Raw genomic sequence first — 64,177 nt, 5'->3', positions numbered from 1 at the left:
TGCCCTGAACCCAGGGCATGGACCCACACTGCCAGCTCCTGGCACCTGCAGAACACACGGGCTCCTGCTGCCATGAGCCCCAAGCCTTGGGTGGTCCGGAGGCTGCAGCACAGGGGTCGCACACCCTGCACTCCCTGCCCTGCTTCTCACCACACAAGTCCTTTCCCATGTGTTATTGTGGGGAGCACAGGCCCGAACCCGAGGCAGCTCAGGTCTGGCTGCCCAGTCTGTGGCATCTGGGTGTGGGTTTGAAATCCACCCTCCTCCCCACCGCCCACAGCCTCGCTGCTCTCGTCCGTATAAGGCCCCCTCAAGGCCCAAAAGCCAAACTGTGCTATTTATACTCCCAGCCCTACCTACCCTCCGCATTGTGTGCCTGAGGTTCGCGTTCCAATCGCTCCCGTATCCACCCGGAGCAGCTCCATGTCCCCACCAGGCTCTGGTAGCCACCAGCATCCCCTGTAGAGCCATGGGTGCCCCAGCTCAACAGCACGGAGCACCCCTGACCACAGGCTGCTCCTCCCAATAACCACCACCACCCATCACAGCCAGACCTGCCTTGAACCCAGCGCCCACATAAAGGACTTCAGGAATTCCCTCCTGGATGCACGTGCTGAGGGCTGCCTGTAAGGAATCCAGAACCCAGGCCTTTGGCATCTGCTGCAATAAGTTTAATTGTCAAAAAGCATTTGGAGGAATAATGCTGTGCTCTGGGGAGGGCTGCCACGTGCCATTGCACAGCTGAGCGTGGCACGTGTCTGGCTTTAGAGCAGCAGCTTTCTGCATGGGACATCTGTTATTTCATCCCGAGCTGCAGTAACCAGCCCCACATTCTTGTCTCCTAAAACCAGGAGATTTGGGATGAGGTCTTAGAATCATAGAATAGTTCGGGTTGGAAAGGGCCTTAGGATCATCCAGTTCCAACCCCCTGCCATGGGCAGGGACACCTCATCCTAAACCACGTCTCCCAAGGCTCTGTTCAACCTGGTCTTGAGCACTGCCAGGGATGGGGCAGCCACAGCTTCTCTGGGCACCCTGTGCCAGCGCCTCAGCACCCTCACAGGGAAGAACTCCTTCCTTATATCTAATCTGAACTTCCCCTGTTTAAGTGTAAACCTATTTCCCCTTGTCCTATCACTGCAGTCCCTGATGAAGAGCCCCTCTGCAGCATCCTTGTAGCCCCCTTCAGACACTGGAAGCTGCTCTGAGGTCTCCACGCAGCTTCTCCTCTCCAGGCTGAACAGCCCCAGTGTTCTCACCCTGGCTCCATACAGGAGGTGCTCAGCCCCTGCTCATCCTCGTGGCCTCCTCTGGACCTGCTCCAGTTTGTTTTTATTAGCAGCCACTCTCAACACATTTGCTGGTGTCCTGATTTCCCCGGCGGCCGGGAGCCTGGGGCACACACACAAAGGAAGCACTGAGGCTGCTAACGCCTGCACGCAGCCATCTGACAGCAGATGCCTCAGGAGGGCAAGTTCTGGGTATGGAAAGAGGACAAAAAGTCTGCCAAAAGCCTGTCCCCTTTGCTTTTGGTACGCAAGTCTTCCAAAGGGGAAAAAGGGATCCTTTGGAGGGGGGTGGCTTTTTCAAATGTAATTCTACAGAACTGATCAAACTCCCCACGTTCCATCAATACAGAAACTCTTCCCTTGGGAATCAAACCAGCTCCTCGCAAAATCAGGTACCAGTGTCTGTGACAGGGAGCAAGGGAGCAGCACAGGCACACACGGGGCTGTGGGTACAGGGCTGGGTTGATGCCTGCTCCTCAGCTGCCCCAGTGGAGGCGGCTTCAGCCCCTGCTTTCCCCCAGCCCAGCAGAGTGCTGGCTCTGCAGCACTCCCCAAACACCATCTGATTCCAGTTCCTCCTCATCCATCAGCAAAACACAACTTTCACCTCGTCTCCCAAGGTGCCCAAAGCTCTTATCTGCACTCCTGAAACAGTCCATCTGTAACTGCCTTCATGCTGAGACAATGACCAAACCCCTACAAACAGTGGAGAGCTGGTTTACCTCCACCTCCCTTTAATCCTCCAGAGCACAGGATCAATGACACTACATCCCACAGAGCACGCCAACTGTTTGACCTGGCTGGCTTGCCTGGAAACAGCCACTCCTGGGTTTAAGTAATATTCTATGTCTCCTCAGATGATTTGAGCTCTTGTTCTCCCAAAAGCCCAATAAATCTTTGCATTTTTACCCATAGCAACTGGAAGCGCAATTGCAGGGGCAAGTTAATCACAGCTTTCCAAAGGCAGCTTGCTCTGAGTTAGAAAGGAGTAAGAAGCTGCTCACCACCACAGAACGAATCACACTGCAGCCAAATCCCCAACACAAACCTTGGTAGGTGGGTCTTGTGAAGTGAAACACTGAATTAGAAAAGGGTTATTGTGTGGTTTTAGATTTGGTTTAAACCATAGACACCGAACTCAGAGACTTTTCCTCATTACCCCCCCAGGGTGGAGCCTGTCACGGGTTCAGGTTTACAGACTCTTGCTCCAGCTTTTTTCATGCCATGGTTAATACTGAAGCACAGGAAGGCATCAGGCCACGGGCAGCGAGGTGGGAATCACCAGCACCAAGCAGCGTTGATCAGTCCTGGTAAAGCAGCTGCACATCAGCCTCTCGAATGTACACACAGAGCCAGCACCTCTTTCTGCAGTTTTATTGTTATCTGGTTTACACAAGCCCAGGCAGTGCCACTCTCGTGACTGGGCTGCCTGGAACTGAATCCCTGACAGTGCTGGAACAGTCAGGTAAATACATGAGGACACAGAGCTCTGTACATCTGCTATGGGCTTCCCACTGCCTGCCTGGGCCAGGGATGCGTGCACAGTGACAGCTCCAGAACCACAGGGAGACACAAACTCCAAGCCCCCCCGTCCCTCCCAGGGCAAAACCAAGCAAACCAACCCCCTAAAACCAAACCAAAACTTCCCCAATCCCCCTCAGTGGTTAATAACTCTTTGGAATAAGAGGTCTCCACAAAGAAGAGAGCCTCCTGCATTGGACAAACTATTTTCCCTTACACCCAGCCACACAATTCCAGGTTCTGTACACTGAAAATGCCATGGTGATGTTTTCATGACATCTATCTCAGAGTAATGCAGCTACCAAACAACCCTGTTCCACAGGAGAACTGCTCATGACAATAGCTCTGAGACATACAGTACATTGGTATCGTTTAGAAACTTCCCCTATTGACCAACACTACACTTCCATTGTATGCAGGGAAGAGCAGCACTGCTGAGGAGTGCAAAACCATCCCCTTTCTCCTGGGGGGCTGCCTGTGCCCAGGCCTGGCCACCCCATTCTGTTGTGCAGCTCTGTCTCTGTGCAGCATCATGACCCACAGCAGCATTTGGTACTCAGGCACATTCATGCTGCTATTGCCCATTTCTCTCTAGTGTTCAAACACCCAAAGCCCATCCCGGAGCTTGTTGTCCAGTTTAAGCACCACATGAAGAGATAATCCAAGAGTTTCACCTCCAAAAGAGCCCTTTGTTTGCCTGAGCAGGGCTGATCACAGCTTGGGTCCCCCTGAATGGGATCCTTGCCCTCTGGGGCCAGGCCTGCCCTGTCTTCCCGCAGGGGGGGGGCACTGCCATAGAGAGCAAGAGGCTCCATTTCACATGAAGCAAAGCTGGGGAATTTCTCACTTGGGCTCTGTGGCCTCCCAGTCAAATCACACTCAATTCCCTGCTGGGAAATTGCTCTGAATTACAAATCACTCCCTTTGACTCCCTAATAGCTCCATGATTCACAAGATCCCTGGAGTCCCCTGTCAACTGAAGCACTCAGAGGCTGTTCAGGGCTCATTTCCTTCAGAAGCAGGATTGCTTTTTGATATTAAAGACAAACTCTACTCAATATTCCTAAGCAACAGCAAAGCCAAAGGAGCAGCTCCCAAAGGAGCTTGCCAACTTCCTACCTATGTCCGTAAGCCACACGGAATGCTCTGTTTGAACAATTCCCCTCACTCTTCTCACTTTGCATTGCCTGTTGCTTCTGCAGTACATGTAGAGTTCCATCTGATTTCTCCATGGGTAGACGTAGCCTCCCCCAAAAGCCTGATGCAAATAACTTGTAATGAATCTATATCTCTACTGGTTAAGTTGCTGCGTGGTTGGAATAGGCTCGAGCATTGCAGCTTTTTGGGCATGATAAAACTACAAATGCTTAAGCACTGAATCAGAGTTATGCAGGCCCCTGGACTTGGTAGATTCCTGAGCCTATTACGCTCAGCTCTCCCTTCAAACCTTGTGATAAGAAGCATTCCCCCTTTTTTTCCCCTTTTTTCTTCTCTCCCTTCCCATGATGAGCATTTGATGCTTCTTTCTTTGTCCCCGGCACTATTATTAACTCAGAGGCTTCTAACTGAATCCTTAACTATTTCATTCACTTCTCTATAACAGTGCTCTGATAAGGAAGACTAACTCCAGCCAGGAACTGACAGGAACATTCTCCTCCCTTTCTTCTTGTTTAACATTAATTCCAACACTTAGCCCAGGGGGAAACATGAAACAAACTAAAGCTCTTCCTGACACCAGTTAACTCCAACAGTCAACACTTCCAGCTTGCAGGAAAAAGAACGTGGGAGTCTGTACAACACAAGGGCAAACAGACCCGAGCACGGGAGCTCAAGGAGCTGCTCTGCTTCCCCTCCAATGCCTCTGCCTGTCCCAGTCAGTGCATTTCACCCCAATGCTGCAGTTACCATCTGCTTGTTACCAGAGGCATGTCCCAAATGTGAAACATTATCACTCACCACGCAGCAATACACGGTGTCTCTCAGTAGAGGAGACACTAGCACATGGATTTACCCAGTGCATTCTTGTTCAGTTTTAGCTAAGCAGTAAAATCAGGTGATTTTGGTAGTCCTGCTCCGGTGCAATGGGTGCTTAGGGTCGTCCTCGCTGTCTTCATTAAAACTCCTCTTAAACACAGCAGCTCTACCAAACCTTGTCTTAGAACACCCAGACAATGTTAACTCATGAATGAGAGAGTGCTGCTGCTCGGCTTGGGCTGCCAGGCAGCAAGGGGAGAGCCATGGACCGACCACACAGCGTGACAGCCCCCTCCACAAAGAGAACAGCCACCAACAGGACGCAAAGCACGCATCAAATAGCTCCTTACCTGGTAGATCATGACTTTGAAGTTCCTGCGTTTCAGGAGCTCTGCTTCGTTGGCCTCCAGCTTCTTTATCTGCCCCGCTTGCTTCTCCAGGTTCTGCCGAACCGTCTTCACGTTCACGCTCACCTTGCGCACCTTCTCCAGCATCTTGTTCACGGTGTTGCTGGTGGTGGTGTGAGCCTTGGTCAGCTTGGTCAGCTCGCCCTGGATGCTGGTCACGGCGCTATCCATGTCTTGCTGTCTCTCCTCCAGCTGCGTTTGGGTCAGCTGGATCTGATCCACCGCTCCAATGATCTTGTCCAGAAGGGTCAGCACCATCACACCATTGATCTGGTCCGGTTTGATGGGCTCTTCGGGCACGGGCTCCTCTGAGGCCTCAGAAACAGTCGGCGGTTCGATGATCTGCAGAGTTGTCTCCTCCATGATGGCTCGGGAGTGGCGGCGAGCAGAGCCCGGGAAGCTGTCACTGCAGGGACAGAGAGGAGGGAAAGCTAAACCCGAGCCTCAGCTAAACCCCGCGCTGGGAGCCGCGCCAGGAATGGGGAGCGCAGCGTGGGGATGTCTGTGCTGCGCTGCAAATGGCACAGCCCCGCAGAGCCCTCCAGCCAAAGGGCCCTGCTAAAGTCTCCAGGCTTGCAGGTCATTGGCTGACTCCACCTCAGCAAAGGACCCGCTGCCAAATGCCTCTGACCCACCCTTTCTGAAATGACTAAAATAGTTGGAGGGGAGGCGATGGCTCCGCATGCAAACACAGGCACAGCTCAGCCAGGAATGCAAAGCCCTGAAACTACAACCACCTCCTCTGCACCACGAGTCCAAAGGAGCGAGAGTTAATGCAAAAAGCCTCGAGTAAATAAATGCTCAGGAAGCTGCTGGAAAGAAGCTGTCCCCATCCGGGCACAGCTGTGTGCAGTAAAGGAACGCTGCTTCACACAACTGCACATGCTCAAGTTCAGCTGGAAAATTCACATCTCCTGCCAGGACTCAGGGGCTGGGTTTGTTTTCCAGGACTCCAAGAGCCTGAGGTCAATACTTTAACGAAATGCTTCCATTGGGGTTCAGCAGTGAGAGCACATTAACTCCACAAACATGCAGGCTCCTGTGTGTGTGAACAGCCCCACGGTACAAACCTCTAGGAGGGTTTAGCACAGAGAGAAGGAGAATTCACTCCTGCAGGGAAGCCCCCGGGCATTCCCACCTCAGCGCAGCTCTGCCATCCTTCATCCCCTGACAAACCGAGGCTAGGCTTTGAAAAGCAGGACATGCTTCTGCACCCGCCGTGCTGCGCTGTACCTGTAGGCAATGCCCAAACACACTGTGTTAACTAAGGTTTTATTGGTAAAAAACCCCTGTTTCAGAACTCGCTCGTGTATGTACTGCTTTGGAAACCATGGGGGAGAGATAATCCTTATTTTGCTACCTTTTAACCTCAGCATTGGCAAAAAGCAATTCAGAGCCTTGTGCAGCGTTGGCAGCTGGCACCTCATGGAGCCATCACCAGCTTCCTGCCATAGAACACAGTGGGGAGGTGGCACCGGGGGCTGCCGACAGCAACCCCCCAAGACCACGCACAGGAAGGTGAATTCAGCTCCTGGGAGCGGCAATGGGCAGACTGGGAAGGCAGCACCTTCCCTCTCCTCCCGCAGCCCTACAGAAGGGGATTCACACTCAGCACATCCTGCCTCTGCAGGGGTCAAACCCACAAACACCCTGCAGCATTCCCTGGGACAGCAGAGCAAGGCTGCATCCCAGGCTGGGAAACCCACGGGACACAATGTACAGGGGCATTGTTCCCTGCTGAATGCTCCCCACAGTCAGCACTTTCCCTGCCCCTGGGCTCTCCCCCTCCATGTGACAGCTTTTCTGTGCTGCAGCGCTGGGCTCGATCTGCTCTCTCTGTGCATCAGTCGGTCCTGCTGCGGGGCTTCCACAATAGCCATTATGTCATGGATTAAAAATAGCTTGTTTTTCTACGCCCTGGTTTTTCCTGGAGGGACCCTTTTCTTTTCCTGAGCATTTCTTTCCAGTGTTTGCTGCCAATGAGTCAGTGCCATGAAACCCCCCCCCCGGTTCCAGTGAGGCAGCGCTAAGGCTCTGCAGTTCTCACTGGGAATAGCTGCCTCGGAGTGGATTTCCACAGGCACCTCCAGGCCAGGAGGCAGCGCAGCACTCTCTACATCTGCCATCCATTCCCTGTGGCACTTCAGGGCAGGCTCTGCTGCCCCATTTGGGAATCAGCCTGCCCTTTGGACAGAATGAGTCCAGCAGCAGAGCAGGAGGGGGTGTTTGTGCCTGGCTCGCAGCAGGAGAGGTGCCGTGCGGCCCTCGGGGTTGCTGTGTGTGCAGCACTCACCCCTGAGCTGAAGCACTGCGAGTAATTTTCCATGTTAGGACATTTCATTTTCACACCAGGAAAAGCCAAGAGGTGGCAACCAGGAGCCTCCCCCTTGGAGCACCAGGACACTGGATCTGGACTCAATCCCTTCCAGCACAGCCAGCGTCTTGCTGCTTGGTGGATCTGGTTTGATCTCTGGCTCTCCATGCTGGTGCTATGGCCTAGATCCCATGAGCACTGCGGCAGTGCAGCACCAGGGATGAGCTCAGAGCATCACACACACAAGGAATCCCAGCCTGGATTGGGTTGGAAGGGACCTCAAAGCTCCTCCAGCTCCAACCCCTGCCACGGGCAGGGACCCCTTCCACTGGAGCAGCTTGCTCCAAGCCCCTGTGTCCAACCTGGCCTTGAGCACTGCCAGGGATGTGGCAGCCACAGCTTCTCTGGGCACCCTGTGCCAGTGTCCCACCACCTCATCGCCATTAATCACAAGCATTTAACCCCCAAGAGCTGCTCCTGCTCTTGTGCCCACGTCCGTGCTGCTCCCCTGCCCGTACCCGCGGCCGGGCCCCTCCGCCCTCTATAGCCGAGGCCGCGCCGCGGGATCGCGCCTGCGTCACGACGTCACCGCTGGCGTCAGGTGACGTAACGAGCCCTGCAGAGCAGCGGGCGCTTCGTCTCCTCCCGCCCCGTGACATCACTTCCGCTGCGGTCCAGCCGAGGCGCGCCGTCGCTAGGAGACGAGCCCGCGTGACTCCGCCTCGTGTGCGCGGTGACGTCAGCGACGGGAGCCGCTGCGGGTCAGGTGGTGGCGGCGGCGGCGGGTGCGGAGCGGGGCGCTGCGGCAGGTAACGCGGGTACTGGCTTGGGCCTGGCCGCCCTCCGCGGGGCACCGGGGCACGGAGCGGGGAGGCTGCGGTGTGCGCTCGGGTCCGGTTCTCACGGCGTTTGTCCTCAGAGGCCGCGGCGGGGCCGGCGCCGCCATGGGGGAGCTGTTCCGCAGCGAGGAGATGACCCTGGCCCAGCTTTTCCTGCAGTCCGAGGCCGCGTACTGCTGTGTCAGCGAGCTGGGCGAGCTGGGCAAGGTCCAGTTCCGCGATGTGAGTACTCGCCGGTACCGAGCCCCCGGGCCCGGGGACACCCGCCCCGAGCCTTGCTGAGCGCTGCAACCGCGTTTCTCTCCGCAGCTGAACCCGGACGTGAACGTGTTCCAGCGCAAGTTCGTCAATGAAGTCCGGAGGTGTGAGGAGATGGATCGAAAGCTCCGTACGTGGCTTCCATAGATGGGGCTCTGCTCTGCCCTTCCCCAGCAGCAGGCACTGAGGTTAACCCTGCAATGCAGCGTCAGGCAGCAGAGCGTTGACCGGAGGGGCGGAGGCTGCCGGCTCTCTGTGCACCAGCCGGTTAAACCACCTCCGGGGCTTGCTTCCCATGTGAAAGGCATTCATAGCATCATAGATGGTTTGTGTTGGGAGGGAGCATAAAGCTCATCCAGCTCCAACCCCTGCCACAGGCAGGGACCCCTTCCACTGGAGCAGCTTGCTCCAAGCCCCTGTGTCCAGCCTGGCCTTGAGCACTGCCAGGGATGGGGCAGCCACAGCTTCTCTGGGCACCCTGTTCCTTAACCAAGTAAGACATCTTGGAATAGGAGGTGAAAGAACTCCCAGCCACCACTGGGGCTGAGTGGTGGTTACAGTGGCAGGTTGACATTGAGGTGTGTTTTTAGTGAGCACTAACAATGCTGTCTCTCCAGGGTTTGTTGAGAAGGAGATTAAAAAAGCAAATATTCCTATCATGGACACTGGTGAAAACCCAGAGGTGCCTTTTCCACGTGACATGATCGACTTGGAGGTGAGGATGTGTGTTAATATTTGGCTCTAGGTGAAGACAGGGGAACCATTCCCATTGGTAAAACCCAATGAATTTAGTGGCAAAGGTGCATTAAGCATTGTCCCCAGCTGCCACCTGCAGTGCGAGCTCTGCCAGCTCACACCATTGCCCAAATACAATGAGAAGTGAAAGGATTTAAAAGGCATTTCACCCACTTCAATGAACGCACAACTGCGGGGATTGCAGGGTTTACAGTGGGGCATTCTAAGGTTTATAAGGGTTTTTAATGATGTGAAGAACACTGTGTTAATCCAGCCTATAAAAGTCTGTATTAACAGTCTATAAAAGCCTGCAGAGAATGTCCCAGACCCAGAGCTGTGTCTCATGGTGGGCTGGAGCCAGGCTGCAATCATGTGCACTGCTTCCTTGTTGTACCAGACCTAACAGCAGGCTGTGGAATTGCTTTGATCCCATTTTCCTTCTCCGTTTCACGTCCTGCAGGCAAACTTTGAAAAAATTGAAAATGAGCTTAAAGAAATCAACACGAACCAGGAGGCGCTGAAGAGAAACTTCTTGGAGCTGACAGAGTTAAAATTCATCCTGCGTAAAACCCAGCAGTTCTTTGATGAGGTCAGAATATGGGGGCTGACACCCGGGGAGCTGGCTCTTCCACCACAAGTCACCTTGTTTAGTCTCAGATATCCTTTAGCTGCTGGTTTGGACAGCAGGGTCATTCCTGTGCTTCAAGATAGCTGCTCAAATGGTTTTCCATGCTCCATGCAGTACATGCAGCTGCCCATGATTTACCTCTTATGCTGTTGCTTTGGGGTTGTTTTAGTTAAGCAATGGTTTATCTCAGAATTGGGTGAAGTCAGGAAGGTGCTGGTAGTCTTTAAAGCACATCAGCAGAGCAAAGCCTTGGTGCTACAGTCGAGCCTTTTCTGCAGTGGTAAGTTCTTTGGTACACAGGCAGATGAACAGTCCTGCCTCACACAGGGGAGCTGCAATCCAGCTTCACTTCTCTTCAGCTTTCGGAATGCTATGTGGAGATGACATAAATCAATAATACAAAGTCTCCTTGAAGGCATTGATTATTTAATTGAGCCTTTGATCAAACCCTGAAGTTCTTGGAGCAAAGCTGCAAGTGAAAATCATCAACACTTTCTCAGACTGCAGCTGGGCCAGAAACTGGCGGCTCCTTCAGTGGACCTGAGAAGAGCTTCTCTGATGTCATTCATGGTACCCCATGGGAGAAGGCATGATCCTTCCTAGTAAAGCTTAAGTATCTCAGAGTCCAGGGAATCTTCTCAAAGAGTTGCCCAGTGTTTTTTAGAAGGACACGTTTTAGCTGAGGATATGTCCTGTTTCATCTAATCCAAGGATTTGATCAAAGAGTTCTTCCTGCATTTGGCTTCTGGTATATACGAAGGTTGTGATCAAGCAGAGCTGGGCTCCTGCAAGCTTCAGCCTGTTTAGCTAATGGTTGGGGTTTGGGGTTTTGGCACGGGGTGCTGCCTGTTCAGGCATTCAGGTTGTTCCCGTGCCAACACAAGTCTTAGTCTGTGCTGACAGAGATACTGCTGCTGGTGTGAGGGGTTGGTTGGTCCTGGGGTTGGTTTCAGTACCAGATAAATGTCTTTGAGTGTTGAACGTTCATTCACAGGAGTCTCCCTGGACAAACAGCATTAACCTGATCACCTGGCACTTGCCTGTGTTAGGTGCTGCTGCCAGCCTCTGCTACCTGTCCTCTGGTGGGAGCTGCCTGCTGCTGTTCTTCCAGTGCAGTGCTCACACTGAATTGAGATCCAAATCCATTTTCGACCCAGTCTCCATCAGGTCACCCGCCAAGGGAACTGAGGTCACACTCCAGTGAAGTGACCACAGGACGTTTCGCTGGGTTCCTGCTCCTGTTGATAACTGGTTTCTGTAATAATAAACCAAACCACAAGCCATAAATGCACTGCTGTGTGTGAAAGCGACCTCAACATCTTGTTATCCTGAGCATGAACCCTGTCGTTTGCACAGTACCTTCAACACTCGAAGACTTCAATGACTAATAATTGTTATTCATAGCAGTAAGTTGCACAAGAAATGGCTTCACAATCCAAATGTCTTGGGTCTGGGCATTTGCTCTCTGGAGCTGGGGGAGGGTGGCTTGTTCCTCACAGGACCTTGTAGCCATTTCTTGTTTCAACGTACCATGTTGATGATTATGCTCCTTTTCTTAGTCTTCTTGTCTTTGCTTATGAAGAACAGTATGAGCTGGAGAGATTTCTCTGAAAGCTTTGCCTAGAGTGTGAGCGTAAAAGAAGACTGGAAAAGTAATGGTTAATGGCATGCAGATCCCCATCTCTCTCTCCTCTGACTCTTCTCACCACCTGCTTCGTTTCTGTTTGCTTTGCATCTGTCGTTACTGTCTGTGCTCTGGGTTAATAAGTTGATGGTGGAATGAATCCCTTTCAGTTTGTGTGAAAATTGGTTTCCATTCTGTGTGTGCATTGGGAGGGGCTTGAATTGTATGGCAGAGTGCAGGGAGCCAGAGCAGGACTGTGATCAGGAGGGGAAGATTTAACTTGGTTTTCAGGCCATGAGATTAAAGATGCTGATCGAGATAAAGGTTCTGATCTGAGTGAACAAAAAGCAGTTAAAAATAATTATTAATGAAAGGTCTACTTACTGATTACCAGCATGCAAATGCTTGGGTTTCTGTTACCCAGAACAACCTGATGTGAGTAGTACTTCACAATCACTCTGATACTTCACTCCCTGCTGGTGAAAACACTTATTCAAAGCAAGTTTCCTAGAGTCTCATTTCTCTGCCTTGTAGCTGTAGAGCTCTTTCATTTCCACACAGCCTCTTGGGCTTTTATTTCTGTTACACCTTGGAACACTGCTTTAGTTGTCCTTCCAGAACCAGAGCTGTTGTGCTGTGGCATTTCCTTTGCAGAAAGGGGGTGATCATCCAATCTAAATAGTTGAGAGATGAACTAAAATGATGGAGGGGGTTTATTATGCAAATTGTCCTTTGGTAAGAAAGTTCTTGTTTAGTAAAACTGGTCGAGACGAGACCTTGACTACTGATAAATACAATACAAGCCTCTTACAACTGTATCTTACTGGTTTTCAGCATCTAGGTACCAGCCAGCCACCGGTGTGTTTGCTTGGTGTGTGGGTACCAAACTTCCTTCTTTTGGTTGTGTCCTCTGTGAAGCAAAATTCTCATTCCATTTTTGGTGTTGCCCCAGGTTACCTTAAAGTTGAAAGCATCAGAAATTCTTCTTGCTGGCTTTCCAGTCTAGATGAGGGACTCCCTTGTGTAACATCTGTGAGCTAAAACGAGCATGGGCACAAGCAGCTGAGCTGCCTTCGATGTCAGCCTTGCAAAACCTTGTATATGGCAAATACATTTATTTGCTGAGCAAGTAGAATGTAGAGGGGTGGTTCTTCTTTCCACTGAAATGATGATGCAGCTGTTGCACAAAGCAGCTCTGGCTGCATCGCTCAACTTGCTATGGACTTTTGCAAGGCTGCGCTGAATCTGTGAGTGCATTTTATATGTTCCAGGGTCAAACTCTGCCTTCAAGTGTATTTTAGCAAGTTTCCTTGTAGGGAGACCTCCTGTGTACCACAGAGGGTGGAGTTTGGCCTCTGTTTGTGCTAGGGAACTGTAATTTTCATCATTCCATTACATAAGCTGCAGAGGCAGAAATAACGATGACATGGGCTTGAGTCATGTGTGAAGATGCGGCACAAGGGGATGTGGTTTGAGCATCCATTCTGACTTGACTTGCTGGCGCTTACAAGCTATATTCCCAAGAATTTTAACCTGCAAATCAGTTCCAGTGAAGGACAGTATAAAACTGCAGCCTGCTTTAATGCCTGCCCAGTCAGAAAATGAGCATCTTTTGTCAGAGTGCCCTAAGCAATGCACCTGGTGTATCTGGCAATAGTACATAGGGCAAATAAGGATAAACAGCTTGAAGAATGAAAAGATGTAATCAATAAGTGTGGTTTTAAGCTGGAAGTATTGTGTGTTTTTCCTGGAGGGAGATCTTTGTGAAGCCAGTAATCACCATGCAGTACTTCCAGGTTTTGTTCCTGATTCTGACCCTGTATGTACGCTTATGTGGCGACTAAGATGGAATCAATCACACTCCTGTCATGTAGTTCCCAACTGAATGAGGTATTGCCTCTGCTCCGGGGCATGGCTGATGTGTTGGATACACAGGTCTCACATCTGGTTGTAGGGTCACAGCCTTGGGCAGCTGCAGGGGATCTTGAGGTGGCTTGAACCATCTGTGGAAGAGCTGAGCATATTCCTCTTGTGTAGGACCAGGCTTCCAGGCTCTTTGTGTGCAGGCCCAGGCACCTCTTAGAAACACCTTTGGCATCTTTATTAATATGCAGAAGATGCCCAAGAGGGAATCAGCATCTACCTTCACGTTTTTCTCCATTTAAGAGACAGGGAAAGTGTCTCACTCTGGTTTGTGCCATTAAAAAATGGTTCTTGGGAGCATAAACTTGATAAATTTGATCAAATTCTGCCTTTCTTCAGACTTGTGTCTGAAGCCTCTGTTCAGCTGCAGCAATCTTTAAACTTCTCTTGTATGGAAGCTTTGCTGAGCCATTCCACTTTTCCTCTCGTTTTATCCCTTGCTGTATTTTCTGTCATCTCCTTCCTCTTTTGCTGTCTTCTGTTCATTCTTCTTTCCTTGTCTCCCCACTCTCTCTCCTGGTCCTCGTGCCCTGCATGCCACTAACCAGTTTCATTAGATATTAATTGATTTGTGAATTCAGGCTGAATTGCATCATCAGCAGATGGCGGATCCAGACCTGTTGGAGGAATCCTCGTCGCTCCTGGAACCAAGCGAGATGGGAAGAGGTGCCCCGCTACGACTTGGGTAATGGCAGCTTGGGTTCCCTTTTAGCTGGCTTTAGGATCCCTGGGGTTCAGCCTCCGGAATCTGCAACTGTTTGTGTGCAGTTGTGGAACTTGCCAGACTGGCACATCAAGCAGATGAAGGCTGATCTAAACCCAGCTCTTGGTCTCCATGCTTGTCCTGTGCCCATTGATTTCCCAGCTCATATTTGTGCTTCACACTTTTCTCCCTGCACAAAGCCCCTGTACTTGTTTGTTCCTTGTAAACCTGTTCTGGTGCTTTTTCAGACCCTCTGAGCTCTCACAGCTTTGATGAAACTTATAACAACTCTGAGCACCCAGTGCCCGTGAGAAGCTGTGTAGTTCTGTGTCCTCTTTATTAGCTGCTTCCAGGCTGTCTTTGCATGTGTGTAATGATTTATCCAGACACAAGGACTTGAACCAGTGGGGTCTTCTGAAGCAAATACCCAGCACATAGTCAGTGGCAGCCATGGCTGCTATGATCCTTGCCATGTAATGCATCAGGTTCCTGTTGAGATGAAGACTAACAGGCATAGAAACTGTATATGTAAATGCATTTATTTCCCCTTTAACCAGCGATGCATACTTCCTTTACTAGACTGTTTGGTTCTGTTAAAAGGCATAGCTTGTGCTGTAGTGCAGCTGTGGTTTTATCTCTGGATTTAGAGGGCCTGCCATTGTGCTTCAAGAACCCATTTTAAAGCAAGATTTTAGTCGCTTGCAATGCGAGGCTGAGCTCCAGCTGCCCTCAGTGCTGTGGGTGTTAGGCTGTGACTCCCTTTCAGTGCAGGACTTCACCTTTCTGCTGTGCCCTGGGCAGGTTTGTGGCCGGTGTGATCAACCGGGAGCGGATCCCCACCTTCGAGCGCATGCTGTGGCGAGTGTGCCGAGGGAACGTGTTCCTGCGCCAGGCAGAGATTGAAAACCCCCTGGAGGATCCAGTGACGGTAAAGGGACCTCCTGGTCACAGCAGCAGAAGCCTCAGCTAGGTGAAGGGGTCTCAGATCTCTCCATCTAAGGCTCTGGCCTCCAGTGAGCTCCATGCAGGCAGATGTTTGGGTTGTGTTCCTTTCCAGCACCTACTTGCAGCCTCTGAGGCTGTAGTGACTAATGCTTTATTCAAACAAAAATAGCAGGATGATGGGGAATGCTGTTGAAAGAGGAAAGAACAACTCGAACTGTGCACTGCAGGAGGGCACATTTGTTTCTCTGGCACAAACAGCAGCTCACGTGTGCTGTCTGAATAGGTACTAATCCTCCTTGAGAGAGGCTCTTAGGGGCAGGAGCAGTCTGTAACATCTGTAGCTCATTTCCCCTGAGCTGGGACCCATTGTTTTTTCTTACTGTGCTAATCAATGATTTGAGCACCCACCTGAGGTCTGCTGGCTTTCTTATACAAATAGTAGGCATTGTGATTGGGCCTGGTTTTACATGTGGTGTCCTTCTTTGCCCAAACTTGAGCCCAAAGAGTGCCCAGGCTTTGGGTACTGTTGCTCTTAACTGCTACAGGGAAAGGCTGCACTGGAACAGAGCAGAGCTGAAACCCAGTAACTGCCCCTTTGCTGCTCAGGGAAGGCAGATCATCCTGTCCCACTGACTGCTGGTAGTTGACCTGTTGAAGTATCTGTCTACTAGGAGAGACTTTGTTCTTATTGTGCAACACTTCCTCAGATGGAGGTTACACCTAGTGTCATTATTCCTGAAACATGATGTTAAAATTTCCTAAGTGAGGTAGAACAATAACTTGTCAACAAACGCAGGAAGGGGACCTGGCCACCCACTCCAGAGCAGCTCTGCAAGGAATGTGCCCTTGGCCTCCCTAGAGAGGCAGAGCTGTTAAACTGCTCTTGGGCTCGTGTTCATTCACTCGTTAGCTTCTTGTGCTGTTCTGAGGTGAGCTGCCTGCAGGAAGGGCTGATACATGTTCCACGTTCTGTGAATTGATAATGGAGACTCCAGAATATCAGTAACCCAAGTGGGGTATTCCACTCGGAGGCTAAGAAAATGGCTTCCCTTGGGACTCTTAGTGCTGTAAGGTCCATTCTTGACTGACTGTGCAGGTATGAGCTCTGTGTGGTCAGATCCAGAGGAAGGGAAAGTAGAACTGTGCTGTAATTTGCTGTAGTGCTGATTTCTGGAGCTCTTACACTGTGCTCTTCTGTTCTAGGGGGATTATGTGCACAAGTCTGTGTTTATCATCTTCTTCCAAGGCGACCAGCTGAAGAACAGAGTCAAGAAGATATGTGAAGGGTATGAAAGCCTTTCATCTGGGCAGCTCTCTTAAATACACATTGACATGACTTAATACTGAGATTGTTCAACGCCTGATCTCATGGTGACTGTAGGAGTACAGATTTTGACAGCAAATAAATGTACCAGAAGCAGCTGAAACCTCTTTTACAGTCAAACTAGCCCCTCCCCAAGCCTGGCATGCTCAAAGTAGATGAGTGTTTGACTAGAGAATGCCTCAGACCAAAGGGGTTCAAGTGTTGGACTCGCAGACAGACCCAGCGGGCTGTGAGCAGGTGATAGTCCCACAGGGCAGGCCAGCAGTGAGTACTTGTAGCAGCAGCTGCATTGGCTTGATAGCAGCACCCTGAGCTGGGGTGCCTGATGGACAGTGCCTCCGAGCCACTTGTCACCACAGGGAACAGAGGGCTTCCTCCCACTTCTGTTTCCTTAAGTGTTCAGCTTCTGTTTTGGCTGAAAGCAACTCCTGTATCCACTTGATTTAAAGGCTGAAACTCTGCTTGGCAGTTCCTGCTGATCAGAAGCTTCTCTTAAGGTGCTTCTTGCTTTGTTCAGCCTCAGCCAGCTGTTTCCCTGACTGATCTATCTCTTCCCATCTTCCTTACTAAGGTGGCTTGCATGTCTTTCAGATTCCGTGCCTCCCTCTACCCATGCCCCGAAACACCCCAGGAACGGAAGGAAATGGCTTCTGGTGTCAATACCAGAATTGATGATCTTCAGATGGTAAAATAAGGGGTCATTGCCCTTTTTTCTTTTTAACAGTCTAGTTGAAAACTTCTTTGGATCTGATTAAATCATGAGCATTTGGGGCCCTATCAGATGACTGTCTCTTCAGCTCCAGGTAGCTTGAGACCAGCAGCTCAGCAGTGCAAGACAGATGTTTGGAGGCTGCTCAGGTTTCCTTGTCAGGGGATAGGATGATGGGGTGGGATGATGTTCCTGGAGGGCTGAGTTCATTACACACATGTATAGGTACAGCATTGACAGAGAACTGCATACCAGGGAGCAGAGAGGGGTATGCATGTGTAAGGAGATACCATGTTTTCCAGCTCTGAAAGCATGCTTGTCTGATTGCCTGCTTCATCTGCCAGAACTGAGAGCACTTCCACTTATTTCCAAGCTAACAATGCTGACATTAACTTAGCTCTTCTCTTTTTCTGCCCGTCTGTATTCTCACGTTGTGGTGCCCTGAAGAGCTTCTGCTTTACAGCTGATCTCTTGTGCAGCAGCCTGAGGTTAGAATGCAGACAAATTTAAGGGATTTGAGACAAGCAGGTTCAGAAACTAAAAGGAAAACTGGCTGAATTTGGAGTGCTGCTTTCATAAACTGCCTCGAGCTGGCGTTGTGGAGTGCAGCTCTTTAGCAATTTTGAAGTAGACAAGAACTCAGAAGCAATTTAATGAGTAGGATGCAAAGCTGGATGTGCCCTGAGTCCTCCCCTTCCCTTGAGTCTAAGAGTTTCCAGTCTGGAAATCTGACTTGGCCTGAGTTAGGTATGTTCCAGTTGGGAAACAGCCTCAGTAGAAAACACTTTCTCCTTTCCCCTCAGTAAAAGCCTCTCTCATTGTAATCTGTGTGTTTTCTTAAAGCAGCGTGCACCTCATTTGTAGAACTCTGCTCTGCTCTTTTAACCTGGGTGGAGGGAAAAGTGTTCTCTGTGCTCTCTGCACAGTTCATTGTTTGAAATACCCACTGCCCCTGGAGCTGGAGGAGGGAAGGAGTCAGAAAGTAGCCCTGGAAAGAAGCCTTTAAACCTTTTAGCAGAACTATATTCATACAGAGCCTGAAGTGTGTATTGTGGGCATGGGGCTGTCCTGTGCATGGAATGGGGAGAGGGCTCATTGTCTGCTGGTCAGCCCCATTTTGCTGTGCACGTCTGTGTGCTTTGAGTTTTGGCCAGTGACGTGGCCTCATCCTCATCCTCTGCTTCCCTGTGCAAGGTGCTGAACCAAACGGAGGATCATCGGCAGCGGGTCCTGCAGGCAGCTGCCAAAACCATCCGCGTGTGGTTCATCAAGGTGCGCAAGATGAAGGCCATCTACCACACCCTGAACCTCTGCAACATCGATGTCACGCAGAAGTGCCTCATTGCTGAAGTCTGGTGCCCTGTGGCTGACCTCGATTCCATCCAGTTTGCTCTCAGGAGAGGCACTGTGAGTAGCTGCAGAGCTGCAGCATCCGCAGCAGGGCATTGATTCTTCCAAATGGGATCCATCCCTTGGGGCTGTTGGAGTCAGTCCTCACAGAGGACGGTTTGTTAACATGCAGGAGTCATGGCTGGGAGCTAAACTTTGTCACGAGGATGTGGTGGGAAGCTGTAAGTTCAGGGGGATGCTGTGATGCTGAGGCATTCTCCTGTGCTTCAGGTGTTTGGTACGTTTAGTTAACCTGGCTGTGCTGCAGTGCTGCTGTTTGGATCTATAGTGGAACTTACTGAAAGGAGCTCTAGAGGACATGAGCAAGCCATGGGTGCCTTGAAGTCCTTCCACTTGCTGTTTAAAAAACCCAGGCTCGCTCTTGCATGGGTTTTCTTGTCTGTCCTAATCAGACAATGCCCATCCTTACTACAAGTGCTGCTCCTCCTGCTGCACTAAGTGGAGAGCAGTGGAAACTTGGCAGCCTTCCTCAGCTGCTCAAGTGTATGTCTCATGGTGGAAGCACACTGCAGACATTGAAGCTTGTGGTTTTCCAGTGCTAACAAGGAAGTGGTGTTGTGCTCTGTCCTCCAGTGCTCAGAGGGTGGGTTTTCTAATCTTCCTCTTTGTTTAAACAGGAGCACAGTGGATCCACTGTCCCATCCATTCTAAACAGGATGCAAACCAATCAGACCCCACCAACATACAACAAAACTAACAAGTTTACTTGTGGCTTTCAAAACATTGTTGATGCTTACGGCATTGGGACGTATCGGGAAATAAATCCAGGTACATTCAGACATGGGCAAGTCCAAGACATCTCTCTCAATTTTGTAGTTATGATGTTCCTCTGTATTGTTTGACCTGTGTGGAAATGCCTAACAGAGTGCTTCTCCTGGTAGAGGAGAAGCTTGGGGATTACATTGCTAAATGGCACGGATTGTGCTGTGCTTAAATCAGGGCTTCCCCAAGTACAGCACATGAGGAGTGTCCTCTTTTCTCTTGCAGCACCCTATACGATCATTACCTTCCCCTTTCTGTTTGCTGTGATGTTTGGAGATTTTGGCCATGGAATCCTGATGACTCTGATTGCTGTTTGGATGGTGCTTAGGGAAAGTCGGATTCTCTCACAGAAGAGTGACAATGAGGTGAAGTGGCCGCTCACGCTGAGCTTTGCATTTAAACCAGAGTTGTAGCTGGTTTACTCCATCCTTCCCCTTCAGCTGACAATGCCCATTCCTGCTCTCATTTGGAATCTGGGAAGCCTGTAGACCACAGACTGAGTGGGATAATTTCATAGCAGTAGTGAGTTCCTTTGGGTTTCCTTTTAGCTATTTATAGGGAATGATTTCAGTTGTTTGAAGGAAGTGCTGTAGATAAGCTGTTGTAAACAGATCACCCAAAGCTTGGTTGGATCATAAAGGGGTTCAGTCACTGCAAAACTCCTGCTTCCTGTATGTGTACATCTCCAAGATTCTTCCAGTTTGCTGATCCGGGTGGGTTTTGCTTGCTCAGGGCTTCGGCTGACAGGAGGTGAAGCAGAGTTAAGCTGCACTGAGAGTTGCCTGGTTCCCAGCTGTGCTGCCACTGGGGGTTTGCATCAGTGCAGTTTGTCCTCCCAGCTGCTCTGTGCACAGCCACGCTCTTCTGCAGCCTCTGGGTTCAGATTCTCTTCTGCAGTGCTGCCTCTTGCACCCTTCATCCCTGCCATGGGGAAACAGGAACTTTGGGCTTTTAGTCCGTATGGCAGTATTCTTATCCTGCAGCTGACTGATTTTACTGTGTCATGAGGCAGCTTCCTTGTTCTCATGGCCTTTCTTTGTTCCTTTTTGGGATGTTTTTAATGCAGATGTTCAACATGGTTTTTAGTGGCCGATACATCATCCTGCTGATGGGGCTGTTCTCCACCTACACCGGCCTCATCTACAACGACTGTTTCTCCAAGTCCCTGAATTTCTTTGGCTCATCGTGGAGCGTCCGGCCCATGTTCATAAAAGGCAACTGGTCGTGAGTAAACAGTTGGTAACTAGCTAAAGGGTGACAGTGATAAGCAAGTGATGTATCTGTCCCCATTGCCCTCCGTGCTCAGGAAACCAGACTTGAGCTCAGTCTCAAGCAGCACTGCAGGAGAGTGTAAACGTGCTCTCCATCGAGTTTCAAACCAGCTTTGTTTTCTTCCAGAAGACTTGTGAAGATGTAGTTTAGCCCCTTTCTCACAGCCATTCCTGCCCCGTGCATCCTTCTTCCTTGTGACTTGTCAAGAAACAGATTTATTATTCATTCAGGAAAATCCCTAGGACCATGCAGGAACCTTAACATTGTCTCTGTTTGAGGCACTCCTTGCTCTCACAAGGGGAGAACATTGTTAGTTTTTACAGAGAGAGGACACTGTTGCTTGTCTTAATGTTTGTATGATCTACTTGTACCCAAACAGAGATGCCTTGCTAGAGACCACTCCTCTGCTGCAGCTGAACCCTGCCGTTCCCGGCGTGTTTGGTGGCCCCTACCCCTTCGGCATTGACCCGGTAGGAGCCATTCCTTCCTTTGCTGTCTTTAAAGAACATCCCTGTGTCAGCAGAAGGGCCTGTCTGGTTGATTGTATCCACAGCTCAGCCATTCCCTTAGCAACCAGTGTTGGAAGTACTCCTGAATGATCCCATTAATTCAGCTCCAACTGAAATGCTGGATTCGGGATGGAGAGACTCGTTCACAGGTCATTAAAGGCCTCTTCCTCACCATCTCTGACGTGCAGGGGTTTAATCAGAACTGGTTAGACTTGCAAATCACTTGATGAAGTTACTTTTTGACCTTTCTCAGTCAGTCTTGGAACTGTAAGTTTTGAGTAATCCCGTCATTTTATACCCACTGACATCAATAACACTGCTTGAAATGCTTGCTACAAGACATGGCGTGTTCCACATTCACAGGAAGTGCAGAAAATCAGAGCCATGTGTCATTGTTCATTCAAATGGATAAATATTTTCTTTCCTGTCGAGGATACAGCCCCAGTTTTCCTGCAATCTTTGCCTCCCATAGAAACAAGCAGGGTTTGATTCCTGCTCTGCTGGTGGATCAGTTGCTGTAAGTGTTCCCAGCAGGAGAGGTTGGCTGCTCATTTCCCCCGAAGGTATCTGTGTGGCAAACACATCTTGAAAAGAAACCTGCTCTTGCAGCCTAATGCTTCCTGGATGGTGAATAGTGTTTAGCTTAAAGTGAAGGTTTCCATCCTCCTCTGGTTTCCTTTTGGTGGCCGTTGGGCTGACCTTGTCCTGTTTTCCACAGATTTGGAATATTGCCAGCAATAAGCTGGCTTTCCTCAACTCCTTCAAGATGAAAATGTCTGTGATTCTTGGCATTATCCACATGCTCTTTGGCGTCACACTGAGTCTTCTCAACCACATGTAAGGGCTTTGCTCTGTTTTCCTCGTTGGGGTGGGGGGCTTCTTTGGGGGTGCGTTAGTTTAAGCTGCGGGAGCCCATCAGACTTCAGCCTCTGCTGAAGGAGCAGTGCAGTTGTTCCTGTCTGGCTGTGCAGAACGATGCACGTCCCATTGTTACTGGGTTTAAATCCCAGCTGCTGCTGAGCCCCTGCAGTTTTGTTCTAAAGATGATAAAAGCTTTTTGCCCTACATATACCTAATGCTGTATACCAAATGTAACATTAAACTCTTCGTTTCTTTCCCCCCCTTTGTAGCTATTTTAAGAAGCCACTGAACATATACCTGGGATTTATTCCAGAGATGATTTTCATGTCGTCACTCTTTGGATACCTCGTTATTCTCATTTTCTACAAGTGGACAGCCTACGATGCTCACACCTCCAAGGATGCACCAAGCCTTTTAATACACTTTATCAACATGTTTCTCTTCTCCTATAGTGACACCAGTAATAAGATGCTTTATAAGGGGCAGGTAGGTGCTCTTGGTAAATAAAATCAGAAGTGCTTCATGATATATCTTAACCTGATGTAATTATGAAATTGAGCAGGAAATGTTTTTTCCTCTGTGACAGAGGAAATGTGGCATCGCCCCTGAAGCCTGGCACTGTGTAATGTTGAAGAAGGAAATAATCTGTATATCAGTCTGAGCATGTCAGCTCAGGCTCCAGAGCGTTTGGATTCAGATGAATAGTGGAAAGTGATTAGGATTATTGTCCTGCATCTGCAGTGTGATGCCTCTAAGCTTAGCTAAGATGCTAGCACCATTTCCTCCCAGCACTATCAGACATCTGGCAAATCCTCATTCCCTGCACAGTCTTGTGGATTAATCCCTAATCTAACCCAGTACCAGCACTACATGCTGTGCACAGTCAGCTGGGGCATGCAGGCAGGCATTAAATACAGGGTTCCAGTTGTCCAGTGCTGCCTGCGAGCTCTTGCTAGGTTTTGTGCATGTGTTTGAGCATGTCAATCAGCTGAGACCTGTTTCTTTTGCAGCAAGGCCTCCAGTGTTTCCTTGTGGTGGTGGCGTTACTGTGTGTGCCCTGGATGCTGGTAGCTAAACCCCTGGTCCTTCGCCATCAGTATTTAAGGAGAAAGCACTTGGTGGGTGACTACCTCTTCTCTATTTTCAGTATGAAAACTAGTGATGGTTGAAAAGCCACATTCTCCATCTTGAGCTTGGATACGTGGGGTCACGCTGTGTTGTGACCTGCAGAGTGGTTTTATGCATATTCCTAGGCATGAAGGCAGGTGGGTTTTACTGGAGGCACAGAGTTGCCTGCCTGCTTCTCAGATCTGCATCCAGCATCAAACCTGCTTCTAAAAGCCCTTTATGTTGGTCATGATAAAACCAGTCCATCTGGCTTGGGCTTTGTCAGCTCTCTTACTGGTTGCTGGATGCACTTCTGTGCCTTTGCTGGGCTGGCAGTGTAAATGCAGAGATGCGACCTTGCTGGGGTGGCAGACTGATGAGGTGCCTGTTAAAGCCCTTTGGATGGCAAAGGATAACAACTAAAAGGACAAAACCCAAAGTAGCCTTAGGCAGTCGTTATGTGAGGGGCTGTCTGCGGGGTCCTCTCCAGGTGCCCAGCTGTATGTAAAGCGTATGAAATGTAGGAACCTGGCACACGTGCACTGAGGAGACTTGCAGGTTCTCCCTGCATGTGTGGCAGAGAGCTTTTGGGATGTGAAGCGAGTCAAAGACGAGTTCAGTTAAAGACACTCCCTCTCCCTTCTCTGACCATCTTTCATCCTCCCATGTCCCCTCCATTCGTCTCCCTCTCTCTTTTTGTTTTCTTCCTCTTCCCTTTCTTTTCTTCCATTCACTATCAGGAAGGGCAGCCCGTGGAGGCCCAGGTCAGCCCAGTCCCGAACGAGCAGGCACTAGAGGCAGCAGCGGCTGCAACAGTGAGTGGATTTAAAAATCACCTGATGGATTTAAAGATGGGAGTTGCCTTTCTATCTAATGGTCACGAGAGCACGGAATGTATCTGAATTCCCTAAGTGAATGCCAGCTGCACCTTTAGGGTGAAAAACGCTTTCTCTTGGAAAGAGCAAAGTTCAACAAAATTGATACATTCTGGAAGAGCTACCAGGCTGAAGGATAATAGTTATGTGCCCAGAATGCAGGAGTGCTGCTGAACTCAGACCCTGCAGAGCAGCATGAGAATACCACATCCCCCAGGTTAAGTTCCCCTTTTCTTTCCTTTTCTTGCATATTTGTTGAAGACACGTGAGGATTCTTTTCAGTGAAGCATTTCTGTTTGCATTACTTGTTCCCAAACATCATGTTTGTGTGATGGCCTCCCAGCAACTTCCCGTCAGGAATCATGGGATTTCTGACACCTGCACCCTTGGAGAAACTTGGAATTGAAGTGGTGATGAAGTGGGTGTGCACAAATAAGCCTTTCAGCAGCAGTTGTCTCTTATTCTTTGTGTCTGAACCTATAGACAGCCCTTGACTGCCAAAGCTTTCTGGTGGAGTGAAGGTTGCAGCAGGACTTGGTCCCTTCCCCAGAGGCATTTCAGACTCACAGGTCTTAATTTATAGTCCATGAGCTCACTCATGAGTGTCTTCTGTCTCTGGAGGGAGGTAGAAATCCTGCTATAGGGTGCCCAGTGCTGCTTGCTGAGCAGAAAGCCGGAGGCAGTGATGTGCATTTGTTGTCCAGCATGTTTCCAATGCATGTAAGCCCTGCTTGAGGGCACTGTCAGGTGATGGGACAGGTCTGGGCATCGTTCTTGGTGGTAAGCTGCTATGGGGAGGAAGCCTGCCATGAATCCGATGTTAACTCTGCAGTGATCCCAGCGAGGAGGGAAGAGCTCCCGATGCTTGCAGAGTTCCAGCTCAGGTTGTGGGTTATTCCTTCCCATCTGGAGCGCAGTGTTGGTACGGCCGGGGTCAGATGTGGGATGTCAGCACAAATGTCTAAAAAAGGAACTGCTTGCACAACGTAGAGCTTCCAAGTAAGGGAAAGTCTGAATCCGAGGAGTGCAGAGAGTTCGCCTGGCGCTGGTGGGGAGCAGGGCTGTGTGTTCATGTCAGTCTCTTCTGCTGTGACTTGCCACGATGTGACTGTGCCATTTACAACAGCCGTGGTGCTTCAGTGCCTGTCCCCAGCTTGGGCAGGACGTTGCTCTGTTGCACGTGTCCTCTTGAGAGATGTGCCTTTGGTTTCACTTTGGGGTTGCAATTACTGTGTAGAAATGCATCCAGGACTCACTCAGCCAGCCTTCTTTTCCCCAGCCCTAGCAGGAATCAGCACCTTTCCCATCCAAGCTGGGAAATAGAATTCTCCAGCTGGTTTAACCCGAGCCTTCGTACTTAATGTTTTGTTTCCTTCTGTGAGCTGCTGCTGCACATGGACTCGTAAGAAACCCCTGCTCTTGCAGTAAACCACAAACAACACTTGGCTCTTTCTCTTTCTGCACGTTAGGGGACACACAACTTCGGTGGGATCCGGGTGGGCAACGGCCCGACTGAGGAGGATGCTGAGATCATTCAACATGACCAGTTATCTACCCATTCCGAGGAGGGGGAGGAGGTAAGCACCACCCTCTCTCAGGGCAATGTTCCCAGGAGCAGAATGTGCTAGCTTTTTGACTGCATTTCCTGATTTCCAAGCTGTTTAAATAGCAATGCTCTCAGTGAAGTGTTTTCGTAGCAGTTTTCGTACAGATTGTCCCTTGGTTGTTCCCAGCACTCCAGAAAAAGCAGTTTAGTTTAAATATGAAGAGAAATGGGGCTCTGTTTGTCCCCTTTTGAAAGACCCATCATCTATGGGGCTGCACAGTGGGAGCTGCAGAGTACTCCTGGGTGGCTCATGCAGCCTCTGCTCTGGTTGAAGAGCAGTGCTGGTACCCAGGGCTGTTTCTGGAGCAGTGGAATCTTGGTGATGTTCATTGTGATGGTTGGGGATAATATTACTTGCTTCGCCTTCCCTGAGTTGATCTCGTGTAGTTTGGGTGTATTCTGATGCCTCTTGAGCAGTATCTTGCTTCTGTCGTGCGTGTGATGTGTTACTGCTTCCTGTGTCGTGTTTAGGGAGGGAATTATTGACTGTGTTTATGCTGACTGTGATGGAGACCCTGCACTAAATGTAAACTTATGTTTTCAAGCCTGCAGAGGATGAGGTGGTAAGACTACAGCCAGCTTTGCCTTCATGTGTATCTGGACCATTTCCCATTGGTGTCAAACACATGCACAGTTAAAAACCCATCACAGCATCTTGTTTTCCAAAGGATCTGGCTACTTCCATGCTACAGGCCATTTTGAATTCCTCATACATTCATGCCCATTAACAGACCTTTAATTACTGCACCTCCACAGCCTGTTTGCGTGCCCCTCTGTTGCAGATCTTCCTTAGCTGACCCAGAAAGCTGGAAGTCTGCCTTGAAACTTCTGCAGGAGCCTCATTTGCCTCATGTTGTGTCTTTGGTCATTGTGCGCTGCAGAAAGCTCTTCAGAGCTATCTCTGCCCAAACTCTCTGCTATTTTAAGGACAACCCAGGTTGTTGCCAGTCAGCAAATGCAGCAAACCCAGTCCAGCTTCGTGCAGCTCATCAGCTATAGAAGGGAAGCTGTGTTCTGAGAAACTGCTCATTCATGAGCACTTGTAGCAAGCAGAAGTACTAAAGAAATAGGGGGTTTTTAGGACAGCTCATGCAGGGTTGACTGTGGGCTTCAGCACTCTCAGGTAACCAATTCTATTACAAAACCTATAAATGCCATGAAGTGAAAGCAGCTGCCCTGCAGTGGTGCTGCTGTGAATCGTGCTGGAGGTGCTTCTGCCTAGAGCCCTGTTACATACAGGGGCATCCGGGGCTGGGGGGGACACAGAGACTGTTCCTTCGGGCAGGCTTCAGTGTAGACCTTTGCAGTTCATGTTCTGTGCAGAAAGAGTGAGGCTTTTGACGTCTGATTTAAGTTGTTTGCCACAGTTCTTGCCCTGGATACACCAGGGGAGAAAGAGGAATATAAATAGCTTTCTGTGCATGCTTAGAGCATTAGTCACTTGATGTATTTAAAACATCGTGTTCACTTAAACAAGAGCAGTTTCTGAATCCAAAAGGCAGGGAATGCTTTCCCAAGCTGCAGAATAAGGAACTGGCCCCCATGGCAGACTGCCTTATAAGCTCCTTTGTTTCAGAAAACTGCCAAGACCCAGAGGCTTGGCCAGTGAATGGAGGCACATGGGACCCTTTCACAGTTGCTTTATGCATTACTTTTGCTTTCCAAAGGGCACGTTTGTATCTTCAGGATGCTCTTGCCCTGTAGCAAAGGTACATACGCAGCAGTATCAGCTTGGAATACTGTCTCCTTTTATGTAGCAGTACATGTCATGTAGTGGTGAATTCATGTGAACACGACCTCGCTGCTGAACAGTCTTTTCCTGGCAAAGCCCATGGCTCAGTTTGGAATACCTCACTTTGATGTGCTAGAATGTGAAAACAAGGATGCTGAGACTGAGCCATGGCCCTACCAAAGGGTTTTCCTTTATAACCCCTCCATGCTAAACCAGGAGAAGACAGTGTCAGTGTGTGACCTCAAGCACCATGTCCTGGGTAGCAGCCCCAGCAGCGTGCTGCCTCAGCTCCCCCCATGGCCCCTGTTCTCTTTGCAGTTTGACTTTGGGGACACCGTGGTGTACCAGGCCATCCACACCATCGAGTACTGCCTGGGGTGCATTTCAAACACTGCATCCTACCTGCGGCTCTGGGCTCTCAGCTTGGCCCATGCACGTGAGTATTCCTTGTGGGGCTGAGGTTTGCATCAGTGTGGATGTGGGGATGCAGGGAGCCTCTCGAGCGCTGCTGGAGGACAGAGTTGTGCATGCAGTAGCTGGGAGGAAGGGAGTGGGAACAGCAGTGTCTGCTTGCACAGGGCTCTGCTCAAAGGGAGGGATGGAGCTGGAAGCACTGAGTGAAGCAAAGAGCTGCTGAGCCAAGGCTCTGCCCTGCACCGTGTTGGAGGCAATGTCCTCACACACTTGGCTGCAGAAGCTGGTGTCCCTCTCATTCCCCACCCCACTGCAGTGGGGCTTTGCTTGACCTGAGTTTTTGCTTGAAGCGAATGGGAACAACCCCTCCCCTCACTGAACCCCCCTCTCCCCTGCCTCCTGCAGAGCTCTCGGAGGTGCTCTGGACCATGGTGATCCACACTGGCCTCAGCGTGAGGAGCCTGGGGGGAGGCCTGGGCCTCTTCTTCATCTTCGCTGCTTTCGCTACCCTGACGGTGGCCATTCTGCTGGTCATGGAGGGGCTCTCTGCTTTCCTCCATGCTCTTCGCTTGCACTGGTGAGTTCCTGGGGCAGGGGAGCTGCAGAGCTCCTTGGGCAGGAAAACCCATGCCACCTGAGCTATGCAGAGGTGCCATCACAGCCACCTATGGCTGTAAAAGTGGGGTTGGGGATGATACCGAGGCAGGATCAGTGCTGGAGCACCACAAACCTGCTCTGACAGCAGGAAGGCTCAAACAGGGTCAGAGGTTTCAGGCTTGTTTGTAGTGATGCAGCACTGTCCCGATGGGGTGTGTGACCATTGCTTAGAAATGATGGAGGGGAACTGGTCTCTGCTTAACAGTCAGACCAGAGCTTTGGGAGCAGTGGGATGGGATGGGTGTGCTGGATAGATGAGTGTGCTGTGGCTTTCAGTAGGGTTTTCTTGTTCTTTTAGTTCCATTGTTCACTTTCCTTAGTGAGCAGTAGCTACTGACTGCAGTTACCTTCACGTGCTCTTGTTCCTCTTTGCCATACCTTGCACTGAACAGGGGCAGCTTTGCCTCTGCCCTTTGGTGTGCTGGGGAACAGCAGCTCTTTGTTGCTGGCTTTACTTATTGGCAGATGCTTTTGTAGCCCCTTTGCCCCATGGCAGTGGGAAGGGGGCTGCATCCTGCACATGCATCCAGCCAGGAATGGAGCACTCATTGCTTTCTCTGCACCCAAGTATGGGAAGCAGCCAAGAGCTTGCTCTAATCCCTGCTTGAGAGCGAGCATTGTTCCCCTTCAGCTCCTTTGGGTCCCACTGGGTGGGATCACAGGAGCCATGTGGGAATGGGCTCTGCTGGCCAAGGGCTCTCCTCAGCCTGAGGTGTTGGAGAGGAGCACCCTGTGCTCTGTGCAGCTCAGGTCCCTGCCCTCCTGCCTGCTAAACAGGGGAACAAAGTGAAGTCCCGTGGTGTTCACAAGGAACGCACTGCCTTGCTTCAATGGGAAGTGAAGGCTGTGAGCAGAGAGTGGTAGAGGGGAAGGAAATGGCCTTTTTAGGATCATAGAATAGCTTGGGTTGGAAAGGACCTTGAGATCATCCAGTTCCAACCCCCTGCCATGGGCAGCGACACCTCACACTAAACCATGGCACCCAAGGCTCTGTCCAACCTGGCCTTGAACACTGCCAGGGATGGAGCATTCACAACCTCCCTGGGCACCCATTCCAGTGCCTCACCACCCTAACAGGAAAGAATTTCCTCCTTAGATCCAATCTAAACTTCCCCTGTTTAACCCATTACCCCTTGTCCTATCACTGCAGTAATGAAGAGTCCATCCCCAGCATCCCTATAGCCCCCTCCAGACACTGGAAGCTGCTCTGAGGTCTCCACGCAGCCTTCTCCTGATGGGGGTCCCTGCGGTGTCGCCATCTTGTGCTGCAGGCACCGGGGGCCGTGCAAATGGCTGCTGGCTGCTGCCTCTCCTGGCACCCGGCCTGGGAATCCTCCTGGCCGGCACTCGGGGCTCGCTGCTCCCTGCCTGCCGCTCCCTCATCCCCGTCCGGGGCTCTGCTGAGCCGCTGCAGCCGTGAGAAGGAGCCGTGCAGGGCCTGCCCCATGTTCCTGCTGCAGCATCCAAGAGGACCCTACTGCAGGCAGGACCCTAATGCATGTCTGCCCTGTGTTCCTGCTGCAGCATCCAAGAGGTCCCTATTGCAGGCAGGACCCTAATGCATGTCTGCCCTGTGTTCCTGCTGCAGCATCCAAGAGGTCCCTATTGCAGGCAGGATCCTAATGCATGTCTGCCCCCTGTTCCTGCTGCAGCATCCAAGAGGATCCTAATGCAGGCAGGACCCTAATGCATGTCTGCCCTGTGTTCCTGCTGCAGCATCCAAGAGGTCCCTATTGCAGGCAGGACCCTAATGCATGTCTGCCCCGTGTTCCTGTTGCAGCATCCAAGAGGACCCTATTGCAGGCAGGACCCTAATGCATGTCTGCCCTGTGTTCCTGTTGCAGCATCCACAAGGATGCTAGTGCAGGCAGGATCCTAATGCAGGCAGGACCCTAATGCATGTCTGCCCTGTGTTCCTGTTGCAGCATCCAGGAGGACCCTAGTGCAGGCAGGACCCTAATGTGTGTGGGCTGGGTTTGACCCGCAGTTGCTTGTGACTCTTGCTTCTCGGGGCTGCACATCTCTGAGCAGCAGGAGATGAACAGTTCTGAAGGGCTTCACTTGGCAGGCTCAGGGTGTTCCTCTTGACCCAGAGGGATGGGCTGAGATGATAAAGCATCACTGGAGATACCTGTGTTTGTGCTGGTAACGCCAGGCTCCCTCATGGGTACCACTCACAGAGCACCGGGGCCAAGTGAACCGGGGGCTGCAGCTCAGCCAAGAGGTGGCTCTGCCATTGCCAGGCCAGCTCCAAAGGGCAGGGGGGTTAAAACCTGCCTGGGAAGATGCAGATCCCTGAAGGGGCACAGAGAGAAGCCCGGCTGAGCCCCAGCTGCACAGGGCTCGCTGCTGCTGTGCAGAGCAGTGCAGGGCATGCATGGGGAGCTGCAGCCTTCAATGGAGTTGTCTTTGCCCTAAATACATGGAGGTAACTTCAATGGTTCTCTAAGAGAGAACGTGCTGGAGCTCAGAGCCCGGGGAAGCGGGTTAAGGCAGTGTTTCCTACTGAAGGAATGAACGGGGCTCTCTGGGATGTCACAGTGAGGAGGGAGGCACCTGCAGCCGCTCAAAGAACACGCTGTTAACATTCCTCCTTTCTGGTCCTGGGTGTGGAATGCAGTGGGATGGCTGCAGTGGGATGGTCCCTGTTTAGGAACAGGGATGGGGGGGCACCCAACACCCGCAGCTGTGGCGGGAGGAGCAGGGCAGGTTTGCTGGCAGCGGGACAGGGGTCCCCTGGCAGGGATGCTGGAGGTGGGGGTGGTTCTTCCTGGAAGCCAGGAGCAATGCACCAGGGGTGCTGGGAACCCAACGCAGCGCTTCCATGGGCTCTGCCTCTCAGGCCCAAACAGGGGGTGTGGGGGGGGGATGACTTGTGCTGTGCTTTCCCAGCGCGCATTCCTTGTGCAGGCTGGGCTGGGGTGGAGGAAGCGCTCCCAGTGCTGTGCTGGGCTTGAGGCACATCGGGCCCCCCCTCCCCTCCCCTCCCTGGGACATCCCTGCTCTGCAGTGTCCGACCCTCCCGTTCGAACGTGGCTCCGTGTGGATGCTTGCATTAAAGCAGCCTCCTCGAAGGCAGACAGCTCCTCTGCTGCGAGCAGACACAGACTGTGGCCTAAAGGAGCTGGTAACTGGCTCCCAGCCTCAGGGGTTGGGGCAGGAATGGGCTCAGTGGTTCTGTTTTCCTATGGAAAGCTGTCTTTTAGGTGCAGTTTTGGGCCTGATTCGGTGCCAGAAGCTCTTTTCCCTACAACACATCCCATTCCCAGCCCACAGCTAGAAATACCGGCTAGCAGGGAGGCATAATACAAGCAAACCAGGTTAATTTAGAGCAGTGAAGAGTGGGGTTTACATCACTCTGTAGGAGAGAGAAATCAGTGTTAAATGAGCCCTGTGATGTAGGGGGGTCAGTTCCAGAGCCTGGAGCAGCCAGACCACGTTGCCTATTGAATCCTTCCCCAGAGCTTCATCACTGGTGGGAGATGCTCAGTGCAAGGCTCAGCCCTGGGGCTGGTGCAGTGATCCTGGAACCAGCGGTGTCGCACTGCAAAAGGGCCTTGGATTCTGCGTGTTCCTGAGGCCACCTCCAGAGGAACCCACAGAATGCTTGAGCCATGGTAATGGGGTTAAACTGCCTCCTCCCTCAGCCCGCAGCAGCCTCTCCTTGAGCTCCAGGCTCCCAGTTGTGGCCAGTTGTAAGCGAGCGTGGCCAAAGGGATGCGGGGCCAGCTGGAGCGGTTCAGCACCAGGGTTAAGGTTTCACTGGCAGTGGCTCTGTGTGACTCATACCCAGCCCTCTGCCTCCAGCTTCCCTTTGCTTACAGAGCCCTTCCTTAGTCACAGGATGCTCATGGAGATTAGCAGGGTTCCTGCAAACTGGAGCCGGTTGGCACAGAGCCCTTCCTCCCACACGGAAAATCCTGCTCATCCTCGGGATTCCTCTGCAATCTGCCCGACCAGGCAGCAGAGATGAGCACAGAGCTGCTGCTCTGAACCCTCCCTGCTGGGAAACCACTCCTTGCTGGCTGAAATACCGGGCTTTGCTGGTTGCTGACTGGGCCAAGCCTGATCCAGGGCTGCTTTTCCCCACCTTGTGCTCTGCAGTTTGCTGACCCCTGATGCCTGCAGAGACCTGGGGGGGTTTGAGCCCATCACGCAATGGGAAGCGCTGCTCACGAGGCTCCTGACCCACGGGGCTTGTTTCTGTGTGCTGTGGGGTGATTGGGTTCTCTGCCCCAGTTTGGCTCCTGCTGCCCATTGGGCAGTTCTCTGGAGCGCTGCTTTCTCGCAGCAGGGTTCATTAGGGGAAGCAGGGAGATGGGGCCCGGTTAATGTTGAGCTGGAGGCAAGAGGCACAGCTCGGGCTCTGCAGCAGTGGTGGCAGAACCCAAGCATCCTGATGGAAATAGGCAGACGCAGCTGGTGGGGAAGGCTGAGGGCAGCATCACCCCACCAGGGTAAAGGTGATGTGGAAACACGCTGGGCTCCCTGGGGATGCTGTGGCAGGGAGCTCAGCCCGGTTCTGGTGCCCTTTGTGTGCCTGTGGGGATAGGACCAAGGCACCTGCAGGGTTCTGCTCTGCTGCAGAAGCAGCAAACAGAGCTGTGGGCTTTGTGCTACGTTCTAACCCCAGCTTTCCACTTGAAAGCTTTGCTTTGGACAGTCAGTGATCGCACTGAGCTTGTTGCTGACCCACAGCAGAGTGTTGCCTTTCTCATGAGCTCTCCCTCTTCCTTCCCCTGCAGGATTGAGTTCCAGAACAAGTTCTACACTGGCACTGGATTCAAGTTCCTCCCCTTCTCCTTCGATACCATCCGCGAGGGGAGGTTTGACGATTAAGTGACCCCCCTTCAGCAGTGCTCCTCGTGGCCCGTGTGTCCCAGTTGCATGTAACCCTCCTATAGTGAACGTAACTTATTGCAGCACCCCAGAGCTTTGTCTCCGGGGTAGTGAGTGACACTGGATCATATCCCTTAAGTTTACCCCTTTAAGATAGCAAGTGCCCGAGGTGTGTGAGCCGGGCTGTGCAGCGTGCCCTTGGGGTGTGCATTGGGGCAGGACAGGGATGCAGCCACAGCTCAGGGGCCGCACAGCACATGCAGAAAGGGCTGAACACCCCCAGCCTGCACAGAGCTGCTCGGGAAGAGGAAGTTTGATGTGTGGGTCCCACATCCCTGCCTCTGAGCAAACAAACTGGGAGCAGTTGGTAGCCTCGGGGCTCCCCTATGCGCTGTGCTCCCATCTGTGTCACCCCCAGGCAGGGATGCGGCTCCTTGAGGTGCTGGTGCTGTGTTGTCACCCTGCTGGGGTTCTGAGGGCAGAGCAGCCCCATGGCAATGGGCTCTCGCTGCCGTTTCCCCGCAGTAGCTGTTGCTTTGTCTCTTGTGCAGGATGGAATTCCTCACCCTCCTCACGTGGATGTAGCTGTAGGAGCAGTGATGTGCGTGTGTTAGTGCTGTGTGTGACTCGTGTTTAACTCCGTGCAGCCTGTGTGTGACCACGTTACAGCGATGCTGAGGGTCTCTGTAACCCGCATGGAAGGGGAAAGGCCACGCAGGGCCGGCAGGGTCAAGGGATGAGACCTGGGTTTGTGCCGCACGTCCTGCATGGTCACAAGGGGGTTTGCAGAACCAGAGCTGGAACCCGGCCGTGGCTGTGGGTGCAGCAGTGGCCCTGGTCCCGCATTGCTCACGGTCACTGTGTATTAAACCAACTGCACAACAACGAGCCCGGCCTCCCTCCTGCTTCCCCTGGGGCCTCTGTAACTGTAACCGTGCCCTGCTCCAGCATCCCTGGGCTGCGTTCCCAGAGCTGGGCAGGGGCTGCTTCCCCCTGGAGCCTCCCCAGCCCCGGTCACTGAGCAGAGCTGCGGCGGGATTGACCCTGGGCTCTGGGGGTGCCCCTGCAGGGTCGGGGCTCCTGCCCCGCTCCGGTCCCCGCTGCTTGGGCAAAGCCTTTCCTGCCCGAGGGGGTTTCCGTGTGTGCGGGAGCGGGAGGGAGGTTCCGGTGCGTTCCGGCCACCGCGTCCCTTGGGTGAGGACCCAGCCAGGGCTGCCCCCGGTCCTGCGCGCTCTGCCGGGGGCGACCCCGCGCTGCTGCCGGTGCCCGCTGGGTGCAGAGGCCGCGCTCCCGCTGCCATCACCGCGTTCCTCCCGTTTCCAGCCCTCCCCTTGCCCGGCTCCGGGGCCGCCCCCTCTGCCCGGCCCCCGCCCTCCTCCCCTCGGCACCAAGGGCTCCCGGCGGGTCCCGCTCCCGGTGTTGCAGCGCCCCCTGCCGGCCGCAGCGGGTCTCGCCCCATCCCGGGGCCCGGCCCCGGGCTCCGCCGCTTCCCGGCGCTCGGAGGCGGCTCCGGGACCGCGGGTGGAGAACGCGATGCGGAACCAGCCCCGGGGAGGGGGGGGGGCCGGCAGGAGTCCCGCTTCCGCCCCGGCGGTCCCAGCCCCGCCCCGGCCCTGGCCCCGCCTCCAGCGCTGGGGCAGGAGCGGCGATGGCGGCGCGGTGGGGCCTGGCGCTGGGGCCGCTGCTGCTGCTGCTGCTGCTGGTGCCGCCGGTGCGGGCGGGCGCGGGGCCCGCTCGGCAGGAACAAGCGGTGCGGGAGCTGGCGCGGCGGCTGCTGGGCCCGCGCGCCGCCGCCGTGGCGCTGTCGGTGGACCCGGCGCTGGCGGAGGACGGCACCGGCACCGACACCTACCGGTTGCGCTCCCCGCCCGGCGCCGCCGTGGCCGTGGCCGTGACGGGCTCCAGCGGAGTGGCGGCGGCCGCCGGCCTCTACCGGTACCTGCGCGACTTCTGCGGCTGCCACATCTCGTGGTCCGGGGCGCAGCTCCGCCTGCCCGACCCCCTCCCGCGGCTGCCGGCCGAGATCCGCGCCGCCGCCCCCGGCAGGTAACGGGGCCCCAGCGCGGCGGGGCCGGGCGCTGCTCACGCCTCGTTACCCCGGGACAAGGCGCCCGTTGTGTAACGGGAACGGGGCCGGGAACGGGACGGGGGGGTCCATCCGCAGCCTCCCGCCCGCTCCGCAGGTACCGGTACTACCAGAACGTCTGCACCCAGAGCTACTCCTTTGCGTGGTGGGACTGGGCGCGCTGGGAGCGCGAGATCGACTGGATGGCGCTCAGCGGCATCAACCTGGCCCTGGCCTTCGTGGGGCAGGAGGAGACCTGGCAGCGGGTTGAGTATCCCAGGGCCCAGCAGGGCCGTGGGGCAGGCGTGGGGCAGGCGTGGGGCCGGCTGAGCCTCCGCTGCCCGCGCAGGTTTACCGCTCGCTGGGCCTGAACCAGACGGAGATCGACGCCTACTTCACGGGGCCGGCGTTCCTGGCCTGGAACCGCATGGGGAACCTGCATGGATGGGCAGGGCCGCTGCCGCCCGCCTGGCACCTCAAGCAGCGCTACCTGCAGGTACCGGCGGCCCCACGCGAGCCCCTGCCCTGCTCCTGCGCATCCAGACCTCGGAGCCATCCAAGCTCCAGTAGGGCCCCAGGCTCCTCATGGGGAGGTTGGGGCTCCTCTGCCCCCCGCTCCCTCCCTCCTTCTCTCTCCCAGTACCGGATCGTGGACAGGATGCGCTCGCTGGGGATGCTCACGGTGCTGCCGGCCTTCGCGGGCCACGTCCCCCAGGGGGTCCTGCGGTAGGTGCAGCCCCATGCGCTCACAGACCCCATGGGGCACATCAGCTTCGGTCCTGCCTCCATCCCTTGGGATGCACAGAGCGCTCCCAAGGCCAGCACAGCCCCTGTGCTGGCTTCCCTATGAGGCTGCCCCGTGGTGCTCTCGCCCTGCTCCTGATCCCTTCTCTGCCCTTGGCACAGGGTTTTCCCACGTGTGAACGCCACTCGGCTCGGGGGATGGAGCCACTTTGACTGCACCTACTCGTGTACCTACCTGCTGGACCCGCAGGACCCCATGTTCCAGGTGATCGGGACCCTCTTCCTGAAGGAGCTGATCAAGGAGTTCGGCACGGACCACATCTACAGCGCCGACACCTTCAACGAGATGACCCCGCTCTCCTCCGACCCTGCTTACCTCTCGCGGGTCAGCAGCGCCGTCTTCAGGTCCATGACGGGAGGTGGGTGAGGTGGGGACAGCGGGGGGGTGCCTGCGGGCCCCACACGGGTTCAGGCCCTCAGCATCGCTCTGAGAGGTCGCTCGGTGGCTCCCGGGGCCCTGCCTGGAGGGGACCTCACCCCGCACCTTCATCCCCAGCCGACCCCGAGGCGCTGTGGCTGATGCAGGGCTGGCTCTTCCAGCACCAGCCTGAGTTCTGGCAGCCGGCGCAGGTGCGGGCGCTGCTGCACGGCGTGCCCCTCGGCAGGATCATCGTCCTCGACCTCTTCGCCGAGTCCAAGCCCGTCTACCAATGGACAGAGTCCTTCTACGGGCAGCCCTTCATCTGGTGCATGCTGCACAACTTCGGCGGCAACCACGGCCTCTTCGGCACCGTGGAGGCCATCAACCGCGGCCCCTTCGCGGCCCGACGCTTCCCAAACTCCACCATGGTGGGCACGGGGGTGGTGCCGGAGGGCATCGAGCAGAACGACATGGTGTACGAGCTGATGAACGAGCTGGCCTGGCGCCACGAGCCCCTGGACCTGCCCCGCTGGGTCTCCCGCTACGCCGAGCGCCGCTACGGTGCCGCCAACGCCGCCGCCGCCAGCGCCTGGCGCCTGCTCCTCCGCAGCGTCTACAACTGCACCGGTGTCTGCGTGAACCACAACCGCAGCCCGCTCGTGCGCCGGCCCTCGCTGCGCATGGACACGGAGCTCTGGTACAACGGCAGCGACGTCTACGAGGCCTGGCGCCTGCTGCTGAGCGCCGGCGCGGAGCTGGGCTCCAGCACCGCCTTCCGCTACGACCTGGTGGATGTGACGCGCCAGGCGGCCCAGCAGCTCGTGAGCGGCTTCTACCAGAGCATCCGCGGCGCCTTCCGGAGCCAGGCGCTGCCCCAGCTGCTGGCGGCCGGCGGCGTCCTGCTCTATGACCTGCTGCCGGAGCTCGACCGCCTCCTCTGCAGCCACAGCCGCTTCCTGCTGGGCCGCTGGCTGGAGAGCGCCCGCGCCGTGGCCACCAGCGCCCGGGAGGCCGAGCAGTACGAGCTGAACGCCCGCAACCAACTGACGCTGTGGGGGCCCAGCGGGAACATCCTGGACTACGCCAACAAGCAGCTGGGGGGGCTGGTGCTGGATTACTACGGCGTGCGCTGGAGCCTCTTCGTGTCCGCGCTGGTGGAGAGCCTCAACTCGGGCACCCCCTTCCACCAGGACCAGTTCAACCAGGCCGTGTTCCAGGTGGAGAGAGGCTTCGTGTACAACCAGAAGCGGTACCCGGCCGTGCCGACCGGGGACACGCTGGACATCTCCAGGAAGCTCTTCCTCAAGTACTACCCCAGTGCCCGTGCTGGGAGGCTGTGACTTGGATGGAGCCCCCCCTGTGTCCCCCCTCCCCTGGACCCCTGCTTCCTGCACACAGGGGGGCTGGCGGCCGGATCGGGGGCAGGCTCTGCCCCAGGGACCCCTCCTGCGTCGTGCTCAGTGCTCAGCCCTGAGCAGCACCCCCAGGGAAAGGGGGGACCCGGCCTCACTGTGGGCTTTGTGCTCCCTGGGCCGAGTGCTCCCTGCTCCATGGACCCCAGGGTGTGTGGAGACCCCCCCTCGCTTTGTGCCTTTTGTATTGGAAGAGACTTGGAGGAGGTTTGTGCGGGGCCGCGCTCCCCAGGACAGGGATGCTGAGCCCTGCCCTGCTGTGGAGCGATTAAACCCTGGCCGCTGAGTGCTTTGTTCCTCCCCTGTGCATCCGTCCCCTCTCCCCAGCAGAACCTGGTCAAGGGAGGCAGCAGGGGAGCGGGCTCAGCGCTGTCAGAGGGGGAGCCTGGCACAGCCCAGCCCGGCCCAGCCGGTGCCAACCCCGGGGCTGCGGCTCCCCCCCTCCCATCCCGGCCTCCTCCCCGGGGGGTCCTGGCTCGGTCGCTGCAGCCGCAGCTGCAGCAGCATCAAGGTGCAGGGAGGAGAGCAGAGGGGCCTTGAGATAAGGCTCCAGACACAACACCAGGGCGGGGGGACCCCTCCGCCAGCCCTCATAAACGGTGCGGCCGCCGCAGCCGGCACCGCGGGGCCATGCAGAGAACCACGGTGCTGATCACGGGCTGCTCCTCGGGCATCGGCCTGGGCCTGGCCGCGCGCCTGGCGGCCGATGGTGGCTTCAAAGGTAAAGGTGATGCTGCACCGGGGAGGGGGGGATGGACCACAGGGGGTCCCGGGCTGGGCCGAGGGCAGCCGGTGCTCGGGGCGGGCTGTGGCCGGCACCGATGGCACCGTGGGCACGCTCTCCCCGCAGTGTACGCCACCATGCGCGACCTGGCCAAGGGCGAGCGGCTGCTGCAGCGCCTCGGGGGCCGCTGCCCCGACACACTGGAGGTGCTGCAGCTCGACGTGACCGACCCGCGGTCACTGGAAGCCGCCGCACGCCGGCTGCAGGGGCAGGCGCTGGATGTGCTGGGTACGGCTCTCCCAAGGGGTCCTCAGGGGGCAGTGGGACCCTCCCCAGGGCAGTGCCAACTGATGGGAGGTGCTGGGGCTGGGATGTGTTCAGTGCGGCAGGGGTGTGGGAGCTGGGTTTGGGGGTACCAAGGGCTTCTGGCACCTTGAGGGGGCTGCAGTGCTGGCTCTCTCGTGCTGTGCCCGGCAGTCTGCAACGCCGGGGTGGGACTGATGGGCCCCCTGGAGACCTGCTCGGACCAGGACATGAAGAACGTGTTTGATGTGAACCTCTTCGGGGCCATCCGCACCATCCGGGCGTTCCTGCCCGCCATGAAGCGCCGCCGGGCCGGGCGCATCATCGTCTCCAGCAGCATCGGGGGGCTGCAAGGTGGGGCCCCCGGCACCCTGCGACCGGGGCAACCGCAGGGGAAGGGCCCCCGGTGCTCAGGCTGCGGCTCTGCCCCAGGGCTGCCCTTCAACTCCGTGTACTGCGCCAGCAAGTTCGCGGTGGAGGGGCTGTGCGAGAGCCTGGCCATCGTCCTGCTGCCCTTCGGCATCCAGTGAGTGCCGCGGGGCTGCGCTCCTGCCGCCGGGCCCCGCGATGGGGGAGTGAGGGCAGCTCATGCGCTCCGCTCCCTCCCGCAGCCTGACGCTGGTGGAGTGCGGGCCCGTGAACACGAGCTTCCTGAGCAACCTGCGGCGCCCGGACCCCGACGGCAGCGAGGTGCAGAGCCTGGACGCCGAGACGCGAGGTCTCTACCGCCGGTACCTGCGGCACTGCCAGGGGCTCTTCCGCGCCGAGGCCCAGGAGGTGGAGGAGGTCCTGCAGGTGAGGCGGGGTGCGGGGGTACCGGGGCGGGGCCGTGTTGCGGGGCCGTGGCTCTGAGACCCCCGCTGCGGTTCAGGTGTTCCTGGAGGCCATGGGCAGCGCCCGTCCCCCCCTGCGCTGCGCCACCACCCAGCTCCTGGAGCCGCTCGCTCGGCTCCGCCTCACCGACGGCTCCGCGTACGTCCAGGCCATGCACGACTTCGTGTTCGGCCGCGGCGGGGACCAGCCCTGAGCGGGACCCCGGGGCAGCCGCTCTGCGGCCGGGGGATCGGGTCCCCCCCGTCTCACAATAAAGCCCCCTCGCAGCTCACGCTCCCGGCTCTGTCCCTGTCACCGCCCCCGGGGGCTCCGCGGGGCCGGGCCTCTCTGTCCCCTCCCTCGGCGGGCGGAGCCCGGCCCCGCCGCTCTTCTCTCACCGGGGCTCCGCCGCGAGAGGCGGACCCGGGGCGGTCTCGCTGCGCGTTCCGGGTCGCGGGTGCCCGCGGCTTCCGGGGACGGAGGCGGGGGGGGGGGGGATTTGGCGATGCCGCCGTTCGGGTCGGGGCTGTTGGTGCTCACGGCCCCGCTGGCAGCGCTGCCCCGGCGGGCGGCGGCGGCGCTGGGGGCGGCCGCGGGGCTGGTGGCGGGGCCTCTGTACGTGCACCTGCAGCCGGGGCTGCGCCTCGCCGCGCCCCCGCCGCCGCGCTCCGCGGCCCCGCCGCCCGCCGGCCCCGCGCTGCTGCGGGCTCTGGCTGCGCTCTACGCGGCTGCGGCGCGGCGCGGGATGGACGTGCGCGTCCTGCTGGGGCCCGGCCGCCGCCTGGCCCGGCCGCCCCGCGTCCTGCTGCTGCCCGCCAACGAGGCGCCGGGGCCGCCGGGGCCGGTGCAGCTCGGGCTCCAGAGCTTGGCCGCTGCCGCCTACGGCTGCGCCCCGGACCTGCCCGCGCTGCTGCTGGGGGACCCCGCGGGGGACCTCGATGGGGACCCCGACGAGGACCCGGAGGAGGACCCCGATGCGGCGCTTCCCAGCTTCGCCGCCGTGGCGGTCGGCGGCACCTTCGACCGCCTGCACGGCGCCCACCGCCTCCTGCTCAGTACCTGCTGCCTGCTGGCCCGGGACCGGCTCCTGGCCGGGGTGGCCGACGGTGACCTCCTCCGCAGTGAGTCCCGGGGCGGCGGCACCGGGCTGGGACGGGGGGAGCTGAGGGCAGCGGCCCTGCTGCTGGGGGGAGGCCAGGGGGGCTCCAGAGAGCGGCCGGAGCTCCGCGGTGCCCGGGCTCCAAGCACCGGGGTGGTGCTGCCCGGGGCATGGAGACAGCAGGGAGAAGGCACTGAGGGGGGCGTGAGGGGCTGCCTCCCAAAGCCACAGGCGGGTTTTGTCTCCATCTCCCGGTCTGATGCTTCCCATCCCTGCTCGGTGTTAAAACACTCCCCTGTTCTCTGTGCTCCCGGTGCCCGCAGACAAGGTCCTGATGGAGCTGATCGAGCCCTACGAGCTGCGGGTGGCCAAACTGCGCGAGTTCCTGGAGGACGTGAAGCCGTCCCTGCGCTACGACATCGTCCGGCTCCTCGACCCCTACGGCCCCAGCGCCACCGACCCCGACCTGCAGTGCCTGGTGGTCAGCCAGGAGACCCGCCGGGGAGGGGAGGCCGTGAACCGGCAGAGACTTGAGAATGTAAATGGCTCTGCTGTGCCCTGCCGGGCTCCAGGGCAGGATGCCCATGCCTGTGACTGCGGCATCCTGTCCCATAGGAGCTGCCTTCCCCTCTGCTGCGGGGAATGGGCCCCCCGGGGACGGAGCTGCCCCATGGGGACACTGGGGGCGGCCGGAGCCGTGTTTGTGCTGCTCCACTGAGGCCCGGAGCCCCGTCCCCTCGGGGTGTCCCCGCTGCTCACAGCCCTCGGGGCTCTCCTCTCGTAGGGGCTCCCCGTGCTGGCTCTCTATGAGATCCAGCTGCTGCAGGACCCCGACCACAGTGAGAACGAGGAGGAGAAGATCAGCTCCTCCAGCCTGCGGCACCGGCTGCTGGGGACGCTGCTGCGGCCCCCACGGGTGAGGGGGGCTCGGGGGGCTGCGGGGAAGCGTGTGCCCTGCAGGAGGGGGCAGCCCCAGGCCCTGCTGCAGGGGATGTGCTCTGGAGGCCCCGCTGCCCACGCTCTGCAGCACCAGCTCCTTCCGTGCCCGTTTCCAGGCCGGGTGTGTGGGATCCTTCTCCAGCAAAGCTGTGTCCTCCGTGTGCTGGCAATGGGTTTCCTTCTCCCCCCCCGTAGCAAGACCCTGCCCTGCCTTCGCGCCCGTACGTGATCGGCCTGACCGGAGGAACCGGGAGTGGGAAAACGTCCATCGCCAGGCTCCTGGGCGGCCTGGGCGCGTTCCTCATCGACGCTGACAAGCTGGGTCATGCTGTCTATGTCCCCGGTGGCCCTGCCTACAAGCAGGTGGTGGCGACCTTTGGTGCAGGTAGAGCCATGGAAAGCTTTGGGGAAGGCTGGGAATGGGAAGAGGAGGGAGGGATCCCAGGGAGCCGGCCTGGGCTCTGGAGCTCATTCAGTGGTAGCTGGGCTGGGCAGACCAGTGCTTCCCCCACGTCTTGCACGCCCCATGGCAGAGCTGCTGCAGGCAGTGCAGGAGGCTGAGCCGGGCTGCTGCTCACCTGGGGAAGGCCATTCCCTGTCTGTCTGGAGTAAGCTGCCAGGTCAGGTCCTGCAGCTCCTCTCTGGGTCCCTGTCACTGCGCCCTAGGCTGGCCACAGGGAAGGAGTTGGGTTCATTCCTCCCAAGCCTGTTCTGCTGCTGCCTTGCAGAAATCCTGTCTGAGGATGGGACGATCAACAGGAAAGTCCTTGGGGCCAAAGTGTTTGGAAACCAGGTAGGAGCAGCCCGGGCACGGGCAGTGTTTAATCTCCATCCCTGATGTACACGGAGCCGGTGCCCTCAGAGGTTCGGGCCAAGCTGTGGTCCTTTCTAGGAGCGGCTGAAGAGCCTCACGGACATCGTGTGGCCGGAGATAGCGCGGATGGTGAAGGAGCAGATCAGGGAGGCAGAAGCTCAAGGTAAGGGAGCACAGAGCAGGGAGCTGGGTGCGTGGCCCTGTGCAGCAGCTCAGGACACAGCGCCCTGCGGAGCAGCTGCATTGGGCAGTGTTCTCCCTGCTCAGACCCCTCTCTGCTGGGCAGAGGTGTTCACTGGTGCATCTCTGAGCAAACCCCTGCCTGCACTGGGCCAGGCCCAAGGACCTGGCGTGTGGCGAGGAGCAGCCCCGCTGCCTTGTGACCACAGGGAGTGAGGGATGTCCTCACCCCGCAGGCAAGGCCGTGTGCGTGCTGGACGCTGCCGTGCTGCTGGAGGCTGGCTGGCAGGACATGGTCCATGAGGTGTGGACGGCCGTCATCCCGGAGGACGAGGTGGGAGATGCCCCTTGGCCTGTCCCCCGCCGCCGGGGCCGGTCCTGAGCTCCCCATGGGAGCGCCTGAGGTCCCCGCGGTCCCCGCAGGCCGTGCGGCGCGTGGTGGCACGGGACGGGCTGAGCGAGGAGGCGGCGAGGAGCCGGCTGCGGAGCCAGATGAGCAACGGGCAGCGGGTGGAGCAGGCGCAGGTCGTGCTCTGCACGCTCTGGGAACCGGCCGTCACCCGCAAGCAGGTGAGCCCCGGGGGTGCTGCTGCCCATGAGGGGGGCTCCGGGGGTGCAAAGGCAGCAGGGAGGGGACGGTGCCCGCCGTGCCCGCGGCGCTGAGGTCCCTGCTCTGTGGCAGGTGGAGAAGGCCTGGGAGCTCCTGCAGCAGCGCCTGCCCCGTGCGCACGGCCCCTGAGGGTTCCGCTCCTCCTGCCCGGCTCCCGCACCGGAGGATCCCGGCCTGGCACCACCGGCGAGGAGCGCACCCCCCGCCCCATCCCGCCCGGCCCCTGCGCGGGGTCGCGGCGGCTCCGGTGCCGGCTCCGGTACCCACAGTAAAGGAGGAGGCCGCTCCCCCCGCGCGGTGCTGTCCCGTGTGCGTGTGTATGGGGGGGGGGGGTGGTACCGGTGCGGGCGCCCCCTGGCGGGCCGGCGGAACGGGGCGGGCTGCGTTTCCCGTTGGCTCTCGCGGCGGTCACGTGAGCGGGGCGGGCGGAAGATGGCGGAGCCGCCCTGCGCCGCGGCCGAGGACGCGTGGGGGAAGGTGGGAGCGGGGCCGGGACCGAGAGCGGGGCTGGGACCGGACCGGGACGGGAGCGGGCGGGGCGGGCGCGGGGCCGGGGGGCTCGGTTGGGTGCGCGCAGGGTCGGGGGTGAGGGACCGGGTGAGCGCGAGGGTCAGGGCCAAAGGTGACCGCGCACGGGAGCGGGGCGGGAGCTGCTCCCGGCACCGGGGGTGGGGTGGGGGACTCGGACCGCGGTTCCTGCCCCAGCCCCGCTCACGTCTCCGCTCCCGCCGGCCCCGCGCAAGGTGGACGCAGCGTACGGCGACAATGGCCTGGACTCGGGTACGTGCTCGGCCCCGGCTGCCGGGGCCCTGTCCCCTGGGCCCTGTTCGTGTCCCCCCCGTGTCCCCCTTACTGTGACCCGTCCCCTGCAGCGCTCTTCATGGAGAGCGCCCGGAAAAGCAGCATCGTGTCCCGGGCCAACAGCATCGGCTCCACCAGCGCCTCCTCTGTCCCCAACACAGGTGGGGTTTGCTCCCCGTGAGCGCGGCTCCTGCTCCCTGCAGCGCCCAGCCCGGAGCAGGGGCTCCCGCGCCCTCCCTGTGCGGCACCCAGCGGGTTTGCTTTGATGCCTTCCCAAGGGAGCTGCAGGCATCTTCCTCCCGCCCGGCTCTACAGGGGAAGGGCAGGGGTTGGCCGGGCCCCTCGGGGTGTTTGTCAGTGGCCTGGTGCTGAACCCAGCCCAGCTCCATCGCCCTCCCCCGGGCTCTCTCCATGCAGACGATGAGGACAGCGATTACCACCAGGAGCCCTACAAGGAGTCCTACAAGGACCGGCGCAGGCGGGCGCACACGCAGGCGGAGCAGAAGAGGCGAGATGCCATCAAGGTAACCGTGAGCCCTGCAGCACCTTCCCCTTGCCTTTCCTGCTGGACCAACCCTCCCCAGGCTCTGGCTGCCGCTGTGGTGGGAGCTGGGCTTTGACGCCCTTTGAAGCAACCCGTTCCACACTGCTGCACCCCAAACGCATGGGCTGCGCCTCTGCTTCCCCACAGAAAGGCTACGATGACCTCCAGGCCATCGTTCCCACCTGCGAGCAGCAGGATTTCTCCATAGGCTCCCAGAAGCTGAGCAAGGCCATTGTTCTCCAGAAAAGTGAGTCTGGAGGGTGGGAGAGGGAGGGGGATGCTGTGAACCCCCAAAACCACCTCGCTAGAGCAGTGCAGCAGTGGGGGTTCAGCACACTGGGACCTTCTGGTGTGATGATGCTCTGGGGGGAGCCCAGTGCTGGTCACCTCCACCCAGTTGAAGGGGAGGACCAGGGCAGAGGGAGCTCTGTGGGACGCTTGGGTGCATTCTCAGATTCTCACTCTGTGTTTTCACGCTCAGCCATTGACTACATCCAGTTCCTGCACAAGGAAAAGAAGAAGCAAGAGGAGGAACTTTCCACCCTCAGGAAGGACGTGATGGCCTTAAAGATCATGAAAGCGTAAGGGAAGAGCTGTCGGGTGCTGCCCTCTTCTTCCTGCCCCAGGCTCCCCAGACTCTGTGCCTGCAGCCCCAAACCCCTCCCTGCTGCTGCTGCCACGGCTTCTCCCCCAGCAGCCCTTAGTGTGGGTGCCCTGGGCTTGGTGGTGGGGTTGAGCGTGAAGGTGACCCCGAGCTCCTTGCACCAGGAGCGGCTGCAGCTTCCCAGTGCTGGTTCCCTGCAGGGGCTCCTTCCCCCTGTCCCTGCAGAGGCCTCTGCTGCTGAGCACGGGGCCCTTGCTGTGTTCCAGGAACTACGAGCAGATTGTGAAGGCTCACCAGGACAACCCCAACGAGGGGAAGGACCAGATCTCCGACGAGGTGAAGTTCAACGTGTTCCAAGGCATTATGGATTCCCTCTTCCAGTCCTTTAACGCCTCCATCTCGGTGACGAGCTTCCAGGAGCTCTCAGCATGCGTCTTCAGCTGGATTGAGGAGCACTGCAAGCCCCAGGTGAGCGCTGAGAGGGGCTGCAGGTGCCAGCCTTGGGGCCGTTCCCCCATTGGAAGACCTGACCCTGTCTCGTGTCTCCCCCTGCCCCAGACGCTGCAGGACATCGTGATCGGGGTCCTGCACCAGCTCAAGAGTCAGCTCTACTGACCCCCTGCAGCGCCCTGGGGCTGCCACCTCCCGCCCAGGGGCCACGGTGATGGGCACCAGCAGGGGCTGGGCCATCCCCTCCACCTGCTTTTAAAGCTTCTCTGGATTATTTATTAACTACAAACCCAACCCCAGCACAGTGGAGATCACTAAATAGCTGTAGGGACTTAGCAAATCGAGGGTAAGTGTGGATGGAGCAGAGGTGCCACCCCTGCCACCCCATATCTACCCCCAGGTTCCACCTCAGGCAGTTGTGGTGGGGTTTGCCTGGGCTACTACTGCAGCAGCTCTGGCCTCAGGCCTCTGCCACAACCCCTCTGCCCCCAGGGGCTGGGAAAGGAGACAAGAAGGCATGTGAAAGCTGTTGGTTTCTGTTCGAGAGGCTTCTCCCCTCCCTGGGGCTGTCTGGTGCCCCCTCTGAAGCAGTTGCTATGGGGCAGGGTTTGTAAGCTGTGGAGCTGCTTCTGCCTTCTTTCTGGTTCTGAGGTGGCCACACTCGACAGGGAGGCAGGGGGGCAGCTGAAGGCAGTCACTCCCTGCTCCTTTCACCCACACACACACAAACAGCCCGGGTTTGGTTGGATGAATCGGTGCAAACACCCTGCAGCGTTCCCAGCACCACTTTGCAGCCAGGCTCTGACACTCTTGAACCTGCCCCATGGCACTGGTGGCAGGGGGGGTCGTGGCTTTGGCCACACAAAGGCCAAAGTGGGGCCTGTGCTCTGTGACCATGCTTTGCTCCCACTCAGCAGGGTGGGTATGTATTACACACGGGGTACCCAGGTGCCTCAGCTCTGTGGTTTCAATGCATGGGAATGGTTCAGTTACAGCTCCTACCCCAGCAGCGGTGCAGAAGCGGGGTTCGGGGGTGGTTTTGATACAGAATCATTCTTCAACCCCTGCCTTTGGGTCAATGCACAAGGGCAGCCCCCAGGCCAAGCCCTGCAGTGCTGCTCATAGGCACAGGCTCAGCCCTGGGCTGCTGGGTGTGGAAGCAAACTCGGGGTGCACAGGTCAGGGCTGGGGCTCTGGGGCATGGCCAGGAGCCCTGGCTCTGCTCCTGCTGCAGGAGGAGGCCGTGGATTTCACAGAGCTCCCCTGTGAAATTGCCTGGTTTTTCTATTGTGAAAAGTAATTAAATGTTGCTGAATGTTTCACTGCTTTCCTTGGGTTTCTGTTGCTGAGGGCTCAGGGTTGCCCCCATCCCAACCCAGAACCCAACCCCTGCCCTCTGAACAGAGCCCACCACAGCCTGAACCCAAATGCTGGTGTTTAATGGAACCTGTGCTCGTGTGTCCTGACTGAAATACACATGGAGCTCTGCAGCCACCAGCTCCATCCCCCTCCCGAGCCCCCCCCGGCCCACCAGGGCCCTGCTGTGAAGCATTCAAACCACAACATCTGTAAAGGTGCAGGATGAGCCCAAGCCCTGCAAAAAGAAGACAAAAACCAACCCAGGAGCTGAGTCCCAGCATCGGCTCCTCCTCCTGGAGCAGAGGCTCCTCAGTGCCTCACACGGCCGCTGGCAGCACAACGTTGTGCTCCTCGTCCGTCTCTATCCCGACCTCCTCCTGCAGGAGCACAGTGGGCTCAGCACCGCGGGGCTCAGCACAGGGCCGGCCCCACAGAGCCCACGTTTGGGACTTACAAAGAACTGCTTCTTGCTTTTGGGGTACCCCTCCAGGATGGCGTCCAGCAGCTCGGTCGCCTGCAGGGACAGGGGTGACCTGAGCCAGTGCAGAGGGTGACAGGGGCTGGCTGTTCCCAAGGGCAGGCAGAGCTCTGCAGGGACCCTGGTACCCCAACCCCAAGCACAGCACTGCCTGCTCCCCAGCTACAGCCTCAGCACTGCAGCAGTGCGGAGGGGCTCAGCTCAAGCTGGGGCTGCTCCCCAAGCTGCCCAGCACACCCCACCACCCTCCCCCAGGGCATCCATGGCACCCAGTGTCACGACAGGACCGTCACCACCCCGTCCGGTGGCACAACCATTACCATTCGCTTCCTGCGCCGCCACTCCCTGCAGTACAGCTTCTGCTCACTGCAGACCTGCGGGCAGCAAGGCAGAAGTGAGACCCAGCCTGGCAGAAGCCACCCCATGAAGGTGCTGTAAGTGCCCAGTGCCAAGGACCTGCCCCAAGCCCCAACCAGGGGTTATTTAACAGCCCGAGTGGCTCACAAGGGCCCAGCCGGGACACGGAGCTCCCTGTGAACCCGCTCACCCCATACAGGGGCAGAGCATAGAACCAGAGAATCAGCTGGGCTGGAAAAGCCCTTTAAGCTCACCCAGCCCAACCTCTACCCCAGCACTGCCGAGGCCACCACTAACCCATGGCACTGAGGACCTCATCTCCACCTGTGTGAACCCTTGCAGGGATGGTGCCTGCAGCCCTGCCCTGGGCAGCCTGTTCCAATGCCTGAGCACCCTCTGGGGCAGGAATTGTTCCTCAGCTCCATCTAACCCTGCCCTGGTGCAGCTTGAGGCCGGTTCCTCTGGTCCCATCCCTTGTTCCTTGGGAGCAGAGCCCAGCCCCTCCCGGCTCCATCCTCCTGTCATGCAGCTGTAGGCAGCCATCAGGTCCCCCCTGAGCCTTCTCCATCTGAACCCCCCAGGTCCCTCAGCTGTTCCCCATCACCCTTGTGCTCCAGGCCCTGCACCAGCTCCATTGCCCTTCTCTGTCCCTGCTCCAGCCCCTCAATGTCTCTTGTAGTGAGGGGCCCAGACCTGAACACAGGATTCGAGATGCAGCCTCACCAGTGCCCAGTGCAGGGGGGTTGCAGTGATCATTGCCCTGCCCTGTTGGCTATGCTATTTCTGATACAGGCCAGGATGCTGCTGGCTCTTTGGTTCCCTGATGAAGTGACCCAGGGGTGTGAGGAGGAGGCAGCTCAGCTGAGGGTCTGGAGCGTGCTCGGCCCCAGCTCTTCACCTTCTCCTTTTCTTCTGGGGTGACGTGGTTCGTGGCCGACTTCATCCTCTCCAGTTTCTCTGTGTAACTCTCACAGTCCTTCTTCAGCTCCTTGATCTCTTTGGCCACCTCAGACGTTGTCATGGAGCTGCTCAGGTCCTTCAGCTCTGGAAGGGAGGCACCGCTCAGCCCATAGCCCCCGAGCTGCTGCCGGTACCGGGGCAGCCCGGGCGCACTCACCCGCCTCCATCTGCCGGCAGCTCTGCTGCAGCGCCTGCACCTGCCCGGAGAGGGCCGCGATCTGCGCGTCCAGGCCGCGGAGCTCAGCATCGCTGGCGGCCGGGAGCTGCTCCTGCGGGGAGGCGGCGGGGGCTCAGCGCGGCGGGGGCTCAGCGCGGGGGCAGCGCCCGGGCCCGGGGCTCACCTGGTCGGCGAAGTAAATCTTCTGCTTCCCGTAGACCTTCTCCCGGACGCGGCCCTGCTGCGCCAGCTGCTCCAGCGCCTTCACCACGGCCTGCGGGGCCCCGCGCCGTCAGCCGGGCCCTGCGCCCGGCCCGGCCCTGCCCGCGCTCCCCGGCCCGGCCCCGCTCACCGCCTTGCCGAGCCCGTGCTCCCGCTGCAGGTTGCTGAAGGCGTCCTGGGCACTGTAGGGCCGGTTCTGCTCCCGCAGGTACCGCAGCAGCACCGCGGCGGCTCCTCCTGCGGGACACCGCGCCCGTCACCGCGGCCGCCTGGGCCCGCTCACGGCCCGGCTCACAGCGAGGCCCCGGCCCTCACTCACCGCCCGCCCCGGCGCCATCGCGGCCCTTGCTCATCCTCCCTCTCCGCTCTTCCCGCTCCTCGCCCGGCCCGGCGGCGATGACGCACTTCCGGCGCACCACCCAATCCCCGCCAACTAGGGAGACGGAAGCGCGCTCTGATTGGCTGGGAGGTGAAGCCGCGCCCCGAGGAGGCGTGGCCGCAGCGCTCCGGTCCCCGCCCCGCGGCTCACGCAGGGACCCGCAGCCCCGGTCCTGCATTCGGTGCTCCCGCAGCCCCGAGGCTTTCAGACAGACAGAGGCAGAGACGGGGGGTCCCGACAGGCGCGTTTCGTTCTTAGTGCACAAACGCGACCGCAACCGGGTTCTATGGCTTAGGAAGAGCAACGAGAGGGCGCAGCGCGGGTCGGGACCGCGCACGGGTGCAGACGGTCCGTCCCCTGGAGGGTGCTGGATTGTGTGACCACAACGGGCACAGAAGCTCCTCCATCACCGGTGCTGTCGTTGCAGGGGGTGGGAAGCCAGGGGCAGCTCCAGCTCCTCCCTCCACCAACCCGGGCAGGGGAGAGCAGGATGGGCACCGAGCAGGTGCTGGAGGAGCGGGGGCGGGGGGTTCAGCAAAGCATCAGTCCATTGATTTAGGAAAGGAACACAAAGCAGCTGCCACACGTAGACGGTCACTGCAGGACTCTCAACATCACAGGAGGTGTCTTATTGCCATGGTGTCTCTTACAAAACAGCATCGCTAGAGCCGGGACAGGAGGGGAGTGCTCATCACACACACACACACGGCTGTGCCCACAGCAGCTTTGTTTCTACCTGGAGCCGGACGTTGCTGGGAGAGAAGACCTGGATTCTGTGCATGTTTTAGGAGCAGGGAATGGCTGTCTTTAAGACAGACCAGCACTAAGTCCCAGACAACAGGTCTGAGGGGAAACCAGCCCCAGAGGATCGGCTTCGAGCTTGTCCTGGGCGATGCTGGGCTGAGCCAAGCAGTGGTCTCTAGAGTGCCACACACCAGGGTTACGGTCTCAGGTGAGGCAGTTTGGAGCAAGCAGCATCCTGGGTGCAGGGCAGCCCGTGGGTGACTGTGGAGCCATCACAGCAACGCCTTTGCTCTATGAATTACCAGTGTAGTTTATTTTAAAATCCAAGCGAGGCTACAGAGTCCCAGGTGACCGTGGTGTTCCCAGCCAGGCCCGGCCCTCACAGCACTCAGACTCACACAGGAGAGCATCTAGACAAGTGTGCAAGGCTTTTCCTGCCAGGATTCCCTCCACGACGCACAGTAGAAAACCAGAGGGAAGTGCTGGGCTCCCCTACTGGCCCCGGGAGCCCGCAGGATCCAGCTGGTTCAGCTCAGACTGATCCAGCAGTTCAAAGTCATCTCCTTCCGCATCAGTGTCCAAGTCCAAGCTGGCCATTCTGAGGTAAGTCTTTGCAGCCCTCTGGGGATTGTCACTGCGTGAGGGGCCTGGCTGAGGGGCTCCTGCCAGGGCGAGCTGGATCATGCTTCTGGTGACGAAGCCGGCGATGTTGCCAGGCAGGTTCTGTACGGGGGGCAGGCCACTGCCTTCCTCCTGCTCATACGGGAGGTGCAGATCTTCAGTCACTTGGGAGCGGTAAGCCAGGCTTGGGATCCCAATGCTGGTGTCATCTTCATCATCTATGCCAGTTACCTCTGGGTTTATGGAAGGAAAGTCAGGGAGATCCCGGGCAAAAGATTCTTCTGGGTCACTGTGACCGTCCAGGTCTGGAAGAGGAGAGCGAGCTTTAAACACACACCAACAGCCCAGAGGCCAGGGCAGCACAGCACATGAAAGCTGGGCCACAGCTCCCCCGCAAGGCTCCCAGACCAAACTCTCCCCTGTGCCCCCCTCACACAGATACTGGGGCTGCTGCTGAGCTCCCAGTTCACACACAGGGAACAAGGATGCGGAACCAGACATCCCCACGCAGACCAAGCTGCACCGTGTCCCTGCAGGCAGGGACTGGCAGAGCTGGATCTGCCTGTGAGAGCAGTTCTAACTGCTCACTAAAGCACCACAGGAATGAAGGAAGCTCCATCCTGAAAAAAACAGGTACTTGCATCTCATCTTAGGCAGCAAGAGAGACATCAAAGAGGCAGACCTCAAGGCCAGAAGGCAATGCATCCTCCCTCTGACCCGTCACGCTGGCGCCTGCTCAGCATTCCACACCTTCCAGAAGCTGCCCCATTCCCACTCACCTTCTGAGCCCTCTGTCAGGGGAGTCTGGCCCCTCGAAAGGTTGAACATCCCGTTCTCTGTGTAGGAAACCTCAGCATCCGAATGCTCTGAGTCGGAGATGGTGAGTTCCTTGGCGACCACGGAGTCATCCAGCTTTCAAAGAGGAGATAACATTGAAAACATCACTACTGGGAAACTTATTCCTGTGCCTCAAGACCAAACACATGATCTATTCGCCTCCAGTGAAAGCCAGCCCTCATGGAGGCTCATTTCACACTTTACAGCCCAGCCTAGGAGACTGTAGTTGGTACGAGCAGCTCTGGACATATCTGAGCGAGACAGAGTAAGAAAGACCTTTCCAAAGGAGAACATCCTCATCTGATCTTCCACAACAACTCAACTACAGTGTGCTGGAGACGTGCCCACTCACTCCATGTCCACACAACACAGTGAGTTTATTGTATTCAGCTGCTGCTGTTACCTTAGGACAGAAGGCAGCAAGTTCCTCCTCACTGTCACTCCCATCATCCACAGCCTCCTGGTTCAGGGATCGGTGACGCACTGCCAGAAACCAGAGTCAAAGCTCAGGGCTGCTGCTGGGACAGGGCCCTGTGCAGGACCAGCCTTGTGCCAAGCACAAAGCCCCTTAATCTGGCAAGCTTGGACATGACCCAGCACAGCATGCTTTGCTCCACAGCACAGCAACGTGAGCATTTCCAACTTGGGCTGCTGCACATCTTTTGCTGAGATGAACGTGTTTGGCAGCTGCCTTGCACTGAACCCTCCCTCTGTTTTCAGTGCAACACAAGATGGAACACACAGTTCTGGCAGCTGAGGAACGGAGCAGCTCAGCACCATGAGGAGCTGGCACTGGGAGGTGTCAGTGCTTGCTGGGAGCTGCAAGGAGGCAGAGATGCTTTGCCTCCTTCCCTGAGGGCACTGGAGTGGCTGCATGCTGCAGCCCAGCCCACTCCAGGCTCCCCTCCTGGGCTGTTTCAGGTACTGAGCATCAGTGTCTGAAGGGTCACAAACACAGCACAGGAACTTACGTTGCTTCTCCCGCTGCTTTGGTATCATGTAGCCTCGAAAGCTGAACCGCAGCCGCTGCAGAGCTGGCTCCAGCCTCACGTACATGCGCTGCCCCAGTCTGTGGTACACAGCAAGGGGCCACAGCAGGATGAAGAGCACTGAGGTAAGTGGGAATGCACATTAGAAGTTTGCCCAGAATGCAAACATCCTGCCCGTTTTGTGATGCAGAGAAGGCCACATCTGAGAGGAGGCAACGCCGCAGGAGGCTGTCAGAACAGTGCAACCACCTCTGTCAAGGCAGCAAAACTGAGAGGCCAACCTCCTAGTGCTCTGGTGTGTGGTTATAGAGCACTCAAGTGTGTTCTCTCTGCACCAGAGGCCTCAGAGTCCCAGTCAGGAAGCACCACAATTGTAAAGCCATTCACACAAGCTTTCCTTCTGAGCAGAAGAGCCCCATCCCAGCCATTCAGATCCCACTCATCTCTACCCCTTTTCACTTCTAAGTCTGTATTGGCACAGAGATCTACTTACACAGCAAGTAGGAGAGCAAGAGTCCAGGGATATAGCGGCCCAGGACAGCCAGGAAAGTAAAGACTCCACACACTAGAAGGCAAAACTGAAGACAGGGGAGACAGTGAGTTTCCAAAGCAGTGAATTCACTTGGTTCTTGCAGATTATAAGTCATACTTCTAATGACAGCAAAACCTTCCCAGTGTTCAAGCGCCACCTCTGGGCCCAGCACAGGCACGGGCAGCATTGCCAAGGCCTCTTGCCTCAGCATATGAAGAGCTTCCCAAAGCTAGGGAGAGGCTTTGCAGAGACAGGAAGCTTGAAGGTGAAAAGGACAAGGACAGTTCCAGCATGTTACAAGTTGCTCCTTGCATAAGCCTCAAAAAAAAGAAAAAGGGGAACACAAAAAAAGCAGCTTGACACCTCTTTCTCACTGTTCAGATCCACTGACGAGTTTGACAGACACTGACAGAGCTGGAAACCTACACAAGGAGCAGCTACATTTCACAACCAGCATGCCAACATTCGCTCCCTCCTCCCCAGCCTGGTTGTTCTGCCTGTGCTTTCCATCCCTCCCCAACACTTCACAGCATTGGGGGAGACGTGGTAACCTCCCATCTGTGACTGTATTCAGCCAACGCTGGATGCCACCACGAGAGGATCCTGGTGGGCAGCAGAGGCTCCACACCACGTTTGATGTGCTGAGGTCTGTGCATTCTTACCTTGCCAGGGTTCTGCCTCTTGAAAATGAAGAGATTGCTTAAGAAGTTGGTCCCAGTCACCCATCCTTCAGCCAAATGGTGGCAGAGCTCTGGCACCCCGAGCAGCCGAGGGTGGACGTATCCCCAGCTGCAGGAAAGGCAGGAATTCAGGAAGAGAGCTCGCTGCATCGACCAGTGCAGACACCACTTGCTACAGACACTTGTCTCAATACTTCCTTCTCTCCTCCCACAGCACTGAGCTCTTTAGAGCTGCAGCTCAGGCTCAGCTGTCTTCCAGAACAGCACTTCCAGGGCCTGCTCTCCAAGTGCCCCAGTTCTCCCACAGCTAAGGAGCAGTAATTCCAGTCTCTCACTCTTTGGCTTAGACCAGTTTCCATGCTACTTGAGGGAAAGGGCAGTGCAGAAGCAAATCCATTTGCTTTTTCTGCATTGATTTAATCAACTGCAACCCCCAAGAACTCAGCACAAGGTCTCTACAAGCAGCTTTGGACCCTACTTCATATATTCAGTTCCTTTGGAGGCACTGTCTTTGGCAAGTTCTATTAGTGCTTCTTAACTGCTAGTCACAAGTATGGAGGTTAAGGAAGAGCAGTTCCTTCTGTACCTGGGCCTCTTGCAGAAGAAAACAAAGTAAAACCTGTCATTTGGCACCAGCCCAAGTGATTTAATCAGGAGCTGAGCACCCAGTTCAGCACCACAGGGCAGGAAGGTGTTATTAGTGAGGCAACACCCCAGTGTTTCTCAAGCCATCATTAATACTGCAGTCAGATCCCAAGCATGCAGTACCAGCTCCTGGAACGAGCTGTTAAACATTCCCTGTCAAGTCTCAGAACACTTCATCCTTTCCCAAGGAAAGGCTGGTTTCCTGCTACTGGAGGCCCATACAGAAGGAGCTGCTTTTGAGGCAGCACCTCTAACTTAAGGGCACGAGGGAAGTTTTACAATGCTAAGAAAGCACTGTCAAGGGCTAGTAGGAAGGCAAAGTGTAACGTAACAGCTTAGGCAAATCAAATCCTTGCCCCAGCTGTTTGACAGGGTCCAGGGCTCCCTTCTCCCCCTTCCTTCCTCGCTCAAAAGAGCACATGCAGGATACAGTATCATCACAGCAAACACCAAGAGCAGAGAAGTCAATTAGTTTCCTACCTCTCATTGTCTAATTCGTCAGGTCTTGCCACTAAAATATTAAGAACAGACACTACATTAGTCGCAAGGAATTTGCCATGAGAACACTTAGGTCTTGGGATTTAAGTAAAGCTTGAATGAGTTGGGGAATACCTGGGAAAGGCATTAACTGTAATTAAGAACCAGAGATGGATCACTCCATAACACACTTTGAACGTGTACGTGTGACAGTAGGAGGTGCAAGAGGGTCTCCCTGTTGCTCCTGGGGATCTGTTGGATGTTGTCTGGAAGGTAACAGCAAAACCCAACCGCTTCCATCTCCCCCCTTCCCCTGTGCACACGTGGAGGAAGAGCAGCTGATTACTGAGAGGAGTCAGAGACTAAAGCCTTTGGATACTTTCACACCCAGACTGGGATTGGAAAAGTTATCCTGACAAATGGAAACCAAGGTTCTGAGGGAGCTGAGCTGACACTTCCTCATAAGCAGGAATGCTTCAGCTACAGAGCCTGAGCCAAGCTGCTGCTGGAGCCCCAGGAAAGCTTTAATGTCTTCCCAAGAGCTACACAGAACACAGGCTCAAGCAGAAAGCTGGGAGTTGCTCTTGCTCGTTAGTGAGGGACCCACCTCTGGGAGCATGCAAACCACACACACTGCTCATCACTGACCTGTCCATGCAAACCCTGTGCTGCAGGAGTGGTAGTAGTCATGAGTATATTAATATCAAATGACAGCTAGAGCAGCTCTGCTTCCTGAAAGCTCCAGACTTAACTTCCTTAACAGCCAGCACGATGCCTCTCCTCTCAAAGAGCTCTCAACAGCAAGGCTGGGCCTCATCTTTGTCCTACACCATGAAGCTGGTTTATGATGAGAAATCCAGATGTTTCCCACAAACACTTCCAAGTTTTTGCTCTTGGACTGAATGATGGGAAAGTGAATCCCTGCTTCAACCCCTGCGCTAGTCCACGTACAGCTGATGGTTCAAGCTTAGGAGACAAATACCAGTGTCATGAGCATGAAAAGGTCTTTATGTTCCAGCTCCAGGAAGAACACACCTCTTGCTGCTGGACACAAAGCACAAGAGCCAGGATTTTAACTATTTAACTCCAGAGCTTGCACCTCTGGGGCTGAACCCAGCGCTCACTTTGCTGTTATCTGCTCAAATGTTGCAACTTACCTCCAATTTCAGGCCAGATTTTGCTCTTCCACTGATCTACACAAACTACAACTATGAGGATAAACGCAACCAGGAACAGCAAGCGAAGAGAAGTCAGAGCAAAAAACCTATGGGGAAGAAACGAAGACATGGTACTGGCCAGACCTGCGTGACACACACCAGAGCAGTAACACAGCCTCACTCACATCAAGCCAGGCACTCGGAACAGTTATAGCCAGAGTAAAGTAAGCAAGCAGTAATCAGCATCCCCAGCCTGCCCATGGTGTATCAGACAGCTCCAGGGACCCTTATCTGCTCGGGACATTCCCAGCTCCCGGCAGAGCAGCAGAACCGGCAGGGTTTGCTGGTTAGTTCGGTGCTTTGGGATAACAAGGAAGAGACACGGGGAGGGATGATCGGGGCTGGAGCACCTCCTGTATGAAGACAGGCTGAGAAAGTTGGGGCTGTTCAGCCTGGAAAAGAGAAGCTGCATGGAGACCTCATGGCAGCTTCCAGTGTCTGAAGGGGGCTATAGGGATGCTGGGGAGGGTCTGTTCGTTAGAGACTGCAGGGAAAGGACAAGGGGTAATGGGTTAAAACTTAAACAGGGGAAATTAGATTGGATACAAGGACGAAGTTCTCCACTGTGAGGGTGCTGAGGCACTGGAATGGGTTGCCCAGGGAGGTTGTGAATGCTCCATCCCTGGCAGTGTTCAAGGCCAGGTTGGATGAAGCCTTGGGTGACCTGGTTGAGTGTGAGGTGTCCCTGCCCACGGCAGGGGGGTTGGAACTGCCTGGTCTCAAGGTTCCTTCCAACCCGAGCTATTCTATGATTCTCTGAAGCAGACACCATCACCTCCACGCTCCTCGGAGCAACTGAAGCAGGGCAGGAGCGCGACCTCTCGGGCCGCCTGCTCGGGTCCCACCTCCGGCCTGTCCCCAGCCCGCCCGGCGACCGCCACCCGCAGGAGAGGCGGGCAGGGCCCCGGTGCCCAGCGCCCACCCGATACCCGCGTCAGGGAAGCGCAATAACAACCCCGCGCCCCCCCCCCCCCCGGCGCTCCGGGAACGGCCATGGGGCTGCTCCCAGGGGCCTCCGCAGGACGCAGCTCCCGACACGGGCACCGCTCCGCGGTCCGGCACCCCCGCACGGGAACGGACCCCGGCCCGCTCGGTTCCCCCCGCCCGGGCCCCGCTCACCAGAAGAGGCCGTGCACCGCCGCCCACCACAGTGCGCTGCGGCCCGGCCGCTCCCACACCAGCGCAGCCTGCACGGCGCTCAGCAGCGGCTCGTAGGGCCCGAGGCGGCTCCGCAGCGCCGCGCTCAGCGCCTGCACCCGCCGCTGCCGCTCGCCGGGGGCCGCCGCCGCCGCCATCGCTCCCTCACGGCGTCAACATCCGGCCGCCTCACGCTCGCGCACGGCCGCGGGCCGACATGGCGGCGCCCTACCGCCGCCGGAAGCAATGCAACCCTGGGTGCCGCCATTTCGGCGCACGCGCGGCAGCCGCCGTCTTCTCATAGCGCATGCGCGTTTCCAGGATTGGGAGGGGAGGGCGGGAACTAACGGCGCTCTCCCGGAAGCTGCCCGCGCGCGCGCGCAGTGCGGTTGGCGCCGGGCGGGAGCCGCGGCGGGGCAGCGGGCGGAGGAGCGGCGCGGGGCGGAGCGGAACGGAGCGGAGCTGAACGGGGCTGGGCCGCGATGCCGCGGGAGATCATCACCCTGCAGCTGGGCCAGTGCGGCAACCAGAGTGAGAGCGGCGGCGGCGGGACCGGGACACCGGGCTCCGGGCGGGGCCGGGATGCTGAGGGAGAGGGGGGCGGGGGCCTGGTCAAGTGGGCGTGGTTTGATGATGAGGGCGGTGTCTGGAGTGGGCGTGGTTTGATGCGGTGGGCGGGGTCGAGCCGCTCGCCCTGCGGGTGCCCCAGGCTCTGCCCTGGTCACTGCTGGGGCACCGGGCCCGCACCCCCGGTCTGACCGGATTCCCCCCCCCCCGCAGTCGGGTTCGAGTTCTGGAAGCAGCTCTGCGCCGAGCACGGCATCAGCCCCGAGGGCATCGTGGAGGAGTTCGCCACCGAGGGCACCGACCGCAAGGACGTCTTCTTCTACCAGGTACTGCGGGCGCTGCCCCTGCCCCGCGCTCGCTGTGCTGCGGGGTGCGCTGCCTGTGTCACCGGCGTGATCCGTGCGGCAGGGCCGCTGGCACCGCCCCAGCAGCCCCCAGCCTCCGCTGACGCTGGCCCCGGGCTGGTTGGAGCGGCAGCCGCAGGCAGGATGCTGCCAGCGCTCCGTCTGTGCTCTGCGTCTGTGGAGGCAGAAGCACGACGCTGAGGTGCCATAGATACCTCCTGACGTAAGCACCCGGACGGGGAGAGCCCCCCCTCTGCCTGCCCCGCGTTCAGAGCGGGCTCTGGGGCTCATGGAGCTGCTGTGGGGTGGGCGGGTTGCACAGAGCAAGTGTCCTTCCTCCTCCTCTTCCTCCTCCCCGTCGCTGTCCAGCGGCCACGGGGTGGCACAAGCATTCCCTGTTTCTCCTGCACTGATCTTGCTGCTGCTCCTCCTCACAGGCCGACGATGAGCACTACATCCCACGAGCCGTGCTGCTGGACCTGGAGCCCCGAGTTATCCATTCCATCCTGAACTCCCCTTATGCCAACCTTTACAACCCAGAAAACATCTACTTGTCTGAGCATGGCGGCGGAGCCGGGAACAACTGGGCCAGTGGCTTCTCACAGGTAACAGCTTTGGTGCTCCTGGGTCATTTGGTGTGAGGCTGAATCGTGGCTCTCTCGTGTCAGGCTCAGGACGTGGTTTCTGAGATCCACGTCATCCCTCAGCAGGGACTCACAGCAGGGCACCCTGGGCACAGGGGCACTGCCATGGTTCACTGCAGGCTTGAGCTGCTCTTCTCCGTTTTCTGTGGGAAGGGAACAAGATGTGGGCTGGTCTCTTGCAGGGAGAAAAGATCCACGAAGATATCTTTGATATAATAGACAGAGAGGCTGATGGGAGCGACAGCTTGGAAGTAAGTACATCAGGGGGGCTGGACCTGCTTGCCCTGCCCTTAAGTCAGGTAGAGCAAGTTTGGCCTTGGGCACTGTAGAAGGAGGGGAATGGCATGGAGGGCCCAGGGAACGGGTGGGGATGTGTACCTGTGCTCCATAGAACCGACTGGAGGTGACGTTGGAGCTCTTCTGGTCTCTTGTGGGGTGTTGTGAGCTGCAGTTGCATGCTGTGGTGTGTGCAGAGACGCAGTTGCCCTGGCTGGAGGTGGTGGTGGTGGCACAGGGGGCTTTGCTCTGCCCGCTCCAGGCGCTGAGCTGCACCTTGAGCTGCCCCGTGTCCTGCTTCCTTGCAGGGCTTTGTGCTTTGCCACTCCATTGCTGGCGGAACGGGCTCGGGACTGGGCTCGTACCTCCTGGAGAGGCTCAATGACAGGTGAGTGCTCACTCAGGCTGGCCCGGCCCTCCCAGCCTCGGCGCCCTGCCAGAGCACAGCGCTGACTCAGAGCCACCACCCCCACCCAAACACTGCCTTGTGCAAGCCCTGGCACGCTGCCCGCGAGCGGACGGCTCCTGATAGGCCTCAGGACCTCAGAGTGTGCAACTGGCCTCAGACTCTGCCTCCTCTCAGCCGTACTCAGCAGGCAGCTGCCTTCAGCCGCCCTGGCTGTGCTGGGGAGGGTGGGAGGCTGTAGCTGTGGGCTCCGAGCTGCCATGGCTCTGCCTGTTTGAGCTTGCAGCCTCTTGACAAGGCTTGTAAGCAGCTGCTTAATCAGCCTGTGGATGGCTCAGCCTCGCCTGCAGCGCTGTCTGGCAGCTTCCTCCTCTACTGCTGGGGTAGGCACTGCTGGGACAAATTGTCTCCCTCGCTGGGAGCCAACCCTGGCACGCAGCACTGGTGACTCAGTGCTGTCCTGGGCCCTGGAGACTGCACAGGGAGCTGGTGGGAGGAGAGCGCTGGCTCGGTGCTGTTAACTCTTGAGGTGGCTGGGCTTTCTCCCCAGGTATCCCAAGAAGCTGGTGGAGACCTACTCAGTTTTCCCCAACCAGGATGAGATGAGCGATGTTGTGGTGCAGCCCTACAACTCCCTGCTGACACTCAAGAGGCTGACACAGAACGCTGACTGCGTGGTAAGAGGAGGCTCAGTGTGTGCCAGGCAGCCCCGTCCCTGCCGCTCAGCAGCGTGGCCTTTGCTGGGGCGAGTGCTGTCGGGGAGTGGGGTGATGGCCGCAGCAATGGGCCCTGTGCTCCAGGCAGAGCATCCCTGTCTGGAAGGACTGAGCAGATGTGAGGTGGGGTGACTCCAGGGCCGAGGGCTCTGTGCTGAGCGCTGCTGTGCTGTCCAGTTGGGCACTGGTGCCTCCGTGACCCAGCACATTCTTCCCACGGCAGCACTGGCTCCACTTCCTCTGCTTGTGCTCGAGTCCAGCCTTGCTTTCAGTACTCACACATCCCAGCCAGGCAGCATCTTCAGGCTGCACCAGGGCCTTTGCTGAGCTCTAACCAAGACCCTGCTCATCTCTCCCAGCTTATCCCTGCGTGAGGCAGGGCAGGAGCCACGCTCCAGAGCTGCTGGGAGCTGCAAGGTGCTGGCCCAGAGGCAGAGCTCTTTGGGAGAGCACTGAGGAGCTCAGCCAGGACGGGAGGGAAGAGCTTCCACCGACAGTGTCAGTTGGGCTGCACATGGGTCAGAGAGTGGGTTCTGGTGTCTGCCACCTGCCGCAGTGCTCAGGGCCCGTGCAGGGCAATGGATGCCCTAGGACACAGGCTGGGATGTCCCTGTGCAGGCTGAGGCTCCTCACAGAGCCGGTGCTTTCCTCTTGCAGGTGGTTCTGGACAACACGGCCTTGAACCGGATCGCGACAGACCGGCTGCACATCCAGAACCCGTCCTTCTCGCAGATCAACCAGCTGGTGAGAAGGGGCAGCCTGCCCAGGCTGTGAGAAGCAAGGCTTGAATGTGACCATGGGTGACGCGGGTGCTCACCCCATCCTCTTCCCTCCAGGTCTCCACCATCATGTCTGCCAGCACCACCACGCTCCGGTACCCCGGCTACATGAACAACGACCTCATCGGCCTCATTGCCTCGCTGATCCCCACACCCCGGCTGCACTTCCTCATGACGGGCTACACGCCGCTCACCACCGACCAGTCGGTAATGCTGCCTGCTGGGAATGCCCCTTCCTGGGGCAGGAGCTGCCACGCTCACCTCATAACATCCATCAGTCCCGTGCTGCTGTTGGGAGCTGGGGTTGTGCATTCCAAATCCCAGCCCCACGTGTGACGTGCATCAGACGTGAGCAGGTCCTTAGACACCTGCTGGGCTCCTTGCTGCAGCCATGGCAGAGCTGACAGCAGCTGACCTGACAGAAGCCACCCTTAGAAACCATTGGAGCGAGCCCAGCAGAGTGGCTTTGCCCATCCTGCTGCCCCACTGTGCCACCAGCCTGGGCTCTCTGGGTCAGAACAGTGTTGGGTGTTGGCACTCATGGCCTCCAGGCGTCGTGTTCTGGGTGGGGGGGAACTGCCACCCCTGTCCTGCCGCCCGTGCTTGCATTCAGCTCGTCCCCAGGCAGTGCCCCTCGTGAGGGTGAGGTGTGAGAGGCTCTCACTGCGTTGGCCCTGCTGCAGGAGCGCACTCACGGCTGCTCTTCTCCTTATGTGCATTCCCTCAGGATGTTGCTCAGAGAAGCAAATCCGAGAAACTGCTGGCTCTGAAAAGGGTACTGAGTGTGTGACCTGTGCTGTGCCCAGCAGCGTGGGGAGGGCTCAGCCAGGGCCTGGAGCCGGGATGCCACATGCAGAGCTGTCCTTGCCCTGGGCTCTCCCCTGGGGGCCAGCCCTGGCTCTGGCAGCTCCCTTTGCCTGTGGTGGCCGGTGGGATCGAGCCTTCTCCTGTCCTGCAGCCCCGCTCCTTGCCTGGGCAGCAGAACGGGACAGGAGCTTGGTAGGAACAATGTGCAACGTGTCCCTATCACTGATCTCACCTGAGCCTCACCCCAGCCCCTGCTGGGGGGCAGCTCAGCACCCTTGTGTTGGAGCCCCTGCCCACGCTCTGGTTCTCAGCCTGGCTCTGCCTGTTGTGTGGCTTTGGGATCTCCCTGTCCTGCATGCGGCTCTGCACGTGTGTCCATCCCTGGGTGAGGGCTTCTCCATGCAGCTGCCCTGTGCTCCTGTGTGTGTGTGTGTGTGTGCAGGGCAGAAGCTCACCCGCTCCCTCTGACCCCAGGCTGGCATTTGCAGGTGGCCAGCGTGAGGAAAACCACAGTCCTGGATGTGATGAGGAGATTGCTGCAGCCTAAGAACGTGATGGTGTCCACAGGGCGAGACAGGCAGACCAACCACTGCTACATTGCCATCCTCAACATCATCCAGGGGGAGGTGGATCCCACACAGGTGAGCTGCCATGGCCATTCCAGATGGTGATGGTGATGACATGGCCAGCCAGGGGAGAGCATGCTCACCCTGTTCCTGTGAGGGGATCCTGGGGTAAGACTGAGCCATACCTGAGATGTGGCTCCAGTTGTTCCTATTGGCCCTGGCCTTGTGGAAGGCCGCTCGTTCCTGACCATGAGCAGCTCCATTTGCTGGAATCCACCTTCCTGCAGCCCAATACCCTGTGAGGAGCAGCTCCTGGCTCTGCTGGGACCAAGCTGCTCTGCCCATCGCCCAGCTGCCCTTCGCTGCTCTCACCCCACCAGGTTCACAAGAGCCTGCAGCGGATCCGGGAGAGGAAACTGGCCAACTTCATCCCCTGGGGTCCTGCCAGCATCCAGGTGGCTTTATCCCGCAAGTCCCCCTACCTGCCCTCGGCACACCGTGTCAGTGGCCTCATGATGGCAAACCACACCAACATCTCCTCGGTGAGCGCTTCCCCTGCACCTCCCGTGTCCCTTTGTGAGCCACGGGGGGGTCTCACGAAGCCGCAGCAGGCTGGGCGGCCGAGGGGAGGGGGGCACAGCAGGGCTGGGGTCCCATTCACCCTGGTGCTGCCCTCCGAGGAGCGGGCTGTGGCCTGGCTCCTCGGTGCTGGGTGCAGCGGTGGCAATGGGGCTCCCCAGGGGGGTGCCATGGCCGCGCTGAGCCCTGCGCCGCCCGCAGCTCTTTGAGCGGACGTGCCGGCAGTACGACAAGCTCCGCAAGCGGGAGGCTTTCCTGGAGCAGTTCCGCAAGGAGGACATCTTCAAGGACAACTTCGACGAGCTGGACAACTCCCGGGAGATCGTGCAGCAGCTCATCGACGAGTACCACGCGGCCACGCGCCCCGACTACATCTCCTGGGGCACGCAGGAGCAGTGAGCGCCCTGCTGCCGCCTCCATGCACAGCGGTGGGGCTCGGCCCGGCCGTGCCCACGTTTAGCACCCCTCAGCGCTGCCCGCCCGCGGCACCGGCTGCACACACACACACACACACACACACACACACATGCACCCACACACGCACATGTGCTGCGCTCCTCGGCGGCAGCAGCCCCGCGAGACCCTTGGCAGGGGACAGCCCCTGCTCCCCCCGTGCCCTGGCCCAGGACAGGACTGGGGCAGCTGCGCGCTGCACTGGGAGGGAACCTCTGCCCATGCGAGCACCGCTCGCTCGGAGGGGGGTGATGAGAGCGAACCCAGGGGCTTGGAACAGGCCTGGCCTGATGAGGTGGGTGCACGCAACCCCTGCGGCCAGAGGCTCTGTGTGGCTGAGCTAGTCCTTGCCCTGGGCAGGAGCCCTGTTCCTCCTTCGCCAGATCAGGCCCGGGCCACAGGCTGTATCTATATTTTTGTAGGTTATTTTGCTTTAATAAAGGCTGCTCCTGCACTGACGCTGCCTCCGCGTCTCCCTACGCGAGCAGC

The 64,177-nt window shown here is 57.3% G+C and overlaps 9 protein-coding genes across 17 annotated transcripts in view; 6 read left to right on the top strand and 3 right to left on the bottom strand.

Moving 5' to 3' along the window:
* The window catches only part of CAVIN1 (caveolae associated protein 1), a 14,989-nt gene extending 9,067 nt beyond the window's left edge, over positions 1–5,922 (bottom strand). Inside the window, exon 1 of the mRNA XM_061367038.1 lies at positions 5,135–5,922. Within this exon, the coding sequence (XP_061223022.1) occupies positions 5,135–5,554 (420 nt within the window). The 5' untranslated portion in view covers positions 5,555–5,922. The remainder of the gene's footprint in view (positions 1–5,134) is intronic.
* Positions 5,923–8,402: 2,480 nt separating this feature from the next.
* On the top strand, positions 8,403–33,365 carry ATP6V0A1 (ATPase H+ transporting V0 subunit a1). Of its 5 annotated transcripts, none has more exons than XM_061367031.1 (21): positions 8,403–8,566; positions 8,654–8,732; positions 9,220–9,317; positions 9,798–9,926; positions 14,115–14,197; positions 15,017–15,143; positions 16,364–16,446; positions 17,076–17,169; positions 18,388–18,600; positions 19,221–19,371; positions 19,591–19,730; positions 20,432–20,589; positions 21,017–21,107; positions 21,865–21,983; positions 22,277–22,493; positions 23,018–23,125; positions 23,855–23,929; positions 25,459–25,566; positions 27,646–27,763; positions 28,147–28,318; positions 33,144–33,365. In XM_061367031.1, the coding sequence occupies exons 1-21, from the start codon at positions 8,450–8,452 to the stop codon at positions 33,235–33,237; spliced, it is 2,574 nt and encodes an 857-aa protein (XP_061223015.1). In that variant the 5' UTR covers positions 8,403–8,449; the 3' UTR covers positions 33,238–33,365. The 5 variants fall into 5 exon arrangements, with proteins under 5 accessions (XP_061223015.1, XP_061223014.1, XP_061223013.1 ...); XM_061367030.1 differs by having other exon boundaries at positions 14,112–14,197; XM_061367029.1 differs by having other exon boundaries at positions 14,094–14,197.
* Positions 33,366–34,885: 1,520 nt separating this feature from the next.
* Positions 34,886–38,177, top strand: NAGLU (N-acetyl-alpha-glucosaminidase). The gene is made up of 6 exons (XM_061367028.1): positions 34,886–35,283; positions 35,421–35,568; positions 35,652–35,798; positions 35,943–36,028; positions 36,209–36,465; positions 36,603–38,177. The coding sequence occupies exons 1-6, from the start codon at positions 34,886–34,888 to the stop codon at positions 37,805–37,807; spliced, it is 2,241 nt and encodes a 746-aa protein (XP_061223012.1). The 3' UTR covers positions 37,808–38,177.
* Positions 38,178–38,373: 196 nt separating this feature from the next.
* On the top strand, positions 38,374–39,935 carry HSD17B1 (hydroxysteroid 17-beta dehydrogenase 1). 3 transcript variants are annotated; one of them, XM_061367058.1, is made up of 6 exons: positions 38,374–38,600; positions 38,730–38,891; positions 39,081–39,260; positions 39,339–39,432; positions 39,518–39,701; positions 39,778–39,935. In XM_061367058.1, the coding sequence occupies exons 1-6, from the start codon at positions 38,510–38,512 to the stop codon at positions 39,931–39,933; spliced, it is 867 nt and encodes a 288-aa protein (XP_061223042.1). In that variant the 5' UTR covers positions 38,374–38,509; the 3' UTR covers positions 39,934–39,935. The 3 variants fall into 3 exon arrangements, with proteins under 3 accessions (XP_061223042.1, XP_061223041.1, XP_061223040.1); XM_061367057.1 differs by having other exon boundaries at positions 39,081–39,432; XM_061367056.1 differs by having other exon boundaries at positions 38,374–38,891.
* Positions 39,936–40,224: 289 nt separating this feature from the next.
* On the top strand, positions 40,225–43,526 carry COASY (Coenzyme A synthase). Its single transcript, XM_061367027.1, has 9 exons — positions 40,225–40,840; positions 41,142–41,356; positions 41,603–41,734; positions 41,953–42,142; positions 42,486–42,550; positions 42,650–42,734; positions 42,988–43,085; positions 43,175–43,321; positions 43,434–43,526. The coding sequence occupies exons 1-9, from the start codon at positions 40,225–40,227 to the stop codon at positions 43,488–43,490; spliced, it is 1,605 nt and encodes a 534-aa protein (XP_061223011.1). The 3' UTR covers positions 43,491–43,526.
* A 172-nt stretch (positions 43,527–43,698) lies between these two features.
* Positions 43,699–46,054, top strand: MLX (MAX dimerization protein MLX). 2 transcript variants are annotated; one of them, XM_061367025.1, is made up of 8 exons: positions 43,702–43,838; positions 44,105–44,141; positions 44,234–44,323; positions 44,580–44,686; positions 44,854–44,953; positions 45,188–45,287; positions 45,577–45,778; positions 45,869–46,054. In XM_061367025.1, the coding sequence occupies exons 1-8, from the start codon at positions 43,794–43,796 to the stop codon at positions 45,923–45,925; spliced, it is 738 nt and encodes a 245-aa protein (XP_061223009.1). In that variant the 5' UTR covers positions 43,702–43,793; the 3' UTR covers positions 45,926–46,054. The 2 variants fall into 2 exon arrangements, with proteins under 2 accessions (XP_061223010.1, XP_061223009.1); XM_061367026.1 differs by lacking the exon at positions 44,234–44,323 and having other exon boundaries at positions 43,699–43,838.
* A 1,124-nt stretch (positions 46,055–47,178) lies between these two features.
* On the bottom strand, positions 47,179–49,766 carry PSMC3IP (PSMC3 interacting protein). 2 transcript variants are annotated; one of them, XM_061367039.1, is made up of 8 exons: positions 49,613–49,766; positions 49,424–49,530; positions 49,256–49,345; positions 49,072–49,183; positions 48,853–48,998; positions 47,918–47,971; positions 47,574–47,633; positions 47,179–47,496 (listed from the first exon to the last, which is right to left on the bottom strand). In XM_061367039.1, exons 1-8 carry the CDS (start codon positions 49,644–49,646, stop codon positions 47,437–47,439), a joined length of 663 nt encoding a protein of 220 aa, XP_061223023.1. In that variant the 5' UTR covers positions 49,647–49,766; the 3' UTR covers positions 47,179–47,436. The 2 variants fall into 2 exon arrangements, with proteins under 2 accessions (XP_061223023.1, XP_061223024.1); XM_061367040.1 differs by lacking the exon at positions 49,424–49,530 and having other exon boundaries at positions 49,613–49,749.
* A 129-nt stretch (positions 49,767–49,895) lies between these two features.
* RETREG3 (reticulophagy regulator family member 3) lies at positions 49,896–57,752 on the bottom strand. Its single transcript, XM_061367024.1, has 9 exons — positions 57,534–57,752; positions 56,355–56,461; positions 55,201–55,231; positions 54,058–54,184; positions 53,357–53,441; positions 52,846–52,983; positions 52,278–52,357; positions 51,817–51,949; positions 49,896–51,342 (listed from the first exon to the last, which is right to left on the bottom strand). Exons 1-9 carry the CDS (start codon positions 57,707–57,709, stop codon positions 50,909–50,911), a joined length of 1,311 nt encoding a protein of 436 aa, XP_061223008.1. The 5' UTR covers positions 57,710–57,752; the 3' UTR covers positions 49,896–50,908.
* Positions 57,753–57,914: 162 nt separating this feature from the next.
* On the top strand, positions 57,915–63,727 carry TUBG1 (tubulin gamma 1). Its single transcript, XM_061367023.1, has 11 exons — positions 57,915–58,082; positions 58,332–58,444; positions 58,900–59,067; positions 59,289–59,357; positions 59,691–59,770; positions 60,339–60,465; positions 61,162–61,248; positions 61,341–61,490; positions 62,579–62,731; positions 63,037–63,198; positions 63,437–63,727. The coding sequence occupies exons 1-11, from the start codon at positions 58,034–58,036 to the stop codon at positions 63,632–63,634; spliced, it is 1,356 nt and encodes a 451-aa protein (XP_061223007.1). The 5' UTR covers positions 57,915–58,033; the 3' UTR covers positions 63,635–63,727.
* The last annotated feature ends 450 nt before the right edge of the window (positions 63,728–64,177 follow it).

This window comes from Neopsephotus bourkii, unplaced genomic scaffold, assembly GCF_033783945.1.
Source record: "Neopsephotus bourkii isolate Nb327-2 ecotype Australia unplaced genomic scaffold, CSIRO-AGI_Nbou_v1 NB_1370, whole genome shotgun sequence".
Taxonomy (NCBI): Eukaryota; Metazoa; Chordata; class Aves; order Psittaciformes; family Psittacidae; genus Neopsephotus; species Neopsephotus bourkii.
This window is presented reverse-complemented; position numbering and strand designations above follow the sequence as displayed.

Coding starts and splice junctions, on each gene's coding strand:
- COASY (XM_061367027.1), top strand. CDS start 40,225: ATGCCGCCGTTCGGGTCGGGGCTGTTGGTGCTCACGGCCCCGCTGGCA. Junction 42,735..42,987: donor CAGGGAGGCAGAAGCTCAAG/GTAAGGGAGCAC, acceptor CTCACCCCGCAG/GCAAGGCCGTGTGCGTGCTG. Junction 43,086..43,174: donor CCGTCATCCCGGAGGACGAG/GTGGGAGATGCC, acceptor CGGTCCCCGCAG/GCCGTGCGGCGCGTGGTGGC.
- NAGLU (XM_061367028.1), top strand. CDS start 34,886: ATGGCGGCGCGGTGGGGCCTGGCGCTGGGGCCGCTGCTGCTGCTGCTG. Junction 35,569..35,651: donor AGGAGGAGACCTGGCAGCGG/GTTGAGTATCCC, acceptor CTGCCCGCGCAG/GTTTACCGCTCGCTGGGCCT. Junction 35,799..35,942: donor TCAAGCAGCGCTACCTGCAG/GTACCGGCGGCC, acceptor TCTCTCTCCCAG/TACCGGATCGTGGACAGGAT.
- ATP6V0A1 (XM_061367029.1), top strand. CDS start 8,450: ATGGGGGAGCTGTTCCGCAGCGAGGAGATGACCCTGGCCCAGCTTTTC. Junction 8,733..9,219: donor GGAGATGGATCGAAAGCTCC/GTACGTGGCTTC, acceptor CTGTCTCTCCAG/GGTTTGTTGAGAAGGAGATT. Junction 22,494..23,017: donor AGATGCTTTATAAGGGGCAG/GTAGGTGCTCTT, acceptor TTTCTTTTGCAG/CAAGGCCTCCAGTGTTTCCT.
- PSMC3IP (XM_061367039.1), bottom strand. CDS start 49,646: ATGAGCAAGGGCCGCGATGGCGCCGGGGCGGGCG. Junction 49,184..49,255: donor AGATTTACTTCGCCGACCAG/GTGAGCCCCGGG, acceptor GCCTCCCCGCAG/GAGCAGCTCCCGGCCGCCAG. Junction 47,972..48,852: donor CCCCAGAAGAAAAGGAGAAG/GTGAAGAGCTGG, acceptor TGCTGCCCGCAG/GTCTGCAGTGAGCAGAAGCT.
- MLX (XM_061367025.1), top strand. CDS start 43,794: ATGGCGGAGCCGCCCTGCGCCGCGGCCGAGGACGCGTGGGGGAAG. Junction 45,288..45,576: donor GCCTTAAAGATCATGAAAGC/GTAAGGGAAGAG, acceptor GCTGTGTTCCAG/GAACTACGAGCAGATTGTGA. Junction 45,779..45,868: donor AGGAGCACTGCAAGCCCCAG/GTGAGCGCTGAG, acceptor CCCCTGCCCCAG/ACGCTGCAGGACATCGTGAT.
- HSD17B1 (XM_061367056.1), top strand. CDS start 38,510: ATGCAGAGAACCACGGTGCTGATCACGGGCTGCTCCTCGGGCATCGGC. Junction 38,892..39,080: donor GCAGGCGCTGGATGTGCTGG/GTACGGCTCTCC, acceptor TGTGCCCGGCAG/TCTGCAACGCCGGGGTGGGA. Junction 39,261..39,338: donor CAGCATCGGGGGGCTGCAAG/GTGGGGCCCCCG, acceptor GCTCTGCCCCAG/GGCTGCCCTTCAACTCCGTG.
- RETREG3 (XM_061367024.1), bottom strand. CDS start 57,709: ATGGCGGCGGCGGCGGCCCCCGGCGAGCGGCAGCGGCGGGTGCAGGCG. Junction 53,442..54,057: donor AGAGGCAGAACCCTGGCAAG/GTAAGAATGCAC, acceptor CCCTGTCTTCAG/TTTTGCCTTCTAGTGTGTGG. Junction 51,950..52,277: donor TTGCTGCCTTCTGTCCTAAG/GTAACAGCAGCA, acceptor CCTCTTTGAAAG/CTGGATGACTCCGTGGTCGC.
- TUBG1 (XM_061367023.1), top strand. CDS start 58,034: ATGCCGCGGGAGATCATCACCCTGCAGCTGGGCCAGTGCGGCAACCAG. Junction 58,083..58,331: donor GGGCCAGTGCGGCAACCAGA/GTGAGAGCGGCG, acceptor CCCCCCCCGCAG/TCGGGTTCGAGTTCTGGAAG. Junction 63,199..63,436: donor ACCACACCAACATCTCCTCG/GTGAGCGCTTCC, acceptor CGCCGCCCGCAG/CTCTTTGAGCGGACGTGCCG.